The sequence below is a fragment of the Nicotiana sylvestris genome, chromosome 3, assembly GCF_000393655.2.
Source record: "Nicotiana sylvestris chromosome 3, ASM39365v2, whole genome shotgun sequence".
NCBI classification, from domain to species: Eukaryota; Viridiplantae; Streptophyta; class Magnoliopsida; order Solanales; family Solanaceae; genus Nicotiana; species Nicotiana sylvestris.
In genome coordinates, this window is record NC_091059.1 from 192,507,572 (window position 1) to 192,578,920 (window position 71,349).

At 38.6% G+C, this 71,349-nt stretch overlaps 5 protein-coding genes across 7 annotated transcripts; 1 reads left to right on the forward strand and 4 right to left on the reverse strand.

Moving 5' to 3' along the window:
- Positions 1-3,450: 3,450 nt before the first annotated feature.
- Positions 3,451-5,668, reverse strand: LOC104231253 (large ribosomal subunit protein eL28z-like). Its single transcript, XM_009784214.2, has 3 exons — positions 5,387-5,668; positions 4,896-5,059; positions 3,451-3,800 (listed from the first exon to the last, which is right to left on the reverse strand). The coding sequence occupies exons 1-3, from the start codon at positions 5,532-5,534 to the stop codon at positions 3,681-3,683; spliced, it is 432 nt and encodes a 143-aa protein (XP_009782516.1). The 5' UTR covers positions 5,535-5,668; the 3' UTR covers positions 3,451-3,680.
- A 906-nt stretch (positions 5,669-6,574) lies between these two features.
- Positions 6,575-13,336, reverse strand: LOC104231252 (uncharacterized protein At1g51745). Of its 3 annotated transcripts, XM_070171317.1 has the most exons (5): positions 13,191-13,336; positions 12,383-12,683; positions 9,297-10,225; positions 7,950-8,174; positions 6,575-7,847 (listed from the first exon to the last, which is right to left on the reverse strand). In XM_070171317.1, the coding sequence occupies exons 2-5, from the start codon at positions 12,571-12,573 to the stop codon at positions 7,012-7,014; spliced, it is 2,181 nt and encodes a 726-aa protein (XP_070027418.1). In that variant the 5' UTR covers positions 12,574-12,683; positions 13,191-13,336; the 3' UTR covers positions 6,575-7,011. The 3 variants fall into 3 exon arrangements, with proteins under 3 accessions (XP_070027418.1, XP_070027416.1, XP_070027417.1); XM_070171315.1 differs by having other exon boundaries at positions 6,868-8,174; XM_070171316.1 differs by lacking the exon at positions 13,191-13,336 and adding an exon at positions 12,994-13,176 and having other exon boundaries at positions 6,868-8,174.
- A 6,002-nt stretch (positions 13,337-19,338) lies between these two features.
- LOC104231251 (uncharacterized) lies at positions 19,339-24,680 on the forward strand. Its single transcript, XM_009784209.2, has 11 exons — positions 19,339-19,493; positions 19,951-20,016; positions 20,109-20,176; positions 20,409-20,439; positions 20,551-20,620; positions 21,513-21,570; positions 21,859-21,987; positions 22,662-22,753; positions 23,197-23,281; positions 24,257-24,332; positions 24,411-24,680. The coding sequence occupies exons 1-11, from the start codon at positions 19,487-19,489 to the stop codon at positions 24,473-24,475; spliced, it is 747 nt and encodes a 248-aa protein (XP_009782511.1). The 5' UTR covers positions 19,339-19,486; the 3' UTR covers positions 24,476-24,680.
- A 654-nt stretch (positions 24,681-25,334) lies between these two features.
- Positions 25,335-26,750, reverse strand: LOC104231250 (jacalin-related lectin 19). Its single transcript, XM_009784208.2, has 3 exons — positions 26,660-26,750; positions 26,341-26,568; positions 25,335-25,839 (listed from the first exon to the last, which is right to left on the reverse strand). Exons 1-3 carry the CDS (start codon positions 26,666-26,668, stop codon positions 25,447-25,449), a joined length of 630 nt encoding a protein of 209 aa, XP_009782510.1. The 5' UTR covers positions 26,669-26,750; the 3' UTR covers positions 25,335-25,446.
- Positions 26,751-27,281: 531 nt separating this feature from the next.
- Positions 27,282-30,121, reverse strand: LOC104231247 (F-box/LRR-repeat protein At3g03360-like). The gene is made up of 4 exons (XM_009784206.1): positions 30,063-30,121; positions 28,089-29,469; positions 27,817-27,990; positions 27,282-27,708 (listed from the first exon to the last, which is right to left on the reverse strand). The coding sequence occupies exons 2-4, from the start codon at positions 29,436-29,438 to the stop codon at positions 27,457-27,459; spliced, it is 1,776 nt and encodes a 591-aa protein (XP_009782508.1). The 5' UTR covers positions 29,439-29,469; positions 30,063-30,121; the 3' UTR covers positions 27,282-27,456.
- Positions 30,122-71,349: the final 41,228 nt, after the last annotated feature.

Consider the following 71,349-nt stretch of genomic DNA (forward strand, 5'->3'; position numbering starts at 1 on the left):
ACATAAATAAGCATGATGCTGGAATCATATGCCACAAGTAAACTAGAGGTTTACTAAAACAAATATTAATTGGCATGACTGGTTGACCATCTCGGTTCAATTATGATGCGAAAAATTAATTAAGAATTACATTGACATATATTGAAGAATAGAAGATTCTTCAAGAATTCTCTTGTGCTGCTTATTCTCATGATATATCAGTTAAAGGTTGGGATTGAATCCTTTGATTTCTGGAAGGAATAAAAGGTGATATATATATGGGCCCAGTCACCTGCCATGTGAACCGTTTACTATTATATGATTTTAATAGATGCATCTATTTTATGGTCACATGTGCATTTGTTATCAACTTGCAGTTTGGTTTTTGCAAGATTGCTTGCTCAAATTATTAGAGCACAATTCCAGAATATAAATTATGATGATTTATCTTAATAATACTGGTTTAAATCCAAGTTGGTTTAGCAGAAATTATATGCCTCCAATTATAGCTAAATCATTGTTTATGAGAACAAAACTCCCAAAAACGAAATTTGGTATGAGATTTATTATTTAATATACAGCAGCATGTGTACGCATCTAGCCAAGTTATAAAAATTTCTCCCTATCACAATCGGTTCAGGGTCAGGAACAAAATAATTTCTATATAGAAATATGAATGTGCTATATGATTTAATTATGCCACCAAAATGCACAAAGATGAGTTCCCAAAGAAGGTTGGGAAATGTATTGGTGATCCCAACATTAGGGGAGAAAATGGGCAGCTGAGAAAGTGATACGTGAAATGAATTATTATGAATACATATAGATCCTCGTACAAGAAAATATGAACTTGAAGTTCAAGTGATAATTCATTTACAAATTATTGCCAGACGCATTTGCTGAGCCAAAGCTAAATGTCATATTTCAGCTGCTAATGCTCCAAATAGAATAAAGTCTATGAGGGACAAAGTCTATGGCACGTATGAAGTGTAACAGACCAATCGGTTCCAAAGATAAAACTCCTTGAAGAAGGAGAGGGGCAAATATTCAAAATAGTCATAATAAGGAGGCAAGTGCCCTAGAAGAGCACCACGACATAACACTTCATAAGACCTCATGGGAGAGGCTCAGGTACCTGAAAATAATGAAATAAAAAGATCTCAATAAGTTATGTCTTTATTAGGTAATAATGGAACCGACGTAAAGTGATCGTCGATGATATTGTTAACATAATGTAGCGCTCAATATTATTAATATTGACGAGGATCTTGAGCTCAAATCTGTCATGAAATTTGGACACATAAATGATTGGCCAAATGAAAAATAAGCAATGAAAATTGACTTCACTTGAAAAAATGTGAAGTTGCGTGGATAGTCCCAACACATGAAAGTATAAAGCCAATGGAGGTATAAATGTATTCTTGTGCAAAAAGTTCAAGTCGATAGACATACAGACGACTTGTGACACAAGAAAATAGTAAATATCCTCACATTGATTATATGGAGACATGTTCTCTTATGGTTGATATAATTATTTCAGGTTTTAATCTGGCAATACATGAAAACTTGATATGCGTATCATGGAAATTATTGAAGGATTAAAATTGTTTTGAAGCATATTAATGTTTCCAAGAAATTTATTAAATAAAGCTTCAAAAATTCTTATACGAATTGAAACAATCAGGGCGCATGTGGTATAATTGCCTGTGTGAGTACCTATTGAAAGAAGGGTACAATAATGATTCAATTGTCCTTGTATCTTTATAAAAAGATCTGGATTTGAATTTGTTATAATCTCTGTGTATGTTGATGATTCAAATATCATTACAACTCCCAGGCAGCTTCCTAAAGCAGTAGACTGTTTAAAGAAAGAATTTGAAATGAAAAATTTTGGAAAGACTTTTTGTCTTGGTCTACAAATTGAGTATATGAAAGATGAAATTTTTATCAATCAATCAGCATACACTAAAAAGATTTTAAAGCAATTTTATATGGATAAAGCACATCCATTTAGTACCCCGATGGTTGTGAGATCACTCGATATAAATAAAGATCCATTCCGACTTCATGAAAATAATGAAGAACTTGTTGGTCCTGAAGTACCATATCTTAGTGCAATTGATGCACTAATGTATTTTTCTAACACTACAAGGCGTGACATAACGTTTTCAGTTAATGTCTTAGCAAGATATAGCTCTGCTCCTACAAGGAGACATTGGACTGAAATCAAACACATATTGTGTTATCTAAAAGGAACTACCAATGTGGGCTTATTTTATGGCAATGATTGCAATCCCGATCTTGTTGGTTATGCCGATGTAGAATATTTATCTGACACACACAAGGCTTGATCTCAAACATGCTATGTGTTTACATGTGGAGGCACTGTCATATCTTGGCGATCGACTAAGCAATCAATCGTGGCTATTTCTTCTAATCATGATGAGATAATTGTTATTCATGAAGTAAGTCGAGAATGTGTATGGTTGAGGTCTACTATACATCTTATTCGAAACAAATGTGGTTTGAAGTGTGATAAACTACCCACAGTTTTGTATGAAGAAAATACAACATGCATAGCCCAATTAAAGGGAGGATTCATAAAGGAGTTAGGACAAAACACATTTCACCTAAATTATTATTCACACATGATCTTCAAAAGAATGGTGATATTAATTTGCAACGGATTCGTTCAAGTGATAATACGGCTGATTTTTTCACCAAATATCTACCGGCATCAACCTTCAAGAAACTAGTGTACAAGATTGGGATACGAAGACTCAACGATGTGAACTGATGATCTCATCAGGGGGAGTTAATACGCGTTGTACTCTTTTTCCCTTTCAAGGTTTTGTCCCATTGGGTTTTCCTTGCAAGGTTTTTAACGAGGCAACCAAAAGGCGTATTTCTAAATATGTGTACTCTTTTTCCTTCATTAGGATTTTTTTTCTCATAGGGTTTTTTTCCTAATAAGGTTTTAACGAGGCACATTATTTATGGACATCCAAGGGGGAGTGTTATGATAAAATCAAAATATGGTGGATGTCTACTCTTCCTCCATGATCTTTCTCTCAAATGGTTAATGACATATTCAATGACATATTTTCTATGTTCCATGACATATTCCATGACATATTTTCTTCACTTTTCATACCTATATAAAGGCTTTGTAATAGATAGCAAAATACACACAATTGAAGAAGAAAATCTCTTCCTTCTCTCTATCTCTATTCTTGTTCATGTTTTACTAAGTTACTTTTATTTCTTGTTCATGCTTTACTAAATTGCTTTTATTTCTTGTTCATGCTTCACTAAATTGCTTTTATTTCATAACAATATTCGCATTTTGGTGCTTTATTCACATAAAATAATACTAAAACATATAGATTTAAAACCGGCAATTTAGCTATTTTTACTTAAGGACATGCAAAAAATTATACCAGATGCAAAAAATAAAAATAACCACGCAAATGGAAGTGACGCGCATTTATAAAGCCCCATGTCCATACATTAATGTTAATAATCTTTTTAAACTGATAAAGGAAGCCAATATTTGCTCAAGAGTCAAAACTAGAAAAACAGTGTTCTTGCCAATAGCTACCTCAGAAAGAAATATAAGATAAAATTCTAACACAAAACTTTGGTACTTAAAGGACCATGCGTTGCAAGTCACACGCCATAGCATTTCCTAGCATGAAGTCTTAAGCCTGCCTGTTCTTCTTCTTAACACCTGACTTGGCAACCTTGAGACTCCTGTTCACGGCACTCAGCCTTGCAAGGGCTGCCTTCTTCAGATCTGGCCTGTAGTAGTTGTCTGCAACCTGTATAATTAGCTATGTTAAATATCTTCATACAAAATGTGAAAATAGACAAGGCTGAGATAACTATTTAACAAAGACAAATTAATGTTCAGAAGTAGTTACTAGAAGTAACCTATGGAAAAGCTAACTCATGCAATACAGTAAGAACAGACTAGAAAATAGGATTAAAAAACATAATGTGACAGACATAACAATGAGAAAAACCTTGGCAGATAAAATATTACACAAGTATCTCCCAAGAAAATTGAAGGCAAATGGGAAAGAATAACAACTCAGTCAAAATGATTCATGTGCAGTCTGCATATGGATCCTTGACAAAAGAACTAATTCTCAAAGCTAACAACCAACCATTACTTCAAACAAAGCAACTGCTACATTATTTAACAGGACATCAATATTAGTATTCAGAAGTATTCACCAGAAGTAATCTCCAGAAAACCTTAACAACTCGTGGAATACAGCAAGAACTGAGAACTAGCAACTAACACATCAGAAGGCATAATGGGAAAACCCTGATAAATTAACATTTTAAATATATCTCCAAAGAAAAAGGCAAACGCAAGAGAACAATAGCAACTCATCATAATGTAGTACTACTGTCTTTATTCCAAATATAGACCCTGACAACCTATTTGGTTTGGACTATTCATCTGATCACTTCAAATAACCAAAATAGTCCATCAGGCACTATATAAAAAAGATAACTAATTCTCAAAGCTAACCAACCCTTACTTCAAATGTGACTATTATCAACGTAACTAATTCTCAAAGCTAACCAACCATTACTTCAAATGTGACTATTATCAACGATTTATATTAATTCAAGGGTGTAGACTCTAAATAATCAAAATAATACGCAATCCAAAGTCCAAACACATAAAACCCTTAACCTTAATAAAAAGGACAATGACAGATTCTGGAGAAAAGTTCAACCTCAAAATTATGAAGGTGAGAAATCCTAACACATCTCTGTAAGCACAAAAATAGAGAAGCTATCGAAATTTGATTTGATGACAAACACTGCAAGGATACAAAGTCACCATAATGCTGTTTGGCTACAAACAATTACATAGCAAATAATCAAGGGAAACCAACCTGGTTGGTTACAGCCTTGGTCATTCTGCGGAATTCCTTCTTCATCACAGATTTGTTCAGCAAAGTTGAAGGCTTGTTTTGCTTCTTGGTCTTCGATGTGGCAAGCAACACAGACTTATCTTTCCCCTCAGCCTGGATAGTCACAGTTTTCTTGTTTGCTAGGCCTAAACAATCATAACACCATAAAACAAAATTCACTTCACGTTAATTTAACCCATGCCAAATATGCAACAATAATCCAAACAAGCTGTGAATTAAGCAAACCTTTCCACAATTAAAAACAATACCAAACATGACAGACCTCAACTTCAATTAAAAAACCAAATGTGTACACTATGAAAATCCTAAATAACATTCGAACGACATATGACAAATTGCATGTAAACCATCAATCAATAGATAATTTTAACGGATTGGAATCAACGAAACAAAATCCTGATCTATAAAAGCAATTAGACAATTTTAAGAGGTACAAATGTAAGGGGACTAACCAGAGTGTTTGTAAGAGTGAAGGTTGTAAAGATTGTTAGGTTCTTTGCTGAAAACAACACCGGCGGTACCATTACCGAACTCCTTAACCAAAAAGGAGTTGTTTTTCTTCACGATCTCCCATACAAGTTGCCCTGGAACTGTTGTCATTTCCACTAACTGAGAGCCTAGGGTTTTGCTTTGACGGCGGTAGAGGAAGATGTTGTGAACTTAAGATCGCAAAAGTGTGTAAATTTTGCATTATATATTGGCATCTAAAAGCCCTTAGGCAAGGAATTGGACGGGCCTGAACATTTGAATTTACGGAAATGGCCCATTTTCTCCTTGTAAAAATGACAATATATAGCCGCTATATATGTAAAATATATAGTAAATTTTATACATTTTTGCGATTACTATATATAAATAATTTTGATCGCGGGCTAGAAGTGATCTTTGCTCTATCTTTTTCATTTTTTCTTTCACGTATAAACGCTCTCGAGAGAAATTAATTTAGTCCAAACATACGGTCATTTATGATGACAAATTCTTTAATTATTTTATATTAATTTTAAAAAAAAAAAGGTAGGAGGAGGAATTGTATATGTAACAGTTGTCATGCCTATTAAAGAGAGTCTAATATAAATTTATTATTTTTAATTCCTTTTAATTTGTTTGAAAGTGTGAATCAATAATTTACTTTATTTTGTTTGGTATAGCGAACTAAAACAATTGTGCCCCTCCTTATCCAATTTTGGATGTCTAGGGGGATAAAAGGTTATCTATATAAACTCTAAGATATTGCTAAAAGTACTTTAAAGCCAAAAAAAAAAAATGTAAAAGTGCTTTTGAACACTTACAAGCAAATTTATCATAAATGACCCCATTAGAGTTTCTAGTTTTTACTGCCAAAGAGAAGAAAACTAGTCTAATATCATCGTGAAATTGCAACTACAAAACCTGGTTCTCAAATCCATACGCATTTCTCCTTTGCAATTGCAATGTAGCTACACATTACTAACATTATCACACGCAATCTAGCGACATAAGTAAATTCACATAAATTTAAAGAAGTTCCAGTTGATCCAAAACTGAATTCCAAGTGTTGCAATCTACATACAGATGACATAACGTGCCACCATCTCACCACATAGAAGTGACATTGCTTCTTGCAATGAGAATGTCCCTTCCCCAACGCTTGAAATTCCTCGTTCTACATCAAACTAGGATCTCAAAACTAGGATTTCATTCTCAAAAATGAGGCTCAGTTCTCAACGTCTCAAAATACAAAATAGATAGACGGGGAAGAGATTTTAAATGATGCACTGAAGTAGCCAGTGCAATCTGTACCATAAATATAAAAAGCATAAAGTTATTAACCCTCTAAATCAAAGTCGAAAAATTGAACCAATCCTAATCAGACCACCATTTTTACACCTCACCTAACGTTACATTATATACACCAGACAAAGCAACCAATCAGCAGAGTTCCCCCAGCACCACATTTTCCACAACGGTGATCACACCCTGTTATTGTACAAAAAAGATTCAACTCGAGAACCCAGACTGGGCTGCTAAAAATCAGAATTCCTACAGAACAAATCCTCATAGTTCACTACTCTGGCCTTTCCGGTCAATGGAGCATCATTCAACCGATGCTTGGTATAATAGAACGGTGGGCAGGTCGTACTGAGCTATTTAATGCTTCATTTATCCTACTGAACACTATTTTCAGGGGGACACAAGCTACTGCAGGGCCTTTAAGCTTCTCTACTACAGGTTTCTTCTCTTTATTTTGTTGGTGAGAACCAGTTAAGGAAGACAATTTTCTAATCTTCTTTGAAAGGAGGCCGTTTTTCCTCGTCTTGGGTGACTTAGTTGGTGAACCACGAGGTTGCACCATGTGATGCCTAGTCGATATCCTGGCCGCCAAACTTGGCTTGGATTCATAATCCATATCCGCACCTTGCAAAGCTGAGTTGTTCTCACTGTGATCCTCATCCAAGTCATAGCTGCTGCTATAGCACTCAGATCCACTGACTAGCAGATTATCACAAAAGCCATCATCCAAGACTTCAACTGTGAGAGGGTGACCTATGATAGGCTGACCATTCAATTTGCTCATTAGAGAAATATATGGAACATGCTGTGGACGATAGCTGGCTTTGACCTCAAGATTAACATCATACAGTGAAGAATCAGCTATGTGGTGCCTAAGAGAAAAATCTGATGACTCATACTTGGGGTTAACTGTATATCGAGACTGGCGATAGGGTAGCAACCTCTGGGGAGCTAGCAGCTCAGCTGTTGGCCCCTTCATACGAGCCTCTCTGAGAGAAACATTCCTGCCCCAACCTCGCAACTCATCCACTATGGATCTTGTTTCGGACTGAGGCGTAGTTGTTGCTGATTTCGACTTTAAACGATATGTCAAACTCTCTGAAGCATGGGAACCGCCAGTATTATAGCAACCAACTTTACGACCTGGAGAAAGAGGGAATGCATCAAGATCCATAGCAGTCAAATATACATTTGATTCATCTTTTAAGTCTCCGTGTTTTACAGAATCTTTCTTTGTAATCTTACTTGTCTGCCTCGAATTCCTCTTTCCTTTCAACTGCCACTTTGAAGTTCCTTTCTCCATCCTCTGGCTAAAACATTGGAAATCGTCACTACCAGAACTAGTAGAGTCTGAGTCATCAAGCTCCTCACTCCCAAACGACATAGCTTCAACTTGGCTGCCCTGGCTAGGCTGTGCCCCAACACCACCTTTAGCCTTCTGAGATGTACAAGACATTATAGGAGACAAGCCTGTGTGGAGAAATAAAGAACATCAGCATACACAAATAACAAGAACAACAATCCAATGGGGAAAAGGCAGACATAGATAGATCAGACAGCAGAAGAGCAACCATGTTAAATCAGAAATAAAAAACCGGAAAAAGGAACAATAAACAGCGGAAGAAAAGCTTTTTTAACATAACTTCAGAAATCATTGGTGAAAAAGCTACTAGAAACCCATAACGTTGATAAGAGAAGAAATTGAAAACAAATTCACGTACAAAGAAGTGTCATGACAAGTTCTCCCACTGAAAAGGTATCCTCAATACAAATCAAAAGAAAAAAATATTTTTTTTGGGAACAGTTGCATTAGAAGATAAGTTCTTAATCCAAGTTCGACAATGAGAGTTTAGAAATTTTTCTAGAGTGAGATCTAAGAAGTCCAAGACGTGCGGAGGCTGGTGTATCAGGTTTTGTATATAACACATTAGAGTGTCATGAGAAAACATGAGACAGAAATGGGTGCTTCTACTAATTAATCTGCCGAACTCAGCCACAAACCCCAACATGAAGTAGAGAAGAAAACTGGAAGTATGAGAGAGTCCCACTCTAAGTTAAAACTCTTATAATGCAAACCAACTGCGAAGTTAAGAGGAATGATTCACCAAAACTACCACACCCAAAATCTACCACTTCAAATCACTTAAACTAAGTCGTGTCTTATGCCAAAGAACAAAGGCCAATGGGGCTTCCATGAGACCTGGAGCACATTAGTTTTGGGTCTTCCATAACCAAAGGGAAGGGAAATCCTATTGCATATAAACCTTCTAAACCATATTATGCAGTATGCACAGACGTTATCCACCCTAAGATTCCATGGTTCTAAACCACGTTTTTTAACAATTAATGTATCAGTTGACAAATATATTTATTGTTTAGTATCGTCCACTTAAAGACAGACCCATTGGAATCGAGGCACACGTCTTAGAACCTTCACGCCTACACTATAGCACCACCTAAGCTTGCCAAATGGACAACCTAGCTTTAACTAAGTGCTAAGCGGACCTCAAATGAGCCTTTAATAACACTGCTACTCCAATGAAATTTTAAACAGTACAATGCAAAGAAATTTCTGCTACTGCACATGAATACCTGCAGAATGCTTCTCTTCTGTAACTAAAGGCACATCAAACAACCTGTCAGAAGAGCCATTCTCAGACAACCCCAAAATGCTGGAAATTTCACTCTCTTTCTGTTTGCATTTAACAAGGGAAGAATCATGAGCGTAGCCAAATACATTCAATGGTTTCCCATTCCCACAAGTAACTGAGATATTATCTGTGTCGTTATTGAGTACAGCCGGGGAACTTTTCCCTGACTCTATAGATTGTAACCCATGAACTTTGCTTTCAGACACCCCTGCGAGAGTAGAGCCAGTTGGACTAGGAAGTTGTTCACACATTATAGGAACAGACACCATTGCTGTACTCTCCAAAACCTTTGTCAAGGGTCGGCGACGGTTCTTTCTCTTTAAAAAATCATGAACATGTGCCACCTGAGATCTCTTCCTTTTCAGAGATGACACCACACCCATCCCCAGGTCATCAAGTCCTTTCATGCGCTTACTTCCCTCAGTTCCATCATCCTCTGAGTCATTTGGTGTTCTCCTCCGTCTCCCACACACAGGTTGCTCATTAGAAGCAATTACATGATTTGGCGCCTCAAATGATACACCAGATTGAGATAATTCTTGAGCAGAATTTGAATTATCTTCTGAACTAGTGAGTTCCTCATCTAAATCCTTACCATCTTCATGAGGATTAGATGAAGTATGTGAGTCTTCCATGGTATGATGCTCTCCATCTTCTTTATCTATTCTTGAGAAAAAATTTGGATGGTCTTTCCCGAGACGAGCATTTTCAATCTCTAGAGCATGAATAATGGCATCCTCTCTTCGAGCATATTTGACAGCCTTTCTTGAAGAGTTAGCAGCAGCAGCCTTAGCTTTCTCAATACATTCATCATACTCCCCACAACGAAAGGCTTTCACCCGTTTAGATTTTTCAAGATTATACCAGTCCCTGAAACAGCAGCAATTACTAGACCTTTTTATCAAGAATCGAGGAAAAAGGAAAAGGAAAATATTCACTTCCACAGTTGGTACACTCCTTAAAAAGGGAGGGCAAAAATGGAACGAGAAAGAAAAAAACAAGTCCATTCAAAAGAAAACAAAGATGACAAATACTGCTATAAGAGAAAGTAAAACACATGAGTGAAAAGGAACACCATATATCTGAACTGCGGAAGTATTAGCAGGTTAAAAGATAGCAAGGAAACTAATGTCAACTTTTCTTGGCAGCCCAATAATTAGCAAGGAAAGTAATGTCTCCGTAACCGGGAAAAACGGGTGCAACTACAAAAAGGACTAAGATGCTTTTAGTATCCAACAAGAACTTTGAGCCACTTGAACCAGTTTTAATTTGCGAGGAACATGTAGAACTGGATTCTGCAACAGAAACAATCAGGAGTAAAATGGCTCTGAATGACTTCTTACTGAGGTAGAACCGCAATTAGGGAACATATAGTAATCTTAGCTATCTTGATAACTCAACTTTTACCAATAGAAGGAAGACTCCCCATATGAATGCTAGTCTGGTTGGAAAGTTGATAAAGCCGTCAGAGAGGAAAGACCGGGAAGCACCTCCTGCTCAAAACTTCCCCATATTCTTTTCTTTTGAAAAAGATGATCCCTGCTTGTATCTTTTGGGGTGTCTGGACAAGAATCACAGATGTTTTGATGGGATATCAACTCAAACACACACACTTAAGTCTAGATGTCTCCTTTGGTTATTTAGTTGGCAGTGTTTATCCCCTGTAGATCCCCTTTACGCATTTTTATGGCACTAATATATCATCTCCTATTGCTTTTTTGAGCCGAGGGTCTCCTGGAAACAGCCTCTCTACCCTTCGGGGTAGGGGTAAGGTCTGCGTACATATTACCCTCCCCAGACCCCACTTGTGGGATTATACTGGGTCGTTGTTGTTGTTGTTGTTGTTTTGCTTTAGCCTAGTATTTTTTCTTTTCTTTTTTTGGGTATCAAAGCTTACTCTTTCCCTCTCTCTTGTACTTCTTGCATCTTCTTGATGCCTTTTTCTATAAAACTCATTACTTCATCAAAAAAATAAGGAAGATTCCCCATATTGCCAAATAAGATCCTGCACGTCACATACAGATATGACAAAACGCTTACAACACTAGCAAAAGTCAAGAATCAACATTGTTACTTGACAATAGCCAATAAACACCTGAAAACCTAGATCGCACGGTTTACATTAAACTTTTCAAAGCCAAAAACTGTTGTACGTACCACATAAATGGCACAAGCAGTATAGACCAGTTCACAGCAAAGAAAGTACCATAAGAAAGCTAAATTGAAATACTAAAACATTAAGTAATAGAAGCAGATGGAGTTACCTAACATTCCAAAAGTCTGAACGCCTCTCCACAAGAATCAGTAAGACCTAACCGTAAGTTATTCTGTAGGTTTCATATTTTAATTGCCAGAAGTAGTTCCCACAATTTCTTGTTTCACGACATGGTAATTAGGTTCGTTAGCTTAGTTCTATTATAGGTGGAAAGTAAATTGGCACACACTATGTCTAATATTTTTGTTCCAAAACAGACACTACAAGTCCATAACTATGCGACTTCTCTGCACGAGGAACCTTAGCAGCTACAGGAATGAATGAACCACACACTCGCCAACTTCTTCCCTGCAACCAACTCTAGAACATGAATTCTCCATTCATTTTAATTTTACTTCATCGTCAAAATTTTACTCCTGATGATCCATATTATTTGTCTTTTAAGGTTTTTGCATATTCCTATGATCTGATCCAAATCCTAAGCACATAAAGCATCAACCTAGCTCCACAGAGGAATCTAATGTCTTTTTATCCATTTTTTACAAGTTTAGGAGTAGGAACTATAATTACGATTAATGCGAGAGACTGCTAACCACCTCCCCTTCAAACAAATGGCAAGGAGAAAGTCTCATACTAAGATAAATAAATAATGCACCCAAGGGTGTGGCCTGGTGGTTAGTGAAGAGGGTTACAACCATGAGGTCTTAGGTTCAAATCCCAGCGGAGACAATCGCGCAGGCGGGCCACAACACCACAGTTATAAAAAAAAAAGATAAATAAATAAGACAAAGGCAGTGAAAACAAGAACTTACACACTGGCATCTTCTCTGCCAAGGAGCTTAACAGGAGTGCCTGATCTTGGTGAAACAGAACAACTCTGAGGTAACTCATCTGGGCCCAAAATCCGACCAGGCCACCACGACCCATTTCGCCTGCGGACCCACACCAGCCCACCCACCGACGCATCAATGGCTTTGGCACTTGACTCACCCGAACTCCCCATTTCCTCTTAAAAGAATGCAGGGGATAAAATAGTAAAAAATCCCCAAATTCAGTCAATCCACAGCATTCCTCCTAAACATCCAAAAACCCCTACAAAAATCACCTCTTTTCCTGTCATCAAAAAATCCACATAGCTTTTTAAACCACAGAACAAACAAAAAACAGTTTAAATTAACGGATTTTTCAGAAAGAATTGAACCCTCACATGCAACAAAAAAACCCAGGTATATAAAGCATTAAACAAAAAATCTCCAAAAAAAAAAGGAAAGAATAACAAAACAAAACAGATTGAAGGGTTTATGCGAGAGACAGATAGATCTATCCGAAAAAAATAACAACGGGAAAAAAAAACTTCGATTATGAATAGGATTGTTTCCCCTTATTTTTTTCCAAAACTATATGTACAATAAACAAAACCCACCTCCCTATTTATTTGGATTTTAAAGTCCTTGTGTTTTTTCTTGTTTCGCTCTGGAGGACATTGAAATTTTAGTTCCAGCGAAAGAGTACAAGAAAAAAGAGAGTGAGGTGTCCGCCGCAGAGAAGAAGTTGATGAACAATGGTAGCAGAAAAGAGTGACTTCTCTGTACGAACAAAAATAAAAAGGATCCAACGTACCCTTTTGAGTATCTTCCTTTATTTCCAAAACAGAGAGAAAGAGAGAGAACCGTCTTCACACGCACACACAAACGAAAGAGAGCGAGCGAGAGAGAGAGAGAGAGAGAGAGTTTTGTGTTTTTTTCTTGTGTGGATTAATATTTCGTAATTATTTTTGGAGTTTGAGGTGATAATAATATAATAATAATAAACAGAAAAGGGAAAAAAAAGTGTTACGATTCAGCATGACAGGAAGTACGCTAAGATATCTACACCTCTTTACTGTGTATCTCTTCGTGGGCCCCGCTATTGATCGAGAAAACGTGCCCTCTATTTTGTCATAATTGCAATAACTTCCCATGTGAACTGAGTAAATTGTTACTTTAACCCTTAGCTAAAGCATTGATGCTGTCTTAGAGCCCGTCTGGACTTTTCGAATTTTTTTACTTTTTTTAAAATTAGTATTTGACCATAAAATTTTTAATTTTCACTTGAAAATAAATTTTAATTTTTTTTGAAAATTTAAAAAACTTCAAAAGGCTATTTTTTTAAATTTTCACTCATATCACTCACAAACTTAAAACAACTCAAAATTATATTCATGTTCAAACACAACTTTAATTTTCAAATACAAAAAAACAAAATCATTTTTTTTGGAATTTTACAATTCTTATGTCCAAACGCCCACTTAGTGGTTGAACTCAAATCTGAGCCATTAATCATCCACTGCCTTCTGATTAGAACCACTAGTTTTTGAGCCAAAGTTTTATACATGAATATTTTAGCAAAATTTAATTCAAGTAACATAATTGAAGTAAAATTATACGAAAGGAACATGAAAGGTAAAGCATATTTGATTCTAAAAATATTACGTTATAAAGTCAATTTTTAATTTATTCTTTCATTGTTAGGTCGAAGAAGAATTGGAAAAAGGTGATTAAGCAAAATATGGTGTTGCTCCAGCTCACTAAGAACATGACCATGGATAGGAAGGTGTGGAGGTTGAGAATAAAGGTAAAAGGTTAGAATAGGTCGCCTAGCGTTGTTCTTGTTTGTAACAGTAACTTTAGTACATGAGTTAGTGTTATTTATGTATTTTCGTATTCCTCCTTCTGATTAAAATATTCAATTTTAATATTATATATTTGTATTTTTACTTCGGGTTTATAATTGGTGTGATCGTTGTTGTCCTTCTTTTTATCTTTCCTAAGCCGAAGGTCTTTCGATAACAGTCTTTCTGCCTTTCTGAAAGTAGAGGTAAGGTGTGCACACATACTACCCTCCTCAATCCCTACTTGTGGGATTATACTGAATCAGTTGTTGGTATTGTTGTTTTACTGTATTATTACTGTCGAAGAGGACTTTCATACTTATAATATAACTTGTTTCTTAATTTAATAATTAACTACCTCCACTAATTATTAAATGAAATTTTTTCCTTGCCAAAAAAAGGAGCTAATCTCTCATTCCAAAGTATCGTCAATTTAGACTTTTAGAATCTAAATGTTAAGTTCTAATCATGCTTTTGGTTTTTTTTCTTTCCTTCAGATAAAAAGAAATTTACGTTATGCTATTGCTTAATATTGCTTTTGAAATGTTTTGAAGTAAAGAATTAATCTATATGATCTAAATCCTTCGATAGAGAAATGACTCGCCAAAAAGTGTAATAGTACTGGTAAAACTAACCTAAACTCATTTGATCTGTTCAATTTGCTCAAGTTTTAATGGGTTTGGGCTGGAATATTTTTAAAACAACAAATTAACTTATCAAAAATTATTAGCTCAAATGGACCCGTGATGATACCTAATCTTGACCCAAATAAATGCTCAATCATAAGGTTCTACATTAACTCATGTTCTAAAAAATATTTTTCAGACCCCACGTATGAGATTAAGAGCCCGTTTGGACATACAAAAAATTTCCTTTTTTTCAATTTTTTTTTTGAAAACAATGTTTGGTTATCCTATTCTTACTAGTTTTTTTCTTTTTCACTTGAAAATCCTTTTTCAATTGAAAATGGGAATTTGCTAGTTTTTAGTTTTACAGATTTACCCTATATTTTTAAAATTTATAAAATGACCCCATCAGTTTTTCATCTTTGGCAGATACATCTTTGGAGATTGATGGTAGAACATCGGTCCTAGTTGATACTTGAACTCTGCCTACTGGAGGTTTGATTATATGGTTATGAGAAATATATGGCTATGCATGCTTTTGCACCTTCTCTGTGTGTTAGTAGAATTAGAAAATGTGATATTAATTTTGCATCTTCTATGTATTGCAGTAAAGCAGAATATGATAACAGTTAAACAATAGCATTTTAATTGTTTATTTTACGTGGGATAATCAAATTGGGGTGATTTTGATATTTTTTATAAGTTGTGGAGTATAAATCATGTTTCATGATTTTGAAAAATAAAGACATCCAAATATGTTGCAAAAATTATAACCAAACACAACTTCATCTTCAATTCAAATTTTAGTGAAAATCCAAATTTGAAAAAAAAAATTGGAATTCATGTCCAAACGCCTACTAAGATGGGTTTGTTATTGTTGTTGTTGTTAGTGATGGTGGAAAATACTTATTTTATTAAAATGAAAGAAAATACTTTTTCCATGTCATAAAAAGAAAGTGTTTTGTTGAAAGGAAGAAAAAAAACTCTATATACAACATTAAAAGAATTTTTTTTTTCTACAACATGAAAGGAAAGTACTCTTTTTATGAAAAAAAAATATTTTTTCTACATCATGAAAAGAAAGTACTCTTTTTTGTTGAAACAAAGGAAAATACTTTTTCTACTATATGAAAAGAAAATACTCATTTCATAAAACAAAAAAAAAATACCTTTTCTACATTATAAAAAGAAAGTACTTATTTAATTGAAATGAAAGAAAATATTTTTTCTACCATAAAAAGAAGATATTCATTTTGTTGAAATGAAAAAGAAAATACTCTATCCACAATATTAAAACAAAGTATTCTAAATAATATTTTTATTTTGGGTGGGATCAGGGGTTCGGGAATAGGGTGGGGGTTCGGGTGGTGGGAGGTGGATTGAGGTGGGTGAAAAGTTTTAATTTTTACTTTTTTATTTTTTTTATATTTATTATTATTATAAAATGAAGAACTATCAAATAAAATTCTAAATCTAAATTGAGGAAATAAATCATTTGGCATGAATTGACATATATACAAAACATAATATATTTTTTTTATATATGCTTGTTTAAAAGTTAAGAATATTGCAAAGATTTAGATCAATTTGGGCTGGTTGGATTACAACTTATTGTTTAACACATCTTGACCCAACCCATCTTAACCCAACTGAACTTTGGTCAGGTTAGACAATGATTCATTTAAGAGAAATGTTCATAAAGCACTATCTTTTAGTGGTAATTAGCTATCTATAAATATCATTTGCTATATTACGGATTGTAGATACGTTTTCTGTTGTTATAAGATGTATTAGATGTATTTAAGCTACTGTATTCATGAATACAGTAGCAAAAATAGGCGTGAATCAGAGAAGTCCAGCTAATCAGTTGTTGTATTCGAGTGTATTCGACTGTATTTATGGCGTGAACACATGGGATTACAGCTGGACATATTATTGTATTCGACTGTATTCATGGCGTGAAACAGGGAATTGCACTGTTTTTAAACGGAAAGTGAATCAATTAACATAATAAACTCTTAATATAACTCAACAAACTCATTTATAACACACAAATTTTGTATTTTCTTGTATAAAAAAGATTCTCAACCAAAAAATACCCCAAAAACATAGCAATCTTCAGAAAAGTTATATAATACATCTAAATACATAAATTATATTAATTAAAAAAACATATGAATACATTCATGGCATATAGCGAGACAGTGAATACAATGAAATATATAGAATATAGCGGGATACATTGAAATGCAATGAAAAAAAAGATAGTGAATACAATGAAATGCACGGAATACAGCGAGATACATTGAATTACAATGAAAAAAAGACAATGAATACAATGAAATACATAAAAATACAACGTGATACGTTGAAAATACATTGAAATATATTAACAGAAAATCAAGTTGCTCAGTCCCAAACTCCGTCGTCTTTGTTCAAGAACAAACCCTAATTTCCGGCGAATCCACCGTCGAGTAAAAACCCTGAATCTCACCAAAAAGGCCCTTCGTCTTCAATCAAGTGCCCTTCGTATTTGATCAAATATGAAGAGCCCTTCGTAACAGAAAATCAAGTTGCTTCCGACCCTTTGTATTCATTCAAATGCCCTTGTTCTCTTGTGAGCATAGTCAACAGATATCCAAAATCAACTTCTGATGTAGATACTATTGTAAATAGGGTTGGGCATATATCGGGTATAGCCGATAACCCCAACCGATAAAAGCTTATTGGGGTATCGATATAGGGTAATCGGGTTAATGGTTCAGTAATGATTTTGCATTTTTTTACTATTGGGTTATCGGTTCGGGCCACGGGTTGCCCAATTTCTTAACGGGTTAACCGATAACCCAATAAAATTTAATAAAATTAAGATTTTACCCGATTTCTAGGGCTCCATTCTCTTTTTTTCTCCTAATTTTCCCAGCCACATTCAAGATTGAAGTTTTAATGTTCACTCTTTAGACTCTGATTCAATTTATGAACAGTTCTTCTTCAAATTTCAATGTACAACCACATTCTTAGAATCTTAGCGTAAATTCGTATTCCAAAATTACTTCTTTGTTAAGAACAAATTTCGTTTCTTTCTTTTGAGTTTTACAGTAGAGTTCGATAATAAAAGTATATGATTTTTGATTGTTTTCGATTCTTTATTTTGTGCTCATATTTTAGTACTATGTTTGTACTTTTTAATTTTAAGGTGAAATTGCTACTACTTTGTATTGTTATTAATGTATTTGGATTGTTAAAGAATTAACACTATTTCAGTTGTGTTTGGACAACTTTTGAATTATTAGTACCCTCATTGCTCTTGCTACCATTGGACTCTTGAAAGTGATTGATCTCTTGATTATAGTTTGGTAGGAACCCAAAAAATTATAATTTATGTTCCTGTTAACTAATATTCCTAGTGAAATGGAGATGGAATCCTAGTTGGAGTTGTAGTATCAATTTTTGAGATTGCACGGGTCATGAATTTGTCAAAATGAAACATTCTTCAAATATTAGTTGTGGCTAGAACGCAGAATTGGGTAATATACTATATGTGAATTCTTCTCTTTTTTGCTTAACTCTAGATTGAGTTCTCTTATCGGGTAAACCGATAACTGAACCGATAATGATCGATAACCGATTAACCGATAACCGATAACTAATATCTTGTCGGTTTGGTTATTGGTTTATCATATTTGTAAACCGATAATCGATATGCTAAACCGATAATATTTATAACAGAACCGAACCGACCGATGCCCACCCATAATTGTAAATGGCATTTTTTGTGAGTTCTCTTTTCTCTTCCTTTTGTTTTTTTCTTTTCTGGATTTTATTCCCAAGCGGTAGCAATCTTATTGTCTTTTTTATACTTATCATGTTTTGTGGGTACTCTATAACACTTGATTTTGGAATTATTACAGGGAAGAAATGATGACCTGTCTAGTCCTCTCATTCATGTTCGGTTTCGATGCTCCAAACACTCTTCATCAGAATGGGGGAAGAGAATGTCATGTATCAAAGTAGAGAAAGAAAGAAAATAGTGTAACTGAATAGCGTATTTAGTGGCTTAGGGATATGAGGTAACCAAAATTATATATTTTACTATAAACATTAAAAGATATCTATAGAATATAATTTTTTTAAATGGTATTTATTTAAAATAAATAAGGTGTTAACCTTTGCTATAAGAGGTAAAAATTCATTCATTTAATGAATCAATCCATACTGATCAGCCCAAATACAACCTAAACAACCTATTTGCCACCCCTAATTGTACCATCATAATTGACAGAGAGAGGATTTTGTCCCCATAAAATAAATTAAGTGAGGTGCTTTATAATAGTGCAAACCATATGGACTTAAGTGCCACAAAAAGAAACCACAAGGAGGCTTTGATAATTACAAAGAGTTGACTTTAGCAGCCTTTGAGATAAACGGCTCTGATTAATCATGATCACTGTTATAATTAAATGGTCCTTTTAACCCTTGGCTGGATTCATTTGACTGAAATTCAAATACGACGGCGTAGCCTACTATTTGGTCCTCGTGGTAGAGCTCTTTAGGTTTTCTTCTACTGCTTTGTATCCAACTGTATTTACTAGTTCTGATCGCGAAGCAAGAGCTAGCGAGAAATTAATTAAAGAGCAACCATGACAGGTAATTTCCCTAAAAGATTTGATTTTCACACAAATTTCAGCTAATTGAACCTCAATTTCTTAATATTTCTATTCAATGAATGAGCTGTTGCTTTATAAATGAAAGATTTTAGTATCCGAGCTATTCCACTACTCTTTTGATTCATTAAAGAGCAAGAATGGCAGGTAGTTTGCCTAAAAGATTTGATTTTTCCTACAAATTTGAGCTTATTGAACATAATTGGGCCTTTCAAATTAAGATTGTGTATGGCCACATTTTATCTGTTCAGAAAAGTAAAAAATAATGAAAATTGATTCTTGATTTAATTTGGCTATGAATTTAGTCTTCAGACAGACCCTGAGGATATGCTAGGTATATGTTATGCGGATTTTGAAGATGTTGGTTTATCTACAATTGAATTGAATTCATTGAGTGCAATCATCATAATTAAATCCATCTTATTAGAATTTTGGACTAGACTATGCGCAGGAACAAGAGATGGAAATCGAGGCGTTGGAAGCAATTCTTATGGATGAATTCAAAGGTTTACGACTATCCTTGATGATTCAATTTGTAGGTTCGTCTTGCTCTCTGTTTTGAAACTCATCAGATAACTTTATTGTGTGGTTCTGCTAGAAATCCACTCCAGTGAAAGCGGGCTAAACACTTCAAATCGATGCTTCCAAATTACTATTACTCCTCAGGTACATGGCAATCTTTGCGATAGTGTATTACTTGACTATTAAGATTGATGATGAATAGACTAATGTAGTGGCGGAGGGCCGGAGTTATTTTATAAGTAATCGATCTTTTGTTTGGAATTGTTTATTATTGTACTAGCTCAAAGGAACTAGACATCTCGTGACCCTTCATTAGTGTTATTCATGCCTTTTAATTACTATTATCATACTTCTCACATTGTTGCTTTTGGCACAGGAGGATGATGAAGAATCTACATACTCATCAGGTTTTGCTATTTGTCTCGCAGTTATTTCCTCTACAGCTCTCTTCTTTACTTCTTTTTCTGTAAGTATATGAACTCTCACTAACAATGATTGCAACCAAATTGTTGCTGCAGTTCGATTGGCTTTAATATTTTCACACACAGAAAAATATCCCGATGAACCTCCACTTTTGAATGTCTCAAGGTAATTTTAACCTTGCACTTGGATGACCCATCTCAGGACCTGTAGTCTTTTCTTTGTTTGGATACACTGTTATAAATGCTACATAACAGAGGGAAATATCCTTTGTGCTCTTTTGTGCTTGTAAGTGGAATTGGAATTTTACCCCTATTTCAACATATCACATGTCCTTTATGTAGTTTATCTGCGAAAATGACAAGCAGTAAGTGAAACTAAATAATCAAAGACAAAGAACTCAGTTTAATTGGCTCTGGATAGTAAAGTGTGGAGGTCGAGCTTAGGGTTGTAGGTTAGGACGGAGTAGAGCGTTTTTCTACGTTGTTTCGGGGCGGGGCTAGGCTGATAATGTTTTGCCTTGGGTTGTTGTTGGTTTATGTAGTTTCCACACTATTTTCTATGGCATTATTACTGGTTATTGTTATTGCTTTTACATCTATTTTCTATTTCTTACAATGTTGATATTATTCTGGCTTCTGTTGTTGTCACTGATCTACTGTCTATTGTTTATTGTTTATTTTCTTCTTACTGAGCCGAGGGTCTTTCGGAAACAGCCTCTCTACCCCTCCGAGGCAGGGGTAAGGTTTGCGTACACTCTACCCTCTCCAGACCCCACTCTAGACCCCACTTGTGGGATTTTACTGGTTTGTTGTTGTAAAGAACTTAGTTTAATGTGGTTCAGCAAGCTTACATCCATAAGCGAGTGATCTATTATTGACTGTGCACTTGACACGGTTTACAAGCTTCTCTAATATACTTAACATCATATCTGTTAGTAGCGATCATTTTTCTATCAATATAACAGCAGTTACCTAGCAGCAACCTTAATTTTGCTTTATTATTTTGATAAGCAACTTTGTGCAATTGATACATTTAAGAGATCTTCTTGATTTTTTAGTTTAAAAGGAATCCAATCTGGAGATCTTAAGATCTTGAAAGAGAAGCTTGAACAAGAGGTATGTTTTCAAGCCCCGATCTTATGCCGTGCACTTTTGATTTTTTTTTTTTTTTTTTTTTTTTTTAAGTATTGTTTCTTCTGCTAGTTAAAGAATCTGGCCGATTATTGTGGCAGTGACTCTGACCCTACCCACTACAGCCCAAAAGAAGCCCCTATCCTCTCTTTCCTGTCTTTAGCATTTAGCTACTGATGTAGAATGAATTATGGAAATTGATGAGTGTTGTTCTTTTATCTAAATCAAGCACTTGTTTTTTATGACTTCTTCTCTGAATGCTTGCATTTGAAGGCTGTTGAGAATCTTGGCATGGCCATGATTTACACATTGGTCACATCAGCTAAAGACTGGCTATCTGAAAGATTTGCTGAAGAAACGGGAGCCGAAGATGCTGAAGATGATGAAGCCAAAAAAGAGGAAGTATGTTATTTGTCCCGATTGAGCTGTAGCATGTGAATCAGTTTTCATTAGCTGCAAACTTGGAAAGTCATAAGTCAAAGATTTCAGTGATTTTGACTCAAGAATTGTGAATTGCCCACAGCTTCTATTGGACAGACAAAACTAGGTTACTTTAGTATGATTTTGATAACTTATCCACTGAATAAGAAAAGGAAAAGGGGGGGGGGGTGTAAAGGCATGTTTTGTTCTGATAGTACTTGGAATCAGGCTCCAATATATATTCTTCTAATGTCACTTAATAAGTTGAGCTAGAAATATAACTTGTGTCTGGGTTTTAGAAGGGACAGTCAGGCCAGGATATTAGGATGTACTTGAAATCTAGCCAAAGTTGTCTACGAGCGTAGTGACTTTTGCAAGTTTGAGCTTGAAAGTGGTAAGACAGTAATAAGACTTGAATCTGCCTGTATCTCAGTCAAGGTAGTCGGAGGCTACCAACACTTCAAATCTTCACTTTTGTTAGTTAATAATTTCAGCAAACCTTGCGGATCTAGCTTGCATGTTGCATCTACATTTTTATAAGCAATTCTGTGGTGCTCTATTGAACTACCAACTGGAAGATCTTCTGTTACTTGTTGTTTTGATTGATTGGCCTGGAATCGTGATCACTTAATTGTTATTATTCATTTGACTTTTAGGTAATTGTACCACATGGAGAACCAGTTACCATCGATACATTCTTGGCATGGAGGGAAAGATTTGAAGCTGAACTAGCTTTGGAAAGAGCCAAGTAAGTTTCTTGCATTGGCTTCTCAACCAAAGTATTATCACTGGAAGTGGGTTTTCTTCATCCAATAAAACTAGAAGGATTACACTTTTGGAAATTCCAGCGAAGCTGCATACAGTTAAAATAAATCATGAACTCCAAATATGTGAAAATCTTGGGCAACTTTAGGGGCACTTTGTTGCCAGAGGGAAATGTTTATTCTTTTTCTTCTCTGTTGAGTGCAGAGACTTTTAAACAGGGTTGTGGGTCGGAGATGTTAGGAATCATTCAACTGACGAAGCTGTAGACAGAATGTACTGATTATGACCATATGTTACCTCTTAAACTCCTTACCTTTGAACTTTTCTGCTTTAGAAACTTGTGGCTAGCCAACTACTTTTCAGCATTTCCTTTTGTCCAAATTTGGCTATTATGCTCCTGATGTGCAACCATATATCAACGTTCAGGTTAATGCCAGATTCAGCACTTAATGCTCCAAAGGAAAAGAAACTGACAGGGAGGCAATGGTTTGAAAGTGGAAGAGCCAGTGGGGTAATTTATTCTTTCGTGTAGTTGCTATTTCTAAGTTTATAATGAAGTTGTGCTATTTTAATCTCGCTGATGCTTGCATTGCTGAATTGAAATTTTCTATTGTCCACCAAATTAATTTGAGTCAAAGAGGACAGCCTCATTTATAATTTCAACTTTCTAGATAGTGTCCAGAGTTCCATAAAGACTATCCCACTACGGGAGGCTGTCTCTTCTTTTTTTGGGTGTTCAATAAATGTGAAGACATACTCCACTTGTGGGAATATATTGGGTTTGTTGTTGTAAAAAATGTGAAGACAATGGAGTTACTCGGTACCTGTGCTGGTGGGAGGTAGCATGTATCCTTTGAATTAGTCGAGATGCACGCAAGCTGGCCCAGACACCATAGTTATTAAAATTAATGTGAAGGCAGTGTTACTGGGCAAGATCCAGTTCGTCTTTGCTAAATAGCATAGCCAAAGACATTGAAACAAGGGCATTGATGTTTTCCTGAATTCAGTATGATTGAAATTGTACGATGCAAGTAATAGAAACGCCGTGCCTTATTTTTATGAAATGCTTTAATGTGATCTGAGTATTTGCTCTATTATCCTTTACTTTTGTGTTAAAACCTTTTGGTGTAGGTGGGGGCTATGGTTATGGGGCTCATTGTCACGACCCGGTCTTTACACTCATAGAAAAGACCCTGTATGATTAAAGTGCTGCGCTGTGCCCTTTTCCTTTTCCTTCCGATTAGTCCAGCTGCTTATAATGTTCCCTGACCATACGTTAATTCAAACGCTAAATATTATACTGCATTCAACTGCATTTTTGAATGTTTGTAAGTCAAAAGTGTTTGGTGTACGTAGTGGTAACTCCTTCGAGTTGGGTGTGAGGTCCTGTTACTGTATAAGCTGCTTAGGCAAGGCTGTGGGTTCATAATATAGTTATGTGTGGCCGTTGCTAAACAGTTTTCTTTTCTTTTTTGGTTGTCAACAGAAAGCTGCGGCAGCTATTGCTGAAGAATCTGATGAAGACGAGGATGATATTGATTTTGATGATGATGATTTTGAAGGTCAATTTTCTTGTTCTTGTTTTCTTCTGTTTATTTGTTTCTGAATCAAATTAACATGTTTTTTTTTGGTGTGGACAGATGATGAAGAAGATATGCTTGAGCACTATTTGGCCGAGAAAACAGATTCATCCTCTCATTCTTGAAGAAGAGCCAGTTAAAATAACTTAAGTTTATACTGAACGCAGAAGTATTATTTCGCTCATTCCTTAAGTGTTGTAATGAGGTAATTGCAGGTTATACCTGTGCCGGTTTTGGCCCTAGATCAGACAGCATGATTACTAAACATACGTTTACGAAGAGACAAATAGAGTTTTTTGATTTATCAAAAGATTTTCTTGTGCCGTGCAATTTAAATGTTGCTCATCTGTTTCCTGTTGGTTTATTATATTCATCTCTCTCGGTTGAAGAGGAGTGGGGAGAGATTTACTAATATACTGGTAAGAGATCAAGACTGAAAGGAGCAAGAGTAAGCATGTCTTGCCTTGACAAGTAGAATGCTATAGGTGGTTCAGGTGCTTTCTTGTGTATAAATAGCAAAATTGCATTCTTAAGTTTCTTTATCTATTTTCCAAAGTTTTCGTCTAAGGTCGTCAATCGTGGAAACTTCACATTTTCATTCATGTCTTTTACGCAAAGAAGGTTGTGTAAGCTTGTTTCATGTTTTAACACTTCAAAGTTATGAGTGTTTATGTCAAAATGAGATTTAAGCCTTTTAAACAACTGGTGTAAATGTTGTGTAAAGGGGTTAACAAAAGGTAAATAAAGCTGAAATTGCTACCAAAGGGTGGCCTAGCGGTTGAAAAGTTGAAGCGAGTAACTTGGATGTTTAAACCTCAATAGAGGCAATACAAGGTGAATTCTTCCTATCTGTCTAAGCTTAGGTAGTATCGTTATCAATGTTGTGTTGGTAGGAGGTTGCAGATGTCCATGTATCAACTAAGATTCGTGTAAGTTTGTTTAGATACTACCATTATAAGAAAGAAAACAGTATCTAAGCGAAAGTATATGAAAACTTCGACTGCAATGTATATATCATTTTACTTGAATCTTTCAGTACAGATAGTTTAGTTACAGTCTTACAGACGCGAACGAATGTAAGCAGTTTTCATATGCCTTATTTTTTGGAATACTTGGTTTGATCCTCATCTCCACCTTTGTAGTAATAAAACTTGTTTTGGTCATCTCCATATCTGTAGTTCAAAGACACAGAAGATGCGAGTTTTTTCAGCCTTTGTTGAGCCATCTGTAAGACTGTAGTAGTCTTTACTTTAGCAATGTAACAGCAAATAGCATCTAAATACCACCCGCTTCTCCCCTTGAAGCCTACAATCTGGCCACCTTCCATCGGCAGGGAGAATCGCGTTCCTTCTTCAACTCCAAAAGGTCCAAATGTTCTTCTGTTGCTGCTAACGGTGAGGGATCGTATCACAGGACTGCCACCATAGACCACTGGACAATAGTAGCCGCTAACGCCCGTCAAGTATTCTCCTGGAAATTGCAGCTTAATCTGGAAATGAAATTCACTTAAAGCATTAAGTTTCATAGTAGTAGCACACTTTAACAGCAAAATGCTAAACTTTTGTTACGTTGAGTTAACACCCGAGGTTCACTTTCTTTAACATAATATTAGAGTCAAACTCTTTCTTATTGTAGTTTTATCCAACGAAGGACTCCATGTAAACATGCTATATTATCCGCAAACCAAATGATCAGTCCTAAGAATGGGAAGGGATGTGTTAGTGAGTACATTGTTATCTTTATATGGTCTTGGGCAATCTTTGTACAACAACAACGACCCAGTAAAAGTGGGGTCTGGCAAGGGTATTGTGCACACAGATCTTATCCCTACTCCGATGAAGTAGAGAGGCTGTTTCTTGGGCAATCTTTGTCTCTTGAACTAATTTTTAGAGTTGAGTAATGTAACTAATCTGCTAAAGTAAATGAAACACTATACTGATTCTTTATATTATCAGTGTACGTAGCTAAAATCCATAGAATAAATTATTACCTGTGCAGTTTTACTACCTCCAACTCCTCCATGCTTCTCTGCTTTATAAGGCTTGCCATTTTGGTCATAGACCACAGTCATGGAGTCTATACAAAGAGAATAGACAAGGGTAATTTCTCTCACTCCAGTGAAGCCACCATCGTCCCACGGGCTTCCACCATGACCACCCCATGGTCCAACAACGATCCTCTTCTTTACTTCGTCTGCTTGCTCCTTCCCAACCGGCCTCTACACACATGGGAAACATTTTTCGATAAGTGACTTCCATCGTATCAAATACATCCAAAAGAGAACAACTTTTAAACTCGAAATAACTTACCATGTCCATCCCCGAAAATGCAAAGATAGACGCCAATAGCTGATTTAGTTGCTTTCAAGAAAGTATTACTCATATATAGAGGCAGAAGCCATTGTTGTCTTGTCTACTTCTGTAGCAGTACGTATCTGATTCCCATTTTTATCATTCTTCAGAACCTTAGCTTTTCATCTTTTCTAGTGATTTGGCATTAATTGAGATGGTACAAATCTTATCATGGTTGAAATCTTTGGTGAGAACCAGATTCGTATGGCAAAGGAAACACAGAGAGAGATACCGCGCTCCTTTATCCTAGAATACAACTATAGGAGTACTAGTGTTTATTCCAATAATCACTAATACACCATTTTTCAAATCAATAAAGGAAGATTTTAAACCAGCACTAAGAGTGCCGAAATATGTACAGCAAAAAGTTTGAGATAGTCTCCAACCAACTGAAAGGAGCTGATAAAATCTTAGACACAGCACCAATCCATATTCTTTAGGTGTTGGATATATTTACTTAACAAATTATAAGTAACATGCAAAACAAACCATCAGAAAATGGAGTTGACAAATTATTTAGATACTCGCATCAAAAGAACGTTCTTAATTTTGTCCTTAAGTCAACTGGGACGAACAGGGGGAGGGAACCAAATTCAACTTGCTTCCGTAAAATATAAATATCTTGAACCAAAACTCAAATGTTTGTCTAACTGTAAAATTATCTAAAGAAGAAAAAGAAAATTTAAGATGACAATATGGTCATATAACTAACTGTGCGCCATAAATAAGTAGAGTTAACATCTCGGTCCTATTTATTACTCATCGACATCAGTTAGCTCTGTATCCCTATGCACCATTGACTCGTCCATTTCTGTTATGTCTGTATCTTCCGGCAGCGGCAAGGGTGACGATCTCCACTTTAGTTCAAAACTCGTATTGGGATTTATATTAGACGGAGAAAACTCAAACATTCTAATGTCTTCTAAATAATGTCGCCAGCATTTCTTTGAGTAATATTTACAACAGCTAGGAGTCTTCTCTTTGTTCATCATGATCTCCTTTTTGAACTGTATTCCACATAAATAACAGTGAGTACTAACCAGTGTAGCGATAGAATGCATTGATAAACTAGAAAGTATAATCTAAGGATCCAGTTCAGACAGAGCTAATCTTACCGCGAGAAGGTCACTGCTGGGAGATGTCATTAAAATAAGAGTTTTTGGGTGAAACTGACGCAAGTGACTGCTGAGAAGATTTTTCAGTACTCTTGATGATTTAGTCAATTCTATCTTGAAGTCTCTAGAGGGAAGAAGATGGATTCCTCTCATTTCCTCATAGATAATCACATCCTATAAGTGCCACAAGAATAAATAAACAATTCAACATATGAGAAGCAATAGACAATCATCAATGATAATTTAATACAAGAGTTTAAAAAGTTTGAGACCTGTTTAGAGGCAAGAAACAACTTGAAACCTTTAGCTTCGAACCCTTGAACGAATTTCTGAACTTCAAGAGGGTGAAACTTCTGTTTTTGGGATTTCAAGTGAAGCTTCACTTCTTGCAACTGTGAAGCATTCATGGAAGAAAAAGGCAGCTCAATACCAGTATATTCAAATGAAAGTAGATTTGGTGCATCAATGTTGGCTTCCTTTAGTTTGCTGCACCTTACTACTGAAAGCTTCTTCAGCTTGTCACTCAATATTGTCATCCTCCGCAATGCATGGCACTCTAACAGGAACAAGTTTTCAAGTAATGGGAATTCGGCGATACGTTCCTGAAATGACTTATCCGACATGTGTGTATGCCTCAACATCAAATTCTTAAGATTTCCGCACCCTGCTAAGATTAATTTGCACCTTGAAGATTTCTTTCCGTGGAACCAAAATGTCTCAAGATTGGGTGCCTCTAGTTTGACCGACCTGAGGTTGGAGCCCTCATGTACTTCCAACCTTTTTAGTTTAGGCAGAGTTGAGACATGCAAGAATTTCAAAAGATGGCACTTGATCAGTCGCATATCTTCGATCAAAGGGCAGCCTTGGACAAACTTATGGACTACATTCTCATTGATACGCATAGCTTTCATGGATAGCTCCTGCAGGTTTTGGAGCTTTATGACAGCAGAAACATCCATTCCACATCCGTGGAGTTTCAATGAAGTTATTGTCCTGGAAGCAAAGACCACCTGAGGCAGTACATAACATTGGCTAACCACATTCTCATACACATCATCAGCCTTCTTCACATGGATATCAAGCTCTTTAACATTCTTGTCAGTAGCAACACTAATCCAGTTATTCATATAGGGAGTCATAAGATCAGCAACAAAAGAGGAGACATGCAGCCTGAACTTTTGTATACTTGGCAATGGTTCAATTCTGGTTGCTAAGGTGTTCTCAACAAACAGAATGAACTTCATTAATCGCAGATCTACATATCCAGCTTTCAGGGATTCCTTAAACACCTGCTTGAAACTTGCGCTCTGTTCCTCCACTGGTGGAGATTGGAGATCATTTGAAGCTCCAACCTTATGATTTTGGAAGCGCCTCTGATCAAAATCAACGGAAGTCAAAGATTCCCAAATGACTTTCCACTTCTTGGACAGGATGCTAGTTCTCACAATATCCTTTGGCCAGCGGAGAAGACAAAGGATGTGATGTAAAATGTGTTCAGGCAACTCAGAGATCCTGTCCGCATCATCAGCTGCTCTTCCATCTGTGTTGGTGATCTCCATTCTCTTTCCCTTTTTAGTGTTTACCTTTCTCTGTCTTGCGCCCTTTCTTTTCCTTTTCTTCATTAACGTCTCCTCTTTGCAAATTCTAGAGACCCTTCGTTTCGCACACAACAAGCGTACAACTTTAGACATCATATCCTTGCCTAAAATTCTTGTTCAAATACAAGAAAGAAACCTCCATTTCATTAAAAACTGCATCTTTACTTTTTTTTATGGTAAATATATTATATAAATATTTGCACTAAGCCACAACAGGTGTAATTACAGGTTGTGCAAATCAGCAATTGCATCTAAAATATCATCTACATCTGGTAAAAAACCAGTGTGCAAATCAGTAACTGCATCTTTACTTTTAAAATATATCAATGAAACTAATACCCCGAAGAGAAAATAAAACGATCCAGCATTAATAGGAAAAAGATAAAGGAAAAATATAAATCAATATTTAACCTGTATCTATCAGCAGGTAATTCAAACAAAAAAAAAAAAAAAAAACTTAAATAATTTTACTGATATTGGTGCCAAAATAACGCATGCATAAACGTAATAGAATTCGAAGTAACCTAAGCATAATCTTTCTAATCAGCCTGAAACATTAAATGCCAATTAGGGGAACAATTTGATCCTATCGTTTCGTAGATATAATCTCAGAGATACAAAAGACAATCAAATAAATATGCGAAATACCTGCAGAGATTGCAGATACTTGGAATTCGGAAAGACGAAACTGACCAACTGTGATTTGATCAACCTTTTGACGGTCAAGCTACTTATATAGGGTTCGCCGATTGTAACTACTATGTCGAAACGGGCGGGTTAAGTTTGATGGGCCGGGTTGTTTACCGAGGACGCTAACTTATTGGGCTTTGGGTTCTGTTGAAAAGCCCAAAGCGTTTTTGGACTGATAAGGCATTTTTGGGGCCTAAAACCCCGTTTTGCCCGGAGAATCTTACAGAAATATCCCAAAAAAGTCTCAACTTATTAATCCCTAACCATTAATCATAGATTTATCAAAACTACCCAAATATATAAAAATTGAAAACCCAAAAAAATAAGGTTATTTCTCACCAAGAATCACACACAAAGATCTCCTTCATTTTTAAGCATAATTAGCAATATTAGATGCAAGACAGAAAAGAAATTCCATGGATAAGGTAGCAAATAAAGTGATGAAAATATATATATATATTCCAAAAGTCTAAGAAAAAAATTATCTTTTTTCAATGGGTATGATTGAGATTCATTTAAAACATATAGATGAGTCAATATAGAAAATTTGAGGAAGATTGGAGGTGATTTGAACTAATTTTGTATCAAAATCGTAGTTAAAATCGAGTTCAAAAAATTCTCCTATGACACGTGTATCAAACATGTATCACACATGTATCTCACATGTAAGTATACCAGGATATACATGTGATGCACATTTGATACAAATGTGATACATATGTGATACACAGTGTGATACACCTATTATTTTTTTCGTGTTCACTTCTATTTCGAATTTTCGATTCAAACCATATCAAAAATCCATCAAATCATCTCAAAATTGAGATTTAGGCTCCTTAATATGTATCCAATCTATTCTAATTACACTCATTCAAAAAAAAAAAGTAAAAATTTGACATATTTTTGCTACAAATAGCTAATTGGCTAATATTGGTAATATTTGGCTAATACTTTTTTTTGGTAACTAAACTTTTGTAGTAATCACCTTTGAAAATTTTACAAAATCATAACTAATCAGCACAATTAGCTATCTAAATTCTATCTTATCCTTAACTCTCTACTATGTACAAGCAGTTCACAACTGAAAGAAACATAAAAACTAGAAGCTTAAAATACAAAACTCTGCAGCAACTCCTTAACTCTAGATTCTGCTCTAACTTAGCAGGTATAAGCTATTTCACGTACAATTGTTTCTCAGTTCCTATAGTTCTTGTCAAACACTCTTTGATTCATTTCCCTCCATATAACATATATACATTCAGCATATACTAGTTTAAAGATTTGAGCTTGCTATGATTTCCCTTTGGCACTTTGAATAGCCCAGCCAATATGTTGATTCTATGTATCTGCTATTTGCTTCCATTGCAGCCAACTCTGCAACTTCCTCCATATAGCCTTAGCAAATTCACATTCAACGAATAGATGTCCCTTTGTTTCCAATTGTGTCTGACATAATGTACATGTTGTGTCCATTGTTAGTCTCCATCTTACTAGTCTATCTGTTGTAGGCAATCTTCCCTGTAAGTGTAGCCACATTATGAAGATTGCTTTCGGTCTAGCATCATTCTTGAACATAAGGCATTTCCAGGTTGTTGGTCTCATTTCAGGGAGAAGTTGGTGGTAAACAGAATTTGTCAAACTCCTTGTAGTCTTGGCATGAGGTATTAAGTGTAGTTATTTCTTAGCTTCCAATATCTTCCTAATAATCCAACTTGCTTGTATTGAGATTGATGTCTCCATCAATGGATTACCTTTGACATAGTAAGCATGAATCCATCTAATCCATATCTTATCTTGCTTATGAGCTACATCCCAGTATATCTTGATTTGAGCGACTTGATTCCATAGCTTTATGTTGATAATGCATATCCCTCCCATTGACCTAGGCATGCATACTCTATCCCATGCTACCAAAGCTTTCCTGGTGATTGTGTTGTTGCCTGACCATACATAACTTCTGCAGTAAGCATCTATAGCTTTCAGAACCTTTACTCCTAGGAATAAAGAATAATTGAGCCAGTATGCTTGAATTCCAAATAACACAAATTTGACTAATTGAACTCTTCCTGCATAGGATAATTTTTGGTTGTCCATGAGGTAATTCTAGCTATGATCTTCTCTATTAGTGGTTTCCATTGCATTAAAGTGACCTTCTTTGTTGATAAAGATACTCCCAAGTATTTGAAAGGCAGGCTCCCATGAACAAACCCCAGATGGTGGACTTCCTTCTTAACTCCTCCAAAATACACACAACTCTTTCCAAGATTTGTTTGCAATTCTGAAGCTTCAAAAAATTGCCTGAAACACTTATGGAGAGTAGTAATAGAAGTTAAGTTTCCTTTGGCAAAAAGCAGAAGGTCAAAACTAAGGTGTGCAAATACCTAATTTTGCACACTTTGGTTGAAATTGATATAGCCTCTCTTCCTTCAGTTCATTAAGCTGCCTACTTAAATACTCCATAGCTATTGCAAATAGAAAGGGAGATATTGGGTCTCTTTGTCTAAGCCCTCTAGCTGTATTAAAAGGCTCACTTAGTCCACCATTAACCATTACAGTACAATTGACTGTTTGAACACATTCTATTATCCAAAGAACAAATTGATCTGGAAACCCAAGTTCAATAAGCATCTGTCTCATAAAAGGCCATTCAACAGAATTATATGCTTTTTGTAAGTCAATTTTTATCATGCATCTAGGAGATATATTCTTCCTTGTATAAGCTTTAACTAGCTCATGAGCAAGAAAGATGTTGTCAGCTATTTTCCTCTTTGGGATAACCCCAGCCTGAGCTTCACATATGATATCTGGAACCACTTCTTGCAATCTGGAGGCTAGTATTTTGAAAATCATTTTGTATATCACAGTCAGCATGCTATAGGTCTATACTCTTTCACTATAATTGGCTTAGCAGTCTTTGGGACTAGAGTAATAGCTATACAATTAATTGCCCTATACAGTTTTCCAGTTTTGAAGAACTCCTTAATAACTTCAGTAACTTCTGCCTTCACAATAGTCCATACTTTTTTGAAAAAGTAAGCATTGTATCCATCTATACTAGGTGACTTGTCATTCCCAATTGAGGATAGTCCATCATAGATATCTTTTTCTGTCACTTCTGTACATAGTCTAACTCTTTGTTGCTGAGTGATGCATGGCCCTTTCCTCATAGTCTACTTGTTAACTACTGGCAGCATATGAGTTGCAGAGCCCATCAAGCATTTGTAAAAATTTACTATCTTTTCTCTGATTTCCTCTAGTTCAACAAGCTTCCTATTAGTGAGAGATGTGAGTTATGTTATTTGCTTCCTTTGAGTCTTCTCTTTAATCAGTGCTGAAAAGTACTTATTATTGGAATCCCCTATCTTGATCCATTTTGCCTTAGCCTTTTGTGTCACGCCCATTTTTTAAACCGCACTAAACCTTCTTTAAAGATAAAAAAAAAAGAATTTTGAAGCTCAAAAAGGGTTTTTAATTTTGAAAGGTGACAAAAATGTTGTATTTCGAAGGATTTTTTAGAGTTGCCACCTGACATTAGTTTCGGTGTGCCAGGTCACCGTTTTCAAAATAACAATTTTTCTTCAAAACACATTTGATTCTTAAATCAGTTTGCACTAGAAACTTGAGTAAGGGGGTTCATTTGACTCGGAGAGAAGGTGATAGGTATTCCTCGAGTCCCATAACTAGTACTGTTGCGTACTCAATCTAGTTGGCTTTTAAAATATTCAAATGAGGCAAAAATAAACAAAGAAAAGAAAAATGAACACACAAGAGGCTCGGGGTCGTTCCCACCTAATAAAAAAATAAAAATGAAATGAAAATAAAAAAACTACGAGTTCTACTTTTGGCCTCCGAATACAAATACTTCGGGGCATACCCCGGATAAAATATATACAAATTGCGCAGGGCATTCCCCGAATAGTAAACTAAAGGAAACGACCTCTCACCTCGAATAAAACAAAAGAAGCGACCTACGATTTGCCTACCCAAGTGTGGTCGGCCAAAACATGCTACTAGCGGTCAATAAAAACTAGCAATAACGAAACAGAAATATTATCACGTCACATTAACCCAACTCTATTTCCTTTCAATTTCAAATCTCGCAGCTCCCTTTATCCAACTTAACTCAGTAGTTCAATCTAATTGATTAATGAAGCCATAGAAGTTAAATCACGTTAATTCAGATAAGCCCCAAATTTCGATAATGGCACATACACAGAACTTCATATTACTTCAAAAAGATAACAACATCAGAAACATATCAACAAAAAATCACATGAGGGATTTAAGAAAAGAGAAAGATATTGGACCTCACGGAGAGCAAATTTCTAATGCTAACAAAGAAACTTCGAGAGAATCCTACTGCTTGCCACTGACTGGAAAAGTGAACCGCGCCAGCGACTTCGACGAACCTCAAGCAGTTCGAACCTCTTTGCTTGAGGACTGATGTTGGATCTGTTTCAGTATATTTGGGGCTATTCTATAGTAGATTTTCATGGAGTTTCAAGAGGATATTTTAATGGAGTTTCATGGACTGACTCTCCTCCTTTTAGGTTGTGCGACTGTTGAGAATGAGAAAGAAGAAGAAGCAACGATGGGTCTGTTGAGTTCCACTGCTAGGTGTAGAAGAGGAAGGTTGTTGTTGGTGGGCGGATTTGAAGAGATGAGGAAGATGCGGCGGCGATGGAGGTCTCACCGGAGATGACTGTAAGCACGTGATTTTTACCCTATATGAGAATTACTCCCAAAAAATTCAAAATCAAATGATTTTCCTTGGTGTGCAATTTTGTGAGATTTTTGGATAATTAGTTGTATTTGTCTGTGTTTGCTTATTTGTTAAATTAATAAAAAATACAAAAATATATCGCATTTTGCATGGAGGATTTAATTCTACAATTGTTAGTAATTAAATTAGTTTTACAAAAATTAAAAATTACAAAAATATGCATTTTTTGCATTTTTAGCATTTAATGTCCAAATATACAATGTTATGCTTAATTATTACTTAATTATGCGTTAATTGTTATTGGGAGTTACTTTGCGCTTTTATAACTTGATTTAGTTCTTAATAATAATTTAAGTATTTTTATAATTTAGTTTTAGAAAATAAAAGAAGAAAAGAGAACAAAAATACAAAGAATAATCGGATTGGGCCACTTTTTCAAAATTCAACCCCAGACCCAAACAATTATCCAACCTTCTCCATGACCCAGTCCATCTCAACATGGGTCGACCCGGTCCGCCCCATTAACCCAATACCCAACCCCCTTCTTCATTTTTTTGGTCTAAACACAAAAAAAAAAAAAAAACCCTAACACTAACATCCGCCTCCCCCCTCCATCTTCCTCTTCTCCAAAACTAAACCACCCCAAGCATCCATGGCTGCCCTTTACCTTCTTCTTCGACACACCCTCGTCATCCAAACAACCCGCTGCTTCTGCTCTTTCACGTCCAAACAGCTGCTGCCCAAGCACTTCATCTTCTTCGTCCACCATGGTTGCTCCAGTTCGTCGTCGTTTGGTCGAGCTTCATCTTCTCCGTCAAAACAGTCCGTCGTCACCACCAGTTGCTTCTGATTGCTGCGTCGACCGGCCCGCTGTTTGATCCTTCTGTTGTTCGAAGCCCCGTCGCCACTGCTTCGTCACGACCAAAACCTGTCGCGCCACCGCTGCTGCTGCCCCGACGCTGCTGTTCCAGCTTTGTCGAGGCTCATCGCCATGGCTGCCTTCCTCCGAGCTGCTTCTTCTGCCTTCATCTCCTCCATCCAAACAACCAAACGTGCCCTGCTTCACGTTCAAGGCCCAAGCGACGCTGCAGCAGCGACCACTGTTTCTCCGGGGTGCTGCTGCCTTCCGCTTCATCCATCTTCTTGTGACGGGCTGCCACGCTTCTTTGGTCGTCCTTTCTTCGGTCGTCTTCGGCGTCAAGTTATCTTGGTGCGAGATTCATTTCCGAACAGATTGTTTCCACCCAAGTTCATCGTCATTCGTTCGATGCTTTGGTCGTCAAAACAGTCCGTACGTATGTCGTTCGATCCGGTTAGTAGATTTTGAGTTTTATGTTTGTCCGTATTTTGTTTTGATATTTTCGAATCTAAAATCGGCAAATGTTTGTTTTGTTCATGTCTATCGCTTGAATTAATTTTTTTTAGTTTGTTCATGTGTTTTGTTGGTTTAATTTTCAGATTTAAATGAAAATTTAATTAATTGTTTTTCATTTTGTTTCATGTTAATTTTATTTATTTTTGTAAAAAGGAATTGTTAGTTTAGTTTTAATATAGAAAGGTATTAGTTTAAATCGTTCAAATCCGTTGTTTGTTGTTAATATAGATTTAGTTAGTGTTCATCTTGTTTGAAGTTCGTTTTTAATTTAGTAATATAATGAGAAGTTATGTTTTGGTTTTAATTTTTGGATCATGCATCTTTGTTATAAGTTTTGTTGGATTTAATTTAAGAAAAATTAGTTGATTATTTGAAGATTAGTGATTTGAATATGTTTATTTGTTTTGTTTAAGTTTAATTCGAAGTTTGAACAAAGTTTGTTTGTTATTGTTATTGAATATTTTCATTCATGTTCATACTTTGTTTGGTTGATCTTGAATCCGAAATTTGTATAGTTTGATTTCTTGTTTATCATTTATGATTATTTATTGAATTTGTCTCATAATCTTGTTTAAGTTTAGTATAGGAATTGTTGGTTGTAATGTTGTTAGGGTTGATTTTAAGTTCAATATTATTGAATTTAGAAATCTGAATATACTTGTTTGTTGTTGTTGTTGTTGAATCGGAAAATAGGTTTGTTTGTTGCTAAAATATTGTTCAATCAAATTTTAGTTGTTCTTTGTTGTTCAATTTGTGTTCATGTGATTTGTTGTTGAAATGTTGAAGAAATCATGTTCATGAAATTTGTTGTTTGAACATTGTTAGAAATTAATCATATTGTCTATATTTTGGTTAAGTTTGATTAATTGTTTGTTATAGCTGATGGGGTAGTTTGGTAATTTGTAGTACGTTCAGGGGTAAAATGGTAATTGCAATAAGGCAGGAGGGGTAGTTTGGTAATTGAACATTTTGTAATTCTTTATGTTAAGCATGGGGGACAAAATGAAATGGGGTGGGTTGTGATATAGTTATTTAATATAAAGGGGGGACAAGACAAATTTTAGTGTGGGGGAATCTTGTATTTGTTTATGTTAGGCATGGGGGACAAAATATAATGGGGTGGTGTGATATATTTATTTAATGTAATGGGGATGAGTGAGAAGATAATGGGTTTGGTAGAGAAAATAGGTTGATTTTAATTGATTAAAAGATTTATGGGATGTGATATATATTGGAGGTCTTGGACAGATATAGAGGGGGAGGGAAAGAACAGACAGATAGAGAGGAAAAAATCTGACAGAAAGAGAATAAGAGAGAGAAAAAAAAGGGCTGAACATTTAAGAGAGAGAAAATTCCGAAAAAATATTTAAACTTTCAAATAAAAAAAAACTAAAAATATTCTACTTTCTTTCATTGTTTGAAATTAACATTAATTGTTGTTGTGTCATAAAAGCTTGAAGTTTTTGTTTTGGGATTAATACTCCACCGGTTTGCAAACTCTGTTCCTGGGTTGTTACTGTTGCTGGATTGTTGCTGCTGTGCTGTATTGTTATTACTGCTGCTGATTCTCATCTTCATTTTCTTTTGCTTCCAATATCAGGTACACATCTGACACGCTGGTTATTGTAATCCGAATATGAAGCATGAATACGAAAAATGAAGAGTTGAAATTCTGAATTAGCTTTAATTATATTCTGAATTTTATTTGTATGTATAATTTATTTAGTTTGCAAAAAATCAGAATCGTGTAGCTATTTAATACATATAGTGGAACATCCGACGATAGCTTAACGATTGAACTATCTATATATTGCCAAAAAATAAATAAATGGTGTAGTAACTCCGTCAATTAAAAATCAAACGAATAGGCCATCTAGTAGGAACTTGGTAGAAATATTGTTTAGTCAAATAATATTTGTTAATTTCAGCATGTAAATGGTCTAGGATTAAAATTAGATTGCTAAGTTTTTTTTTTAATTTGACAAACTGATAGCATGCCTAGTATAATGTAACTAGGTAATAACATGTGAATAAGACGGCCCAGGTTTAGTTTTATGTCATACACGTTGGGCCTGGGCCTGCAGTGACAACGGACTGTCATGTTTGCATCATTTTCAAATTTTATGAATCATATTCAAAATTCATCTATAACAACTCAAGCATGTAAATAAATTAAGATATTTTTTCTTTTATTTTGTAGAGACAAATTTCAATAGAAAAATGTAGGTATTTTAGGACTGTCCTTTTAAAAATAAAATGAGACGAGACTCGCTTAATAAAATGTATAGATTGCGGGGCCCTCATAAAATGTTTAATTAAAATTAATTAGACTTTGGGATGAGCCGTTTAGCAAAATTCTACGGCCTTACCCAGAAATAATAACACGCTAACTGCTTTAGGCGCGCATTTTAATAAGCATACATTCTTAAACACGGGTGCGCATTTATGCGACCCAAATCCAAATCCTAAAACATTGAATAAAAATACGTTCCGGATCGCGGGTGCATTTTATGTGACGCAATCCAAAGACATGTTTTTAAACGATGTTCACATTCTTGTAAAAATAATAATAACAATTATGAAAGCGGTAAAAAGATAAAATTTGCACATAAGTTCATATTTGTATAAAATCAGATAATCAAGCCGAATATAACAGTTGAGCGACCGTGCTAGAACCACGGAACTCGGGAATGCCTAACACCTTCTCCCGGGTTAACAGAATTCCTTATCCGGATTTCTGGTGCGCAGACTGTAATACAGAGTCATTCTTTTCCTCGATTCGGGATTAAAATTGGTGACTTGGGACACCCTAAATCTCCCAAGTGGCGACTCTGAAATAAATAAATAAATCCCGTTTCGATTGTCCTTTAATTGGAAAAAACTCCCTACGTACCCCCTCAGGGGCGGAAAAAGGAGGTGTGACAGCTCTGGCGACTCTGCTGGGGAAATTTTCCCAGAACCACTGGTTCAGGGTTAGAAATTCGAGCTTAGATAAATTGTTATATTTGGCTTTATCTGATTTTTACATGTTTGAGCCTAATGTGCTAAATGTTGCTTTTACCGCTTTGATATTATTTGACTGTATATATAAACTGTGCCGAACCCTTCTCTCTTCACCTCTGGGGATGTGCTTACTGGTTGAGACTCCCTATTCTGTTAGTGTCATACCTTGAAATAAGAAAGAGGCTCGGATAAGTTACTAAGCCGGATGGCCTTTTGGTTCCCGGAAAGTTGCTCCCTCCTCGACTCGAGTTGTCCGCTCGGGTACACTGTCTAGAACACCGACCCAGGTTTTGAACATAGAATAACGTGAATTCATGCCGGATCCCTAGTAGGAACGCTTATTTGCATCACGTTGCATTTGACTTAGGGGACTCAACACAGGGGTTGGGTCCGTCTAGGACTAGCAACCTGATATGAAAAGACCATCCTGATGCATCCTACTTGCTATGTACATATATTTGTTTCGAACCTGCATGTTGACCGGTTTCTGAATCTCGGGAATGTTGAAAAAAAAAGAGAAAAGAGAAAACAAAAAGAGAAATAACAGTTAAGGCATTAATTGATTATTTTAGAAAATGAAAAAAATAGGAATAAAAAAAGTCTTTTATTTTTGGAAAGTCGAAAGTCGAAAAAGAAAATGAAAAAGAGTCTTTATTTTAGTTTGGAAAAATAGGTTGTTTTATTTTTGTTGAAAATGAAAAAAAGAGTCGTTATTTTGTCTTGTTTTCAAAAAATAGAAAAGGAAAATGGTTTGTCTTGCAATGAAAAATGAAAATCAAAAAGAGACTTGTTTTAAAATGGTTCGGTTAATTTGCCCGAACTACGCGGGTTTGATTCTCACCGGATGTGAGATACGTAGGCAACCCTCATCGGGTCCAACCCCCCTTTTGCTAAAAAAGCCAAAAACAAATAAAAAAAACAAAAAAAAACATGTCAAGATTTTTAATTTTGTCATAAATAAGTCGGGTGATGTCCAACTTCCCCTTTTACAAAAAAAAAAAACAGCAAAAATATATATGTCAAATTTCTAAGAAGTCGGGTGACGATGTTTTATCAAGACATAGCCGAATGTTCCCGAAGGGGACGCCGGAAGGCTGACTTTGCATAAACAACCACTTTTGGGTCATGTTTAGGATTTTTGGTCTAGTTGACCCACACAGCCCTATAAATCTTCGTCCTCGAGACGCTGAAGGGACGTGTTTGCAACACCATATTTTTATTATAATTTTAAAAGAAAAAAAAAACAAAGAGTCGGCGGTCAGGTGAATACCGTTTGAATTTTGTCATAATAAGCCGAGCCAGCTTCGGCCGCGTCTTAAATCGTTCTTGCCGAAATAACCTTAGAGTATCTTTCAGTTGTCGAAAGGTTATTTTCGTAAAAGAATGGACAAGTTGGTAAAGTGTCATAAAATAATCCTCCCCGGCCTCAAAATTCATGTGAGAATTGGAAGGGGCCACATTTGCAAAAATAGCCGTTTGGTTGCATTTGACAAACGGGGAAAGGAAGCTGGCCGTTTGTTTTTGAGTTTGTAAATCTTTTGATTAGAATATGCGGGTTGTTTGATTTTCAAGTTTGTAGGTCATCTTTAAACCTTTGAAACCCAGTTTGTTTTAATATGAAAATTAAAAAAAAATGTTGAGTATTGTTTATCTTTATTGGTCCGAACTACGCAAGGTCTGATTCATGCGGGGTCATGATACGTAGGCAATCTCCATAAGATTCGACCACAACAAAAAATGAGAAAAAAATGAAAAAAAAAAATCGAAAAAAAATGAAAAAGAAAATGAAAAAAAGAGAGGAAAAGATGTTATTAATAATGGGGACCAACGGAGTCCATTCTAACCTGTTTCGCTTTGAATCACAAAGAAAGTTAGGTGGTTGGTTTGTGGTAAGCCGGAAATACAAGACCCAGAAGCACACTTTGCGAGGGATCAGGCTTGATAACAGAAGCACGCGAATCCTATTGGGACTTGTTGACTAAAGTTGATGATATTGAAGTTGGCAATGGTCTGGACAATACTGATGCGAAGCTCAGTGGCTAAGATGCCAATTTTGATAAAGTGGGAGGACGCTCCGTTCCTTGGTTAGCAAGAGAGAAACTTGTAGTGGCTTATTTTGTGGTCATTTCTGTTGTCCGGATTATTCTTAGAGATGTAATCCGAATATTGTCTTGTGTCAAACCTTTTTATTTTTCCATTTTTGTCATAGCGGTTTGTTTAAGTTTTGTCCAGGTTGTTTTAGGATTTTATTATGGTTTGTTTTGGATTGTTTTGTTATTCAAACCATTCACCGGTAGTCTAATACAAAATCCGGTCTTTTATTATTTCCATTCATCTTTTTGTTTGGTCTTTTTATCATTTTGTTCAGCGCCGATTCTAGTGACATGACATGCACACACAGTTTGGGCATAGTTTTAAACGTTAATTATAAAACTCCGGAAAGGTGATCAGACCATTTAAAGGAAATAAGAACGGTTTGAGATTATTTGAAGCCCGAGTCATGTGGAACTGGGGCAAGTAAAACATAAAGAAAATCGTTAAATGCAAGATTCGCCAAATTGGCATGAGGGTCGTTCATGAGAGTGAGAGTGTCGCCCAACGGTGCTTTAGAAATGACAAATGAAAAAGCAAGTGTTTAACATAATTGTCAAGTCCAGCACCATCGGAAGAGACTATAAATCTATGATCAATTGTGTTGTTTGCACTTGGCATGTTTTGAAGACTGGAATGACGAAGGCATTTTGTTCTGCTATCTAAACACTTTATCCTTCGTTACCCCCCTTTGAGCCTTATTTATTTTCTTTCATACCCCTCGTTCGGAATCAATAGCAACGACTAGGAAATACGAGCCTGGAAGGTAAAGAAAAAAAAATCAAAAAAAAAAAACGAAAAAAAGAAGAGAAAAATGATAACAATAAAAAAACAAAAGAAAGTCAAATGAAAACAGAGGAATTGGGAACTACGTTTGACCTGATTCCTCAAAGAGGATACGTAGGCGCTTCACGGCTCGGTCATAGTTTTGAAAAATGAAAAAAAAAATCAAATAAAATATCCCCAAGCAAGAAACTGGGGCAAATGCTGCGTTTGTTGTAAACAAATCTAGTTTCGAAGGTTGTAATTAAAAACCCAAAATCGATGCATTTTTGAGCTTTTAATACCCTTTCTTTCTAGCCCTATCCAAAACCCACATTACGGTCCAAAGAAAGACCTTCTGATCAGTCTGCAAAAGATGCCAAGTCAGACAAATGAGAGTCTTACCGACGAACATAACATTTTGTTCCACAACAGAAAGGACTCTAATCTCCAGCAGAGAGAGTCATACCGGCAACACTCCAAATCCCCAGCTGGAAAGTGATACAAATGAGAGAGTCTTATCGGTGAAAATCTTCACGGACACCATAAGACGATGAAAGCTGAGAGAAAAACCAAAATGAGAGAGACTTGATAGTGAAAACCCTTCGGGCACTACAAGTCGAATAAGATTGAGAATCAGATGGGGAATTGCCAATTGAAGGTCTTGAAAGACGATTGACGACGGAAGATAGGCCACAAATGCATGCCATGACCATTAGAGTCGGTGTCTGCGTTTGATAGGTTTTTATTTATAGTTTCTTTTGTTACAGAGTCATCTTTTTCATTTGTCTTTTATTCTGTTCCCTTTTTATCTTTTTCCTTTCATAGAAAAACTCCCCAATAGAGTCTGTCTGGTCAAAACAAGTGTGAATTGACTTCAAAATATGCCATCAGCTTTCCAATTATGCAAGATAAGATCTGACTAGTACATCCAAGTGGTATAGTCAGCGAGGAACAAACGCGAGGCCAGTGTCAAAAAAGATATCCCCAGCAAAAGGGAATTGACAAAAGGATTGACAAGTGTCAAGAGGGATACCCTTGCCGAAATCAAAGGTTATAAACCTCAAGGCCAAGGCCCGTTGAACAAAGCAAGGAGAGCAGTGAGCATGATTTGGGGAAATTCATACTAGACTAAAAGGTCGGGGAAATGCCAGTTTCCGAGCTATGCCACAAAAGAAGAGGGATATCCCCAGCAGAAAGGGATTATCCCCAGCAAATAATATCATCCCCAACAAGTTGTGGAGCGCAGAGCAAGGAAGGAGAAAAGGAAAAGCCATCCCAGTAGGAGTATCACAACCAACCACCACGTTTTAAACTAACAAATTTTGTTTGATTTGAAACAGGTAAAGGAAATGGCATTGATGACAGAAATGCATGCCATAAGGGAGACTGTCAAACTGGGGCAGAAAATTTTCCTTTCATTTGGAAAATTTTCTGGAAGTCAGGTACCCATTCGAGGAAGAATAAAGATAGCACCAGTCTCAAGGGAAGTGGTGTTTGAACCAGTGTTGCCCCAACATAATAAGTTTCAATGGAGGAAGTATTCCCCAGCAGACAGAATAAAGGGATGACACTTGTGCTCAGAAAAGCAAAAAGCCATTATCATCCCCAGCAGCTTCCAGAAGAATGAAACATCGATTTGAAGGGATACAATTCCCCAGCAGCGTTATCCTCAACAACGTTATCCCGAGAAGATGACACTTTTATCCCTAGCAGTGTTAAAAAAAAAATTGAATTTGAAAGAGGGGAAGAAAGGAAACTTCCCCAGTAGTATTATCCCCAACAATAAGGCGTCCACCTGGAGAACAAGGAAGAGCAGTTGAAGTATCAGCAATCAGGAGCCCACCTGGAGAATAAGGGAATACAATGGAAGTATTAGCAATCAGGAGTCCGCCTGGAGAACAGAGACGTACTTTTCAAGTTTGATGTCAGGAGTCCGCCTGAAGAACGGAGACATACAACTTAAATTTTAAAAGTCAGGAGTCCGCCTGGAGAATAGAGACATTCAATTTCAAATTTAGCAATCAGGAGTCCGCCTGGAGAACAGAGACGTACTTTTCAAGTTTGATGTCAGGAGTCCGCCTGAAGAACGGAGACATACAACTTAAATTTTAAAAGTCAGGAGTCCGCCTGGAGAATAGAGACATTCAATTTCAAATTTAGCAATCAGGAGTCCGCCTGGAGAACAGAGACGTACTTTTCAAGTTTGATGTCAGGAGTCCGCCTGAAGAACGGAGACATACAGCTTAAATTTTAAAAGTCAGGAGTCCGCCTGGAGAATAGAGACATTCAATTTCAAATTTAGCAATCAGGAGTCCGCCTGGAGAACAGAGACGTACTTTTCAAGTTTGATGTCAGGAGTCCGCCTGAAGAACGGAGACATACAGCTTAAATTTTAAAAGTCAGGAGTCCGCCTGGAGAATAGAGACATTCAATTTCAAATTTAGCAATCAGGAGTCCGCCTGGAGAATAGAGACGTACTTTTCAAGTTTGACGTCAGGAGTCCGCCTGAAGAACGGAGACATACAACTTAAATTTTAAAAGTCAGGAGTCCGCCTGGAGAATAGAGACATTCAATTTCAAATTTAGCAATCAGGAGTCCGCCTGGAGAACAGAGACGTACTTTTCAAGTTTGACGTCCGGAGTCCGCCTGAAGAACGGAGACATACAACTTAAATTTTAAAAGTCAGGAGTCCGCCTGGAGAATAGAGACATTCAATTTCAAATTTAGCAATCAGGAGTCCGCCTGGAGAACAGAGACATACTTTTCAAGTCTGATGTCAGGAGTCTGCCTGAAGAACGGAGACACACAGTTCAAGTATTGGTTGAAGTCAGGAGCCTCCCTGAATAACAGAATGGCGATTTATTGGTTGAAATCAGGAGTTCACCTGAAGAACGGAGACATACAGCTTAAATTTTAAAAGTCAGGAGTCCGCCTGGAGAATAGAGACATTCAATTTCAAATTTAGCAATCAGGAGTCCGCCTGGAGAACAGAGACGTACTTTTCAAGTTTGACGTCAGGAGTCCGCCTGAAGAACGGAGACATACAACTTAAATTTTAAAAGTCAGGAGTCCGCCTGGAGAATAGAGACATTCAATTTCAAATTTAGCAATCAGGAGTCCGCCTGGAGAACAGAGACATACTTTTCAAGTCTGATGTCAGGAGTCCGCCTGAAGAACGGAGACACACAGTTCAAGTATTGGTTGAAGTCAGGAGCCCCCCTGAATAACAGAATGGCGATTTATTGGTTGAAGTCAGGAGCCCGCCTGAAGAGAGGAATGACGTTTATTTTTAAAGTTGTTGTTGAAGTTGGGAGCCCGCCCATAGAACAGAGGCATACATTTCAGTCTTTTTATTCCAAGTGTTGATGTTGGGAGCCCGCCCATAGAACAGAGGCATACATTTCAGTCTTTTTATTCCAAGTTTTGAAGTTGGGAGCCCGCCCATAGAACAGAGGCATACATTTCAGTCTTTTCATTTCAAGTGTTGAAGTTGGGAGCCCGCCCATAGAACAGAGGCATACATCTCAGTCTTTTCGTTTCAAGTGTTGAAGTTGGGAGCCCGCCCATAGAACAGAGGCATACATTTCAGTCTTTTTATTCCAAGTGTTGAAGTTGGGAGCCCACCCAGATAACAGAGGCATACATTTAGTCTTTTCTTTTCAAGTGTTGAAGTTGGGAGCCCGCCCAGATAACAGAGGCATACATTCAGTCTTTTCATTTCAAGTGTTGAAATTGGGAGCCCGCCCATAATAACAGAGGAATACATTCAGTCTTTTCTTTTCAAGTGTTGAAGTTGGGAGCCCGCCCAGATAACAGAGGCATACATTCAGTCTTTATATTTCCAGAGTTGAAGTTGAGAGCCCGCCCAGATAACAGAGGCATACATTCAGTCTTTTCATTTCAAGTGTTGAAATTGGGAGCCCGCCCATAATAACAGAGGAATACATTTCAGTCTTTACATTTCAAGTGTTGAAGTTGGGAGCCCGCCCATAATAACAGAGGAATACATTTCAGTCTTTACATTTCAAGCATTGAAGTTGGGAGCCCGCCCAGATAACAGAGGAATACATTCAGCATTAATTTTCAAGTATTGAAGTTGGGAGCCCACCCATAAAATAGAGGCATACGTTTCAAGATCAAGTCAGAGGACAATAAAACAAAGGGTTACAGCAGGAATCCCCAGCAGGAAACAATAAAAATCCCCAGCACCGGGAAGCAAAAAGTTGCAACAAGAGGTCGCAACACAAACTCAAGTGCATGGGTCAAAAGGAAGAAAAGCATCGGAAGAAAAGCACCAGAGGAAACGCAAGCAAACAAGAAAGCAAGGCAACAAGAACAAGTTACAGTCTAGCCTAGCTTCTTGTTTTCTTTTAAACACGGTGTAACAAGGAGACCGGTAAGCAGTGATAACAGCATACAACAGCAGTAACATTGCAGTCCCATGGTAGTCCCAGCTATCAAAACTTCCCGAACTACATTAACCTGATTCCCCTTTAGCCAGGGATATGTAGGAAACCTTTGAAGCAAAGGTTCGGTTAAATCTTTTTCAAAAAATGCTTCACACGGAGTACTCGGATGGGCAAAAATCGCTCGCTTTATCTTTGCACGAAAACCCTTCGTGTCTCCGGGCAAAGAGGGGCAGCTGTAAGCACGTGATTTTTACCCTATATGAGAATTACTCCCAAAAAATTCAAAATCAAATGATTTTCCTTGGTGTGCAATTTTGTGAGATTTTGTGATATTTTTGGATAATTAGTTGTATTTGTCTGTGTTTGCTTATTTGTTAAATTAATAAAAAATAAAAAAATATGTCGCATTTTGCATGTAGGATTTAATTCTACAATTGTTAGTAATTAAATTAGTTTTACAAAAATTAAAAATTACAAAAATATGCATTTTTTGCATTTTTAGCATTTAATGTCCAAATATACAATTTTATGCTTAATTATTATTTAATTATGCGTTAATTGTTATTGGGAGTTACTTTGCGCTTTTATAACTTGATTTAGTTCTTAATAATAATTTAAGTATTTTTATAATTTAGTTTTAGAAAATAAAAGAAGAAAAGAGAACAAAAATACAAAGAATAATCGGATTGGACCACTTTTTCAAAATTCAACCCCAGACCCAAACAATTGCCCAACCTTCTCCATGACCCAGTCCATCTCCACATGGGTCGACCCGGTCCGCCCCATTAACCCAATACCCAACCCCCTTCTTCATTATTTTGGTCTAAACACAAAAACAAAAAAAAATAAGAAAACAAAAACCCTAACACTAACATCCGCCTCCCCCCCCATCTTCCTCTTCTCCAAAACTAAACCACCCCAAACATCCATGGCTGCCCTTTACCTTCTTCTTCGACACACCCTCGTCGTCCAAACAACCCGCTGCTTCTGCTCTTTCACGTCCAAACAACTGCTGCCCAAGCACTTCATCTTCTTCGTCCACCATGGTTGCTCCAGTTCGTCGTCGTTTGGTCGAGCTTCATCTTCTCCGTCAAAACAGTCCGTTGTCACCACCAGTTGCTTCTGCTTGCCGCGTCAACCAGCCCGCTGTTTGCTCCTTCTGTTGTTCGAAACCCCGTCGCCGCTGCTTCGTCACGACCAAAACCTGTCGCGCCACCGCTGCTGCTGCCCCGACGCTGCTGTTCCAGCTTCGTCGAGGCTCATCGCCATGGCTGCCTTCCTCCGAGCTGCTTCTTCTGCCTTCATCTCCTCCATCCAAACAACCAAACATGCCCCAGCTGCTTCACGTTCAAGGCCCAGGCGACGCTGCAGCAACGACCACTGTTTCTCCGGGGTGCTGCTGCCTTCCGCTTCATCCATCTTCTTGTGACGGGCTGCCACGCTTCTTTGGTCGTCTTCAGCGTCAAGTTATCTTGGTGCGAGATTCATTTCCGAACAGATTGTTTCCACCCAAGTTCATCGTCATTCGTTCGATACTTTGGTGTAGCTATTTAATACATATAGTGGAACATCCGACGATAGCTTAACGATTGAACTATCTATATATTGCCAAAAAATAAATAAATGGTGTAGTAACTCCGTCAATTAAAAATCAAACGAATAGGCCATCTAGTAGGAACTTGGTAGAAATATTGTTTAGTCAAATAATATTTGTTAATTTCAGCATGTAAATGGTCTAGGATTAAAATTAGATTGCTAAGTTGTTTTTTTAATTTGACAAACTGATAGCATGCCTAGTATAATGTAACTAGGTAATAACATGTGAATAAGATGGCCCAGGTTTAGTTTTATGTCATACACGTTGGGCCTGGGCCTGCAGTAACAACGGACTGTCATGTTTGCATCATTTTCAAATTTTATGAATCATATTCAAAATTCATCTATAACAACTCAAGCATGTAAATAAATTAAGATATTTTTTCTTTTATTTTGTAGAGACAAATTTCAGTAGAAAAATGTAGGTATTTTAGGACTGTCCTTTTAAAAATAAAATGAGACATACAGCTTAAATTTTAAAAGTCAGGAGTCCGCCTGGAGAATAGAGACATTCAATTTCAAATTTAGCAATCAGGAGTCCGCCTGGAGAACAGAGACATACTTTTCAAGTCTGATGTCAGGAGTCCGCCTGAAGAACGGAGACACACAGTTCAAGTATTGGTTGAAGTCAGGAGCCCCCCTGAATAACAGAATGGCGATTTATTGGTTGAAATCAGGAGTCCACCTGAAGAACGGAGACATACAGCTTAAATTTTAAAAGTCAGGAGTCCGCCTGGAGAATAGAGACATTCAATTTCAAATTTAGCAATCAGGAGTCCGCCTGGAGAACAGAGACGTACTTTTCAAGTTTGACGTCAGGAGTCCGCCTGAAGAACGGAGACATACAACTTAAATTTTAAAAGTCAGGAGTCCGCCTGGAGAATAGAGACATTCAATTTCAAATTTAGCAATCAGGAGTCCGCCTGGAGAACAGAGACATACTTTTTGTCACACCTCCTTTTTCCGCACCCGAGAGGGCGCAAGGGAGTTTTTTCCAATTAAAGGACAATCGAAACGGGATTTGTTTATTTATTTCAGAGTCGCCACTTGGGAGGTTTAGGGTGTCCCAAGTCACCAATTTTGATCCCGAATCGAGGAAATGAATGACTCCATATTACAGTCTGCGTACCAGAAATCCGGGTAAGGAATTCTGTTAACCCGGGAGAAGGTGTTAGGCATTCCCGAGTTCCGTGGTTCTAGCACGGTCGCTCAACTGTTATATTCGGCTTGATTATCTGATTTTATACAAATATGAACTTATGTGCCAATTTTATCTTTTAACCGCTTTTATCATTATTATTATTTTTACAAGGAATTGCAACGTCGCGAAAACATACCTCGAATCACGTTACATCAATGTACACGTGATTATTGACATATCTCGACTCGGTTGAGATTTGGATTTGGGTCACATAAATGTGCACCCGAGTTAAGGAAAATAAATTATTAAAGGCGCGCTTAAAGCAACTAGCGTGTTGTTATTTTGGGGAAAGCCATGAAATTCGCTTAAACGGCATGTCCCGAATTCTAAGTATTTTATATATATACATTTAGAGGGCCCCGCACTTTGTACATTTTTGTTTGTCGAGGCTCGTCTCATTCCTTATGAAAAGAATTTGCAACGTCATGGAAATGCATCTCAGACCACGCCACAATCAATGTACCCGTGGTTAGAGACACATTTCGATTCCGTTGAGATTGGGATTTGGGTCACATAAATGTGCACCCGAGTTTAAGGAGATAACATTATTAAGTACGCGCTTAAAGAGACTATCGCGTTATTATTCTGGGAGGGCCGTGAGATTTGCTAAACGACCCATCCTGGAAACTGAATGCTTCGATAATATACATTTAACGAGGGCCCCGCAGCTCGTGCGTTTTTATTTGTCGAGGCTCATCTCGTCTTTATTTTTAAAGGATATCCTATAGCAACTACGTTTCTTGTCGCATTTTGTTTCTACTAATTGAAAACAGAAATAGTCCTAGTTAATTGCATGCTTGCAGATTATTTATAGCAGGGTCCGAAATACTTTTACGGAGTAAGGAAATGCAACCATGCATACGGGCCGCTGATCGAACATTATGGGCCCAAATCCAGCTCATGCGGAATGGGCCAGACCTGGGCCACTGTTTATCCGGGGCGGGTCTGTTTGGTCTGTTTTGACCTGGGCTCGACCTTCATCAGGTTGAGATTGCAAGCTTTTGGTTCTTTGTCTTAACATGTGGTTTACTAGTTATATGAGACCATTTATCAGAAGAGAAAGAGCTTAGCTAATGATGTACAGTTTTCATGCTTGGCATACATTACAGAACATATTACAAAGTAAAACTAAGTCTGAGATGCAACCTATTTCTTTGGGAAAATTTTCACCTATCAGCATACATATGTAAACTATCATTTAGCTAATCTATATTGATATACACTGGGCATACAGGCTGCTTCTATTGTCAATACAGGAATGAAAATTATCGTATAGTACATGATATCTAATATAACAATCTATGTATGAAAGTCAACTTCAAGTCTTTTTCTATTTGTATTCATGCTCAATGTTCCAATTACATTTGATAGTGCATTGGTTGTGTACCTGGTATCGAGGACAAAGAAGAAAGGAATGATCAGCTGGGCAGTATGCAGTGAACACAGCAACAGCAGATACACGGCAACAACACAACAACAAATCAACAATCACAAGTGTTTTCCACAGTCCACAGACAACCAACAACAATTTCCAGAACAAAGAAAACCAACAGATGGTCGAGCACCAAACAAGTGATCCCAGAAAAGAGTAGTGAAACAAACAGAAATAACAGAGTGTTCTATGCAGCAACACCAGCAGTCCAACAATCACAAGCAGCTCAATCAGTGCAAACAACAGAACTTGGCCGAGACAACTTGACCAAATACAAACTCTTCTGTAGCTTTCAGACAGTGTTTTGGTTACAGTGTTTACTAGAAATTTCCTTGTGTTTTCAATTTTTCTTTAAGCTCACAAGACCTCTCTTAAGACTCAAAATTTTCCAGCCCTCTTTAAGTTCTGAAATGGCCTATTTATAAGCCATACGACCCAGTGCAGCTAAGCTGCCTGGATCCCTCCACTTGCAGACTTCCCATTCCCTTTAAGCCCATGCCTAAACATATTTTGGTGCCAGCCATTTGTTCCCCACGCCTGGTTTATTCTTTAATCAAGGATTATGGGCTCATTTTAGTATTCATTTTAAACCCATACTCTTGTGTCTTGTTCCCCATTGGCATTAGTTTAATCCTAATTTAGTACCCTACTTGTCAGCTCATTTAAACTAAGCTTTTCTGTCCTTTTCAAACCCCAGACTACCCCTGTTTAACCTTGATTATTACTGCCCTGCCCATTGCAGCATCAGGGCATTTTGAACTCATGAAAGTTCAAATTCAGGACTGCCCTGGACTGAACCTTTTCAGTCATTTTTGCAATGCAAACAAACTCATTCCAGACGATGTCGGGCATTCAGTCAGTGACAAGGTTCAATTAGTCATGTGAAATTATTAGCTCATTTGATCCATTAGTTATAGAAAACTAATCGACGACGTTTATCGAGTCGACTATACTAAATATAACAGGTAATAATCAGTCGCTCATATAAACAACACGTACAGGGTCCCGAATGACTTAAAACATTTTTGTTCAATTACTGGGAACCTATATGAGTTAACTTATTTGACGATTAATCTAATTGACGAGCATGTATATCACAGAGTACATTCAGAACACACATAGAAAATTAACCGACCAAATAAAAGGTCTTTGCTAAAGGTGGAAGAAATCAGGAAAAATAACAGATAATAACAAACAATCACAACAAACCATGCTGACAACTCAATCAAAACTAAAAGGAAAGAGAACACTTACTGGGGAAGTTTAAACCGAAATGACCCAAGTCCGACTTAGCTTTGACCATTTGAGGCCAAACAAACTTTAATCAGGGTGTTCTCACATGAGAACACCTTGATTAAGGTCTATTAGACCTCGAACCCTTGTTAAGGTCGGCTGGATTTCAAGGCTATCCGTGTTCTAGGTTTTGGATTCTCAGATCTGGGTTTTTGGGAGTTGTGGGTAGATTCGGACCAAACCAAGTTTGGTTTGGTCACGAGGAGGGTCAGGGGAGTGTCTGGTATGAAGATGGGGTGGTTTGGTATAGATAAGAGTTTCGACTCAAATCTTCAAATGAAGATTCGAGACGAAGGAAGGTGATTCGAGGCAAATGGATAGCAGATCCATGTTTAGGACTGTGAGGTGGTCCTAGGGTGTTCAGGAGGTGGCCACCGGCGTCCATGCCGCTGGCTTTAATGGCGAGGGAGATGGGGCGGCTAGGGTTTCTAATGGGAGGTCTGGGTTTGAGCTTGGGGACGACGTGATGGGGTGTTCGTATAGGGGGCGTGGGGTGTAAGGGAAGGCTTATATATGGTCTAGGGGTTTAGATCTGAGCCGTTGGATCAGATGATCTCAACGGCTTGGATCTGATGGTGAGGGGTGAGACGAAGCCGTTTGGTATTGAAACGATGTCGTTTGGTTTAAGGGATGGATTGGTTGGACCGGCTAAACAGGTCGGGTCACGGGTGCGTATGTGGACCGTTAGATCAAGAGGCTTAGACGGCTCAGATCGATTTGCCTGAAACGACGTCGTTTTGGGAGGTGCCTGGGCAGGCCTGGTCTGGACCGGGTCTTTGCATTGGCTTTGGGCCTAATTTTTGGGGTCCAAACCGATTTTCCTTCCCCTTTTTAATTCAACAAATTAAACAAAAATTCCTAAAACAATGTAAAAATTAAAATAAGCTTATACACATATTGGGTGACACCTACAACGATTAACACACATATATTAGAATTTTAAAAAAAATGGTTAAATCACAGCCTAGAGTAAAAACTGCATATTTTTTTGTGAATTTTCTTTTAAAAACCGAATTACGGCCCGATTACACACGGCATACTTATTGTATTTTTATTTGATAAGATTCAATGAAAAATGGATATAAATACAAAGGGCTACCAGCGCATGTCACATAAAAATTGAAAATTTGTACGGCGAGGCCATTTGCAATTATTTTGATTTCTTTTGGAGTGATTGTTCGTGAAGCAAAAATCACGTGCTTACAGTTGCCCCTCTTTGCACGAGGACACGAAGGGTTTTCGCGCAAAGATAAAGCGGGCGATTTTTGCTCGTCCGAGTACTCCGTGTGAAGCATTTTTTGAAAAAGATTTGACCGAACCTTTGCTTCAGAGGTTTCCTACATATCCTGGGCTAAACAGGAATCAGGTCAATGTAGTTCGGGAAACTTTGGTAGCCGGGACTACCGTGTTACTGTAGTGCTTGCTGTTGTTGTGCGCTATTGCCTGCCGCCGTAGGATGCTACCGCTCAACCGATCTCCTTGTTACATTTTCTGAAAGGAAAAACAAGAATCTAAGCTAGAGTATGGATCGTGAGATCTCATCCATCTTCAACTTGTTCTTGTTGCCTTGCTTTCTTGTCGGCTAACGCTTTCCTCTGATGCCCTTATTTTGTGAACTTGGGAGATGATGCTGGTCCTTCGCCTTTCCTGGATGCCAGTTTACATCACTTTGCTTGATTTGCTGGGAACATGGCTTCTTCTTTAAATCTTTCAATGGTTTCTTCAGTGGTCTGGCTTCCTTTATCAAATTTGTTATGTTGGGCATGCTACAACGTTCCCAAACGGCTTATTTTGAGACGCGTTCCTTCTTCCTTTTGTATTGCGCGCTTGCCTTTGTAGCTTTCTGCTTCTTGGTGCTGGGGATTTTATTGTATACCGCTTGGGGGACCTCTGTTGCAACCTTCCGTCTTCAGGTGGGGTTACTGATTCCAAAATTTAGAGCTGAAATGTATTCCCGCATTTTACTGGTGGACGACCTAGAACTTAAATGTATTCCCGCATTATACTGGTGGGCGACCTAGAACTTAAATGTATTCCTGCATTATACTGGTGGGCGACCTAGAACTTAAATGTATTCCCGCATTATACTGGTGGGCGACCTAGAACTTAAATGTATTCCCGCATTATACTGGTGGGCGACCTAGAACTTAAAGGTATTCCCGCATTATACTGGTGGGCGACCTAGAACTTAAATGTATTCCCGCATTATACTGGTGGGCGACCTAGAACTTAAATGTATTCCCGCATTATACTGTTGGGCGACCTAGAACTTAAATGTATTCCCGCATTATACTGGTGGGCGACCTAGAACTTAAATGTATTCCCGCATTATACTGGTGGGCGACCTAGAATTTAAATGTGTTCCCGCATTATACTGGTGGACGACCTAGAACTTAAATGTATTCCCGCATTATACTGGTGGGCAACCTAGAACTTAAATGTATTCCCGCATTATACTGGTGGGCGACCTAGAACTTAAATGTATTCCCGCATTATACTGGTGGGCGACCTAGAACTTAAATGTATTCCCGCATTATACTGGTGGGCGACCTAGAACTTAAAGGTATTCCCGCATTATACTGGTGGGCGACCTAGAACTTAAATGTATTCCCGCATTATACTGTTGGGCGACCTAGAACTTAAATGTATTCCCGCATTATACTGGTGGGCGACCTAGAACTTAAATGTATTCCCGCATTATACTGGTGGGCGACCTAGAACTTAAATGTATTCCCGCATTATACTGGTGGGCGACCTAGAACTTAAATGTATTCCCACATTATACTGGTGGGCGACCTAGAACTTAAATGTATTCCCGCATTATACTGGTGGGCGACCTAGAACTTAAATGTATTCCCGCATTATACTGGTGGGCGACCTAGAACTTAAATGTATTCCCGCATTATACTGGTGGGCGACCTAGAACTTAAATGTATTCCCGCATTATACTGGTGGCGACCTAGAACTTAAATGTATTCCCGCATTATACTGGTGGGCGACCTAGAACTTAAATGTATTCCCACATTATACTGGTGGGCGACCTAGAACTTAAATGTATTCCCGCATTATACTGGTGGGCGACCTAGAACTTAAATGTATTCCCGCATTATACTGGTGGGCGACCTAGAACTTAAATGTATTCCCGCATTATACTGGTGGGCGACCTAGAACTTAAAGGTATTCCCGCATTATACTGGTGGGCGACCTAGAACTTAAATGTATTCCCGCATTATACTGGTGGGCGACCTAGAACTTAAATGTATTCCCGCATTATACTGGTGGGCGACCTAGAACTTAAATGTATTCCCGCATTATACTGGTGGGCGACCTAGGACTTAAATGTATTCCCGCATTATACTGGTGGGCGACCTAGGACTTAAATGTATTCCCGCATTATACTGGTGGGCGACCTAGAACTTAAATGTATTCCCGCATTATACTGGTGGGCGACCTAGAACTTAAATGTATTCCCGCATTATACTGGTGGGCGACCTAGAACTTAAATGTATTCCCGCATTATACTGGTGGGCGACCTAGGACTTAAATGTATTCCCGCATTATACTGGTGGGCGACCTAGAACTTAAATGTATTCCCGCATTATACTGGTGGGCAACCTAGAACTTAAATGTATTCCCGCATTATACTGGTGGGCGACCTAGAACTTAAATGTATTCCCGCATTATACTGGTGGGAGACCTAGAACTTAAATGTATTCCCGCATTATACTGGTGGGCGACCTAGAACTTAAATGTATTCCCGCATTATACTGGTGGGCGACCTAGAACTTAAATGTATTCCCGCATTATACTGGTGGGCGACCTAGAACTTAAATGTATTGAAATTGCTTCCCCGTTCTTCCGAGAAAATTTTCGACAATCAGCAGAAAGTTTTCTGCCCCGGTTTTTGGTGGTTTCCCTGGCGTTGCGTCTTGCTGCCATTATCAACCCTTTGTTCTCCTGCAGCAGACAAAAGGATTTAGTCAGTTTTAATCGTGGTGGTAGAGGGTGCCTTTCCGGCGAACGATTTTTCCTCTCTTCCCCTTTTCTTGCTCTATGTCCCCATAATTGATTAGTGGGCAGAGTTGCCTGCTGGGGGTCTCTAGCCTACTGGGGATTGGCTTTCAATTAATCCCCTTTTCTGCTTTCTCTTTAAGCCCATGCTGTGGGAGTCTGCTTTTAACTCCCGAAACCACTCCCTTTAGGAGCCTACTTCCTCCAAAATTGTCGGGCACGATCACTGCATTTGCCTGGGACCGGCCCTTAAGACTGTTTGTATTATCCTGCATTGGGATGAATTCCCCTTCGGTTTCTGGTAGTAAGCTTTGAAAAATCCTTTCAAGACACATTTTAGGAAAAGAAATAAAGATATGGAAAAGAGAAAAACTTTCTGAACCAATATTTTGTGGGAGGAGACAATCCAAAGAACTTATCTGGAGGACACAACTGGTCCCCGTGATCATGGCGTGCACCATAGATTCCGACCCAGTCTATTTGTATCAATTGATCTGCTCGATGGTTTGACTTGCTGGGGATGATAAAGGAGTGTTCATTTCGTTTCGAATGTGGTAGCTTTGCTGATCTGTCTTGTCGCCTCATAGTGCCCTTCGAGGGGTTTTCACTAATGAGACTCTCTCTTTTCTCTCATCTCCCGGCGCCTTATGGTGCCTGTGAAGGTTTTCACCAATAAGACTCTCTCATTTCATGTCCCTCATCTTACATCGCCTCTCGGTGCCTGTGAAGGTTTTCACCGATAAGACTCTCTCATTTTATTTCTTTCGGGGAATCGGGGTGTTGTAGATACGACCCTCTTTTCTGGAGATTCCTTTGACCATCAATTCATTCCCAGTCTTACGATCCTCTTCTTTGCTGGGGATCGGTGTATTATTCTCGGCCTTATTTGCCGGACTTGGCATCTCTTGAACATTGATCGGGAGGTCTTTTGGACGTTGATGTTGGTTTTGGTGTGGGGTTAAAGAAAGGCTATAAAAATGAAAATAATTTGATGGGTGATGTGCTACAACTTTTGGAATCAAACCTTTGTTGGAACTTAAAACATAACCTCTGCCCCAGTTTTCTTGCTTGGGGAATTTTATTTTTTTTACACTTATGTTGAGCTATGTGCGTTACGCACATTGTGCCATATTGTGCACACTACGTACATTATGCATCCTATATTCACGGTGATGCACCCTATGACCGAGCCGTGAGGCGCCTACGTATCCTCTTCGAGGAATCAGGTCAAACGTAGTTCCCACAGTTTTGTATTTCTTATGATTTTATCTTCCTTTTTCTTTTCCTTCTTTTCATTTTTTTTCATGTCTTTTCCATTAGTGATTCCAAAAGAGGGGTATGAAAGAATAACTTAAGGCTCAAAGGGGGAAGCAAGGGTTAAAAGTGTTTGGATAGAAGAAAGAATTGCCTCCGTCATCTCGTTATCCAATAAATGCCAAATACAAACAAATAAACCAAAATTGCCATAATTAAAGAAATTACGCATAATATCTCTTGACTACGTCTGAATTGATAGCCATGTCGACACATCTACCCTCGACATTTGTCAAATACAAGGCACCGTTGGACAATACTCTGGTCACGATATAAGGCCCTTGCCAATTTGGGGCGAATTTGCCTTTCGCCTCGACCTGATGTGGGAGGATCTTCTTCAATACCTGCTGCCCGACCTCAAACTTCCTAGGGCGCACCTTCTTATTATATGTTCTCACCATTCTCTTTTGGTATAGCTGACCATGGCACACTGCTGCCAATTTTTCTCATCTATCAAACTCAACTGTTCCAATCGAGCTTTGACCCATTCATCATCATTAATCCCGGCTTTAGCGACAATCCGGAGGGACGGAATTTCGACTTCTGCTGGTATTATGGCCTCAGTTCCGTACACCAACTAATAAGGAGTTGTGCCTATGGAAGTTCGGACGGTAGTGCGGTAACCCAACAAAGCAAAGGGTAATCTCTCGTGCCATTGTCTGGATCCTTCCACCATCTTTCGCAGTATCTTATTGATATTCTTATTGGCTGCTTTGACCGCTCCATTCGCCTTGGGACGATATGGGGTGGAATTGCGATGGGTAATCTTGAATTGTTGGCATACCTCTCTCATCAGGCTGCTGTTAAGATTCGCACCGTTATCCGTGATGATCACTTTTGGGATTCCAAATCTGCAGATGATATGGGAGTGAACAAAGTCCACCACTGCCTTTTTGGTTACCGACTTGAAGGTTTTAGCCTCAACCCATTTGGTGAAGTAATCAATGGTCACAAGAATGAACCTGTGGCCGTTGGATGCTGCCGGCTCGATGGGCCCAATGACATCCATGCCCCATGCCACAAACGGCCAGGGTGCTGACATCGTATGTAACTCTGTTGGCGGAGAATGAATCAAATCTCCATGTATCTGGCACTGATGGCATTTCCTCACGAAAGTGATACAGTCGTGTTCCATGGTGAGCCAATAACACCCTGTTCGAAGGATCTTTCTTGCCAATACATATCCGCTCATGTGTGGCCCACAAACTCCAGCATGTACCTCTGCCATAACCGTCGTTGCTTGACTGGCATCTATGCATCTCAACAATCCCAAATCCGGGGTTCTTTTGTACAATACTCCTCCGCTGAGGAAGAAACCATTCGACAAACGCCGAAGGGCTCTTTTTTGGTCTCCAGAGGCATGTTCTGGATATATCCCCATTCTGAGGTATTCCTTGATATCATGAAACCAGGGTTCGCCATCTGCTTCTTCTTCTACGGCATTGCAGTAGGCGTGCTGATCACGGACCTGGATGTGCAGAGGATCAACATACATTTTGTCAGGGTGGTGCAACATTGATGCTAAGGTGGCCAAGGCATCCGCAACCTCATTGTGAACTCTCGGGATGTGTTTGAACTTCACCGATCGAAATTGCTTGCTCAGGTCATGCAAGCATTGTCGGTATGGTATGAGTTTTAGATCTCGTGTTTCCCATTCTCCCTGAATTTGGTGTACCAAGAGGTGCGAGTCTCCCAAGACCAAGACGTCTTGGACATCCATGTCGGCAGCCAAGCGCATACCCAGAATGCAAGCCTCATACTCGGCCATATTGTTGGTGCAATAGAAGCGTAGTTGAGCCGTAACAGGATAATGCCGTCCTGTTTCAGAAATGAGTACTGCTCGTATTCCAACCCCTTTCGCGTTTGCAGCTCCATCGAAGAAAAGCTTCCAACCTGGTTCCTCGGGTAATTCCAACTCGTTTTTATGCATTACCTCTTCGTCAGGAAAATACATTCTTAAGGGCTCGTATTTTTCATCAATGGGATTCTCCGCCAAATGATCGGCCAGCGCCTGGGCTTTCACGGCTGTCCTCGTCACATAGACAATATCAAACTCTGTGAGCAGAATTTGCCATTTTGCTAACCTTCCCGTGGGCATAGGTTTCTGAAAGATATACTTCAATGGGTCCAAACGGGATATGAGATAAGTAGTATATGAAGACAGGTAGTGCTTCAACTTCTGAGCTACCCAAGTTAGGGCGCAACATGTTTTCTCGAGTTGAGTGTACTTGACCTCATGTACTGTGAATTTCTTGCTAAGATAGTAGATGGCTTGCTCCTTCCTTCCTGTGTCATCATGTTGCCCCAATACACAACCAAATGAATTTTCCAAGACCGTCAGGTAAAGAATTAGGGGCTTCCCGGGCTTAGGCGGGACCAATACGGGTGGATTAGACAGATACCCTTTGATTTGGTCGAAAGCCTCCTGACACTCTTCCTTCCAACCTACCGCAGCATCCTTTCTCAGCAGCCAAAATATGGGCTCACAAGTCGCTGTGAGTTGAGCGATGAACCTGCTGATGTAATTGAGTCTACCCAGCAAACTCATTACCTCTGTTTTGTTCTTTGGCGGTGGCAAATCTCGGATGGATTCAATTTTGGATGGGTCTAACTCAATCCCCCGTCGACTGACGATGAATCCTAGCAGCTTTCCTGATGGAACCCCGAATGCGCATTTGGCCGGGTTAAGCTTGATATCATACCTCCGGAGTCTTTGGAAAAATCTCCTTAGGTCTGCTACATGGTCCTCCTGACGCCAAGATTTGATGATCACATCATCGACGTACACCTCGATTTCTTTGTGTATCATGTCATGAAACACAGCAGTCATTGCTCGCATGTATGTTGCCCTGGCGTTCTTCAATCCGAACGGCATTACCCGATAGCAGTAAGTTCCCCACGGCGTAATAAACGCTGTTTTTTCCTCATCTTCCTCATCCATTAGGATCTGATGATAACCCGCATAGCAATCTACAAAGGATCCGATCTCGCGCCCCGCGCAATTATCGATCAAGATATGGATGTTGGGCAATGGAAAATTGTCCTTGGGACTTGCTTTGTTGAGGTTGCGGTAGTCGACGCACACCCTGATTTTTCCATCCTTCTTTGGGACTGGTACCACATTGGCCAACCACTCGGGATATCGAGTGACCCGAATGACCTTCGCTTGCAACTGCTTAATCACTTCTTCTTTGATCTTTACACTCATTTCTGTTTTAAATTTCCTTAGTTTTTGCTTGACCGGAGGGTATGCCGGGTCAGTGGGCAATTTGTGAACCACTAAATTGGTGCTCAATCCAGGCATATCGTCATATGACCATGCGAAAACATCTTTGAATTCCATGAGGGTTTTGATCAATTCTTCTCTGACATTCGGCTCAATGTGGATGCTAATTTTGGTCTCTTGGACGTTATCAGCGTCTCCTAGATTCACAGCCTCAGTGTCATTTAGGTTAGGCTTGGGTTTCTCTTCAAATTGGCACAGTTCTCGGTTTATCTCTTCGAAGGCTTCACCTTCGTCACATTCAGATTCATCATCACAAACGACCTCTTGCATCATTGAGTCGGATTCAGATTGATTTATTAGACTAGGTCGAAGATCCGCTGTGCATGCCATGTCATTAGAACCAGTAAAAAGAGAACTGTTCAGAAAGAAAAAGAACAAAACAAAATTAAAATGGGACAAAAGAAAAGAACTTTATTAAACTTGCGGGATAAAAGGGTTCACACTTTTACAAAACGAAAGTAAAATTTGGATTACACCCTTGAATAATCCGAACAAACAAACAAACAAAACATAAATCAAAGCCTACTACCAAGACTCCCCTCGGACAGGAAGAGGAGTAACAGTCCAATTGTTGGTTTTGGCCTCAGGCCCCACAAACTGTATCTCTGTTCCGCTGGAACCTTCTCCAACTTCCACCATACTGACATCCGCAAACAGCCTCTCAAAACTCTGATTCAGGTCCTCATTTATACCGATCAGTGGTCCTAGAATCTTTGGGGCCGGTGACCCCTTGGCACTTGCTTTGACAAAAGACCTCGAGAGACGTGGCACCGGCTTAGGCAGAAACCAAACCCTCTTCTTCATTTTTCGCGCTTGCTTCCTATCTGCTGCGGTTGGTTTGAACCCCAATCCGAAAGTTTCCAGATTTTTAGGAAGGGAGACAGGTTGGACAATCCCTTGAAGCTCGACTCCCAGGCCTTTTCCTGGCACAAATCCATTACCCAGCATTTCCGAGACCATCATGACTGTCGCGGCAGCTATCCTAGGGTGCGGGATGATTTCTCCTTCAGAAATTTTGTTGGCTGACCCTGTATCGAAAATCTGGTAGACCAAGGACCTTTGTCATCAGCAGTCTCTATGAAAGGTACAATGGCTCCGCCCGTGATGCACGTTGTATCCTCGCCGTGTAACACGACCTCTTGTCTTTCCCACTCGAACTTCACCATCTGATGTAGGGTGGAGGGCACTGCTTTTGCTGCATGAATCCATGGTCGTCCTAACAGCATGTTGTAAGATACTGTGGCATCTAACACCTGGAATTCCATGGTAAACAGTACTGGACCAATGGTCAGTTCAAGTACAACATCCCCTACAGTGGCTGTTCCGTTTCCGTCAAACCCTCGGACACAGATGCTGTTCTTGTGGATCCTTCCGTGGTCGATCTTTAACTGGTTCAAGGTAGATAGTGGGCAAATATTGGCGCTTGAGCCGATATCCACCAATACTCGAGTTACCACTGAGTCTTCACATTTGACAGCTAGGTATAGAGCTTTATTATGCTCCGTACCTTCCACCGGTAGGTCATCATCTGAGAATGTTACCATGTTCACCTCGAAAATCTTGCTGGCAATGGTTTCCAGGTGGTTTACAGAAATCTCACTGGGTACATGAGCTTCGTTCAATATCTTCATCAGGGCCCGACGATGCTCCTCAGAATGGATCAGTAATGACAACAGTGAGATCTGGGCCGGTGTTTTTCTCATCTGTTCGACCACAGAATAGTCTTGTACTTTCATCTTCCTCAGGAACTCTTCAGCCTCTTCTTCGGACACAGGTTTCTTAGTTGCACCTGGGTTGGTTCTTCTTAGCTCCACCGGAGCAAAACATCGACCTGATCGAGTCAGCCCTTGCGCTTCACAACTGACTTCTTCCACCTGTTTTCCTTTGTACATCACCACCGCCTTTTCATATTTCTAAGACACCGCCTTGCTATCAATCATTGGCAGCTGGACTACAGACTTTATGGTGACCAGTTCTTTATATGCCCCCTTTACCACAACGGCAGGTACGGGTGGAACCCCTGATATTACCAACTTGTTTGGCTCGGGTTTGCTTGTTATGGCGGACGGACTCTTTCCCAATATCACTACTGGCTTGATGCTTTCTCCCTGTGACTGTACCCTCGTTCCCCCACTGGTTGAAACTTCCTTTGGGGCGGCTTGAATCATCATCACTGTTTGTGAGGGTTTTCTCAACTCTCCTCCCTCATACACCAACTCAATCATGTGAGTTTCGTGGTGCGCTGGCAGTGGGTTTTGGTTGATGTTAGGAGCTTCTGGTGTCTGAACCTCGATCTTATTGGTGTCAATAAGATCCTGTATGGCATGCCTTAACTTCCAACATTTCTCGGTGTCATGCCCGAGCATCCCTGAGCAGTATACACAACTGATTGATCGATCTAAATTCTGAGGTGGGGGATTTGGTTCTCGAGTCTGGACAGGGCTAACCAAACCCAATTGCCTCAACTTGTGGAACAAGGCGGTGTAGGTTTCTCCCAACTCCGTGAAAGTTCTCTATTTCCGCAACCTGTCATTCCTAGCATCTGGATTTCCCCGAAAGCCTGCCCTTGGAGGGTTTCTATACGCCCTTGGTGGAGGGTAGGTGTTTTGTGGTGGCGTATATACGTTCTGGGGAACCGGCGCGCGCCATTGCGGGCGAACTGGAGGCCGGGTGTATGCCTGGGCCTGGTGTACGGAACAATGTGGTTCTTGAAGTGGATAGAAATTTTGTGGTGGGTTGTATGGGTAGTTTGACCTGTGAGGTCTGGGTTGGTTGTAGTGTGGCCTGCCAGCCCTGGACCAGCTGCCTGCCTCGATCGTGGCAACCTCTTCTTTCTTTCTTCTCAACGCACCTCCCGTGCCGCTTTGAATATCCTGGGTTGTGGCCTTGAGTGCTGAATAGTTTAAGATTTTGTCAGACCTCAGACCTTCTTCTATCATGACCCCTATCTTGACCACCTCGTTGAAAGATTTTCCAACCGTTGTCACCAAGTGACCAAAGTAGGTTGGGTCCAATGTTTGCAAGAAATAATCCACCATCTCTCCCTCTCTCATGGGAGGATCGACTCTAGCTGCCTGTTCTCTCCAGCGGAACCCGAACTCGCGGAAACTTTCCCCGGGTTTCTTCCCAGTTCTTAATAATGTGAGACGGTCAGGGACTATCTCAAGGTTGTACTGGAAATGACCTGCGAAAGCCTGGGCCAGATCATCCCAAGTATACCACCTACTGGAATCCTGCCTGGTGTACCATTCTAGTGCAGATCCGCTCAGACTCTGGCCAAAATAAGCTATCAACAGCTCATCCTTGCCGCCTGCCCCTCTCATCTTGCTACAGAATCCCCGCAAATGTGCCATGGGATCACCGTGTCCTTCATATAAATCAAACTTAGGCATCTTGAACCCAGCCGGGAGTTGGACGTCTGGAAAAGGGCACAGGTCTTTGTATGCTACGCTGACTTGGTTGCCCAGCCCGTGTAAGTTCCTGAAGGACTGCTCCAGGCTTTTGAACTTTCTCAGCACTTCATCCTAGTCAGGGGCCTTAGCCGGCTTTTCAATCTCTACCGGCACTTCCAAATGTGGATTGTAAGCTTGAGGCTCGGGTGCATGGAATGTAGGCTCAGGGGGATAGTATTGTGTATCGTGAGCCTGAAACAATGGCTCACTGGTCGTTCTTGCAAAGGGGCTGATGCTGGTCCCAAAAAAATGGGAATATTGGGTGTTGGGAGAGGTTGATGGGGTGGTGGAGCCTGGGAATCATGAGGGCTTCTTTCTTGATGATAAATGGGATTTGGGCGGCTTGTGGAAGGGCCGGAGTGAGGGTATTCTGGCATGTGTCCCAGTGTTTCAGGGCTCTTTTGTGTTTTGGCTATGGCTAGCTGCATTTCATTCATCTCTAGTCCCATCCTTTTAATCTTTTCCATCGCTTCTTTTAACAACTGGCTCATCGGCCTTTCTTCCTCATTGTTATTCTCTGAAGTAGTCATGCTTGTTGCTACCGGTCCTTTGGATCTGGTTTGGTATGAGTGTGTTGCCAGAGTTCTTTAACAACTAACTTGTCTGGTTCAGACAACAACAAACTTTGTTAGCGTTAGAGTTTAACAGATGTGATCATAACACGTAGAGGATGCAATGCACCTAGGCAGTTAACCGTTTCTACATGCTTTGCTTCAAACGACATGCGTCATCCCGGTTTTCTCATTCGTCCCTCTTTTAAAGTATTTTGGGAAACTCTGTGTTTTATTGTATTATGTATTTTCTTTTCTCTCTTTATTAAAAGTGGTCGAATCTTATGGGGATTGCCTACGTATCACGTCCCCGCGTGAATCAGACCAGGCGTAGTTTTGCCATGAGGCTAACATTTATATAAAAAGATGAACAAACATTACATTTGAAAAACTTTGTAAAAACAATGTCTTGAAATACACACATTCAAATTGAAATAAACAGATACAATTCTTAACATCTCATAACGTGCCCCACTTTCCACTTGTGTTGTAAATTATTAGATCATTTGCTCAAGGCGGGGCTTGACCCGGATGACCTCCCAATGTTCGATACATCCTTTCCAACTCCACTGCTAGATGACGGGCAAAGGTGGGTGCATGCTCTGTAAACCTTTCATAATCCATTCCTTGGCAGTTTACATAACTTTGAGAGGTGTAGACCGCCAGGTCGTGGATCTGTGCCCTGAAATCTTGGAGATGTTGGCCTTGATTCTGCAACTGCTGCTGGCGAGTGGTGGCTATATCTCGGATACGGCCTTCACGATCTAGGGCTGACTCTAATAGAGCTCGGAGTCTGGCCTGCTCTAATCTCATCTGCGCTCTTTCTCTATCAGTGTCCGCTTGTTGATGCTCTCTGTACCTTCTTGCCTCTTCTAGTTGTGCACGAAGTTGGTCTTCTGATCGTATCCAATGGTCTTTTTCCTTCTTGAATTGTGCCCTGTCTTTCTCGGATTGCCTATCTTGGCGTTCCTTATCAGATCTGGCTTCTTCGTTTAATTGTTGGATCCTTTCTTTCGCTTTGCTCAACACCCTTTCTTTTGAAGCAAGAACGGAATCATAATCTTGCATTCTTTCAAAAATATTGGCGATGGTTTTTTGATCCTTCCAATTCCTCCTTGGCGTTTCAGAAGCCTTTTTCATTCTCAGAAATCGAGCATGAAGACTTTCATTCTCACAGGCTAGACTCTTCTTCTCGCCTTCAGCTTCTTGTGCTTGCAAATCCTTCTCCAGACTGAGGTTCCTTAGATTTTCCTTTAGGGCATGGATAGTTGCTTTGTACCCCTTCTCTTTTTCTCCCCAGATCAACCGCTCTTGGATTTTATCATTAAAGTTTTGCATATGGGGTCTTTTAGTTGGCTTTCTCAGCTCAGGTTCTGGTACATCATCCACGCGAGACCGTTTCTCGAACCACCTTGCATATCCAGGATTTATCTCACCCTTTGTAGTGTCTGGGACTTGAGTATCGCTTCTTAAGTATCGACATCCATTCCACATCTGCTGAAGTAACGCCTCAGGAATGGTGGCCTCTGGGTGTAATTCGATTTCTTGCGTACTCAAATCTTCATCATCAGGAACTACTTGATATCTTCCTAGTTGTCTTAAGACTCTCAAAGTCGCATACGGCTGGATGCTTCTCAATCCCAATAGTAGCAGATAACTATTTGAGTTTGACATATGTATCACTTCCCTCATCGGTAGCCATCCCAGAGTCCATTCAATTTGATTTGTCGTTAGAGCCCTTAGCCGAGATACCCATGCTTCTATCCCTTCTGGAACCTGATAATTTTTCACTCTTTCCTCATAACCCTCGATGTAATTATCATTGCTCGGCCCATACTGTATGATCTTGGGTTGTTGTTGGAGATGTTCAATCAACCACATTTGCAACAAAATCTTGCATCCCTCGAAGACTTTCGCTCCTGCTTTACATAAAGTCAAAGCCCGATAAATGTCTGAGAGAATGATGGGGACAAGGGTGTGGTTTTCCTTGGTGGTGAGGATTTGCACAACTTTTGCGGTGCGAATATCGATTGTTCGTTCTTTGTTCGGGAAGACCATGATTCCTAGAAAAGCCACCATGAAGGCGAAGCGACGGTGAACCTGCCATGCGTCTTTGTCTTGTTTGTTAGTAAGGCCTTTCTCATGAATTTCGAACCCATCTGACTTTCCGAACCTTGAATACAAAAAGTTGAAAGAACAACATCCGTTGACGACATTGCTTTTCCTGATTTGACTGCTGATGTTCAGAAGACCGAAGAATCGATGTACCGAGGGAGCCTTCGTGAATATCAAGCTTTGATTCCTTAAACTTCCGTCAAAACCAACATATCCAGCTACCTCCTCTAATGTAGGAGTGAGCTCGAAGTCAGAGAAACGAAAGACATTGTGAACAGGGTCCCAAAAAGTTACTAATGCCGCAATCAGATCATCACGGGGTTTAACTTTCATAATGTCCGGGAGATTTCCCAAATGCTTGATGACCCACTTTTGACCATCTTCGCCTAATTCACACCACCACATTTGAAGCTGGAATAGAAACTCTTCTGTATTTGCGGAGGAGGGGTTTTGTGTGGTGCTCATTTTGTATCTGAAATTTAATTTAATAAAGTCAAGACTCATTTTGAAAACATACTCTAATCATTTTCAGTCAAAACTATTTTCAAGATTTAAAACTATTTTTGGGAATTTTTCAAACTATTTTCAAGATTAAATACCTTTCAAGATTAAATACCTTTATTTCAAGATTTGAAAACTATATTTTATTTTTTATTATATATATATATATATATATATATATATATATATATATATATATATATATTTTTTTTATATAAAAAAAAAAACCATTTTATTCCTCAGCTCTTACCATGATTTCATTTAAGCCGGTCAGCAAGCATGTTCGAGGCAAATGAATGCACATATAGCAAGTAGGATGCATCAGGATGGTCTTTTTATTTCGGGTTCACCTGTCTTAGACAGACCCAACCCCTGTGTTGAGTCCCCTAAGTCAAATGCACGTGATGCAAATAAACGTTCCTACTAGGGATCCGGTACATGGCTGAGTTATTCTAAGTGTAAAACCTGAGGTTGATTGTTCTAAACCTGGCTTACCCAAACAGACAGTTTGAGCCGAAGCGGGGGCAACGTACCGGGAGCACGAAAGTCTGCCCGGCCTAGTTACTTGTCCCAACTCCGTCTTATTTGGTATGACTTTAACAGAAAGGTGGGTCACGTGCACGTGTACACCATAAATTCAGAAGACTCAGAAAGAAGGGGGTTTCGTAACAGTTGTATATATTCACAATTCAAATAATATTAAAGCGGTAAAAGCATCATTTAGCACATTAGGCATACATCATGTAAAAATCAGATAATAAATAAAGCCAAATAATAACAATTACTCTAAGCTCGAATTCTTAACCCTGAACCAGTGGTTCTGGGCATACAAAAATCCCCAGCAGAGTCGCCAGAGCTGTCACACCTCCTTTTTCCGCACCCGAGAGGGCGCAAGGGAGTTTTTTCCAATTAAAGGACAATCGAAACGGGATTTGTTTATTTATTTCAGAGTCGCCACTTGGGAGGTTTAGGGTGTCCCAAGTGACCAATTTTGATCCCGAATCGAGGAAATGAATGACTCCATATTACAGTCTGTGTACCAGAAATCCGGGTAAGGAATTCTGTTAACCCGGGAGAAGGTGTTAGGCATTCCCGAGTTCCGTGGTTCTAGCACGGTCGCTCAACTGTTATATTCGGCTTGATTATCTGATTTTATACAAATATGAACTTATGTGCCAATTTTATCTTTTAACCGCTTTTATCATTATTATTATTTTTACAAGGAATTGCAACGTCGCGAAAACATACCTCGAATCACGTTACATCAATGTACACGTGATTATTGACATATCTCGACTCGGTTGAGATTTGGATTTGGGTCACATAAATGTGCACCCGAGTTAAGGAAAATAAATTATTAAAGGCGCGCTTAAAGCAACTAGCGTGTTGTTATTTTGGGGAAAGCCATGAAATTCGCTTAAACGGCATGTCCCGAATTCTAAGTATTTTATATATATACATTTAGAGGGCCCCGCACTTTGTACATTTTTGTTTGTCGAGGCTCGTCTCATTCCTTATGAAAAGAATTTGCAACGTCATGGAAATGCATCTCAGACCACGCCACAATCAATGTACCCGTGGTTAGAGACACATTTCGATTCCGTTGAGATTGGGATTTGGGTCACATAAATGTGCACCCGAGTTTAAGGAGATAACATTATTAAGTACGCGCTTAAAGAGACTATCGCGTTATTATTCTGGGAGGGCCGTGAGATTTGCTAAACGACCCATCCTGGAAACTGAATGCTTCGATAATATACATTTAACGAGGGCCCCGCAGCTCATGCGTTTTTATTTGTCGAGGCTCATCTCGTCTTTATTTTTAAAGGATATCCTATAGCAACTACGTTTCTTGTCGCATTTTGTTTCTACTAATTGAAAACAGAAATAGTCCTAGTTAATTGCATGCTTGCAGATTATTTATAGCAGGGTCCGAAATGCTTTTACGGAGTAAGGAAACGCAACCATGCATACGGGCCGCTGATCGAACATTATGGGCCCAAATCCAGCTCATGCGGAATGGGCCAGACCTGGGACACTGTTTATCCGGGGCGGGTCTGTTTGGTCTGTTTTGACCTGGGCTCGACCTTCATCAGGTTGAGATTGCAAGCTTTTGGTTCTTTGTCTTAACATGTGGTTTACTAGTTATATGAGACCATTTATCAGAAGAGAAAGAGCTTAGCTAATGATGTACAGTTTTCATGCTTGGCATACATTACAGAACATATTACAAAGTAAAACTAAGTCTGAGATGCAACCTATTTCATTGGGAATATTTTCACCTATCAGCATACATATGTAAACTATCATTTAGCTAATCTATATTGATATACACTGGGCATACAGGCTGCTTCTATTGTCAATACAGGAATGAAAATTATCGTATAGTACATGATATCTAATATAACAATCTATGTATGAAAGTCAACTTCAAGTCTTTTTCTATTTGTATTCATGCTCAATGTCCCAATTACATTTGATAGTGCATTGGTTGTGTACCTGGTATCGAGGACAAAGAAGAAAGGAATGATCAGCTGGGCAGTATGCAGTGAACACATCAATAACAGATACACAGCAACAAATCAACAATCACAAGTGTTTTCCACAGTCCACAGACAACCAGCAACAATTTCCAGAACAAAGAAAACCAACAGATGGTCGAGCACCAAACAAGTGATCCCAGAAAAGAGTAGTGAAACAAACAGAAATAACAGAGTGTTTTATGCAACAACACCAGCAGTCCAACAATCACAAGCAGCTCAATCAGTGTAAACAACAGAACTTGGCCGAGACAACTTGACCAAATACAAACTCTTCTGTAGCTTTCAGACAGTGTTTTGGTTACAGTGTTTACTAGAAATTTCCTTGTGTTTTCAATTTTTCTTTAAGCTCACAAGACCTCTCTTAAGACTCAAAATTTTCCAGCCCTCTTTAAGTTCTGAAATGGCCTATTTATAAGCCATACGACCCAGTGCAGCTAAGCTGCCTGGATCCCTCCACTTGCAGACTGCCCATTCCCTTTAAGCCCATGCCTAAACATCTTTTGGTGCCAGCCATTTGTTCCCCACGCCTGGTTTATTCTTTAATCAAGGATTATGGGCTCATTTTAGTATTCATTTTAAACCCATACTCTTGTGTCTTGTTCCCCATTGGCATTAGTTTAATCCTAATTTAGTACCCTACTTGTCAGCTCATTTAAACTAAGCTTTTCTGTCCTTTTCAAACCCCAGACTACCCCTGTTTAACCTTGATTATTACTGCCCTGCCCATTGCAGCATCAGGGCATTTTGAACTCATGAAAGTTCAAATTCAGGACTGCCCTGGACTGTACCTTTTCAGTCATTTTTGCAATGCAAACAAACTCATTCCAGACGATGTCGGGCATTCAGTCAGTGACAAGGTTCAATTAGTCATGTGAAATTATTAGCTCATTTGATCCATTAGTTATAGAAAACTAATCGACGACGTTTATCGAGTCGACTATACTAAATATAACAGGTAATAATCAGTCGCTCATATAAACAACACGTACAGGGTCCCGAATGACTTAAAACATTTTTGTTCAATTACTGGGAACCTATATGAGTTAACTTATTTGACGATTAATCTAATTGACGAGCATGTATATCACAGAGTACATTCAGAACACACATAGAAAATCAACCGACCAAATAAAAGGTCTTTGCTAGAGATGGAAGAAATCAGGAAAAATAACAGATAATAACAAACAATCACAACAAACCATGCTGACAACTCAATCAAAACTAAAAGGAAAGAGAACACTTACTGGGGAAGTTTAAACCGAAATGACCCAAGTCCGACTTAGCTTTGACCATTTGAGGCCAAACAAACTTTAATCAGGGTGTTCTCACATGAGAACACCTTGATTAAGGTCTATTAGACCTCGAACCCTTGTTAAGGTCGGCTGGATTTCAAGGCTATCCGTGTTCTAGGTTTTGGATTCTCAGATCAGGGTTTTTGGGAGTTGTAGGTAGATTCGGACCAAACCAAGTTTGGTTTGGTCACGAGGAGGGTCAGGGGAGTGTCAGGTATGAAGATGGGGTGGTTTGGTATAGATCAGAGTTTCTACTCAAATCTTCAAATGAAGATTCGAGACGAAGGAAGG

Coding starts and splice junctions, on each gene's coding strand:
- LOC104231253 (XM_009784214.2), bottom strand. CDS start 5,534: ATGACAACAGTTCCAGGGCAACTTGTATGGGAGATCGTGAAGAAAAAC. Junction 5,060..5,386: donor TCACTCTTACAAACACTCTG/GTTAGTCCCCTT, acceptor ATGATTGTTTAG/GCCTAGCAAACAAGAAAACT. Junction 3,801..4,895: donor CCAAGGCTGTAACCAACCAG/GTTGGTTTCCCT, acceptor CTAATTATACAG/GTTGCAGACAACTACTACAG.
- LOC104231252 (XM_070171315.1), bottom strand. CDS start 12,573: ATGGGGAGTTCGGGTGAGTCAAGTGCCAAAGCCATTGATGCGTCGGTG. Junction 10,226..12,382: donor GGCAGAGAAGATGCCAGTGT/GTAAGTTCTTGT, acceptor CTGCTGTTTCAG/GGACTGGTATAATCTTGAAA. Junction 8,175..9,296: donor AGAAGAGAAGCATTCTGCAG/GTATTCATGTGC, acceptor TTCTCCACACAG/GCTTGTCTCCTATAATGTCT.
- LOC104231251 (XM_009784209.2), top strand. Junction 20,017..20,108: donor TCTTATGGATGAATTCAAAG/GTTTACGACTAT, acceptor TGGTTCTGCTAG/AAATCCACTCCAGTGAAAGC. Junction 21,988..22,661: donor ATGAAGCCAAAAAAGAGGAA/GTATGTTATTTG, acceptor TTTGACTTTTAG/GTAATTGTACCACATGGAGA.
- LOC104231250 (XM_009784208.2), bottom strand. Junction 25,840..26,340: donor GAGGTAGTAAAACTGCACAG/GTAATAATTTAT, acceptor TTTCATTTCCAG/ATTAAGCTGCAATTTCCAGG.
- LOC104231247 (XM_009784206.1), bottom strand. CDS start 29,438: ATGAAGAAAAGGAAAAGAAAGGGCGCAAGACAGAGAAAGGTAAACACT. Junction 27,991..28,088: donor TGTTTCTTGCCTCTAAACAG/GTCTCAAACTTT, acceptor TGGCACTTATAG/GATGTGATTATCTATGAGGA. Junction 27,709..27,816: donor CCAGCAGTGACCTTCTCGCG/GTAAGATTAGCT, acceptor TGTGGAATACAG/TTCAAAAAGGAGATCATGAT.